Source organism: Thalassophryne amazonica, chromosome 19, assembly GCF_902500255.1.
Source record: "Thalassophryne amazonica chromosome 19, fThaAma1.1, whole genome shotgun sequence".
NCBI lineage: Eukaryota > Metazoa > Chordata > Actinopteri > Batrachoidiformes > Batrachoididae > Thalassophryne > Thalassophryne amazonica.
This window is the reverse complement of record NC_047121.1, coordinates 24608682-24680770: the sequence shown is the minus strand read 5'-3', so window position 1 is coordinate 24680770 and position 72089 is coordinate 24608682. Positions and strand designations below refer to the sequence as shown.

The window sequence follows — 72089 nt, the reverse complement described above, 5'->3', positions numbered from 1 at the left end:
AAGTTTCCACAGTCAGTGATGGTTTGGGGTGCCATGTCATCTGCTGGTGTTGGTCCACTGTGTTTTCTGAGGTCAAAGGTCAATGCAGCCATCCACCCGGAAGCTGTAGAGCACTTCATGCTTCCTGCTGCTGACCAGCTTTATGGAGATGCAGATTTCATTTTCCAACAGGACTTGGCACCTGCACACAGTGCCAAAGCTACCAGTACCTAGTTTAAGGACCATGGTATCTCTGTTCGTAATTGGCCAGCAAACTCGCCTGAACCTAACCCCATAGAAAATCGATGGGGTATTGTGAAGAGAAAGATGCGACCCAACAATGCAGAAGAGCTGAAGGCCACTATCAGAGCAACCTGGGTTCTCACACCACCTGAGCAGTGCCACAGATGATCGACTCCATGCCACGCCGCATTGCTGCAGTAATTCAGGCAAAACGAGCCCCAACTACCTATTGACTGTTGCACATGCTCATACCTTTCATGTTCATACTTTTCAGTTGGCCAACAGTTGGCCTTTTTTTTTTGTGTTGGTCTTAAGTAATATTCTAATTTTCTGAGATACTGAATGTAGGATTTTCATTAGTTGTCAGTTATAATTAAAAGAAAATTACAAAGAAATAAACATTTGAAATATATCAGTCTGTGTGTAATGAATGAATATAATATACAAGTTTCACTTTTTGAATGGAATTACTGAAATAAATCAAGTTTTTCATGATATTGAATATTGATAAATGAATTCTTAAAAAGTCTTACCTTGATAGTACGTTTCTCCACTCATGATGAAAAGCTGTTCAGTCTCAGTGTTGCTGGCTGTCGTGGTGTGCAGCTTCTAATACCTGAAGCTTTGATTTGGGCCGTCCTCATGGGCGTTCCCTCTGCTTTCTGCAAGACTGGAAACACAAGGAAGTTCAGTGCTGACGGAACAGGTGCACTGTGGGAAAACAACTCATGTTCATCAAAAACAGACAAGCACACCGGTGACACTTTTTGCTGAAACTGAAAACCAGAATCACCATCAGTGTTGTACAGAATTTTCTTGCTCTTAAAGAAAATTCAAACCTTTCAGCAATAGTTTTTGCAGTGTGCACGCTGATTACATTTCGGGATCTACATTTGACAGAAAAGTCAGCAAATTTACAGCATGGAGTGGAAAAAGAGGAAATTGTACAACTTACCTTTGAATTGGAGGTGATGATTGTAGAAAGAAAAGCTTGTTGAGGGTCAGAATAGTTCATAATAAAGAATAATCCAGCGACGGAGAACTTTAAAACTGTCATGCACGTCATTGCATGACACGGAGTTACAGAGCTGCAGAAGCGTAAATCAGGCTTTAAATTAATTAAATAAATAATCAGAAATTTTCATGTAAATTTGAGAGCTTAACTATTTTATATTTATTTTGATAGTACATGTGCCTGGATGTGTTGTTACGATGGTGTTATAGGGCCACACTGAATTTTTTTTTTTAGACTTCGAGAATAAAGTCATAATATTACGAGAATAAAGTCATAATATTGAGAATAAAGTCGTAATTTTAAGACTTTGAGAATAAAGTTGTAATTTTATGAGAAAAAAGCCATAATATTATGAGAATAAATTCGTAATATTACGAGAATAAAGTTGTAAATTTACGAGAATAAAGTCATAATATTACGAGAATAAAGTCATAATATATTATGACTTTTTTTCTCGTAATATTATGACTTTATTCTCAAAGTCCAAAAAAAAAAAGAAAAGAAAAAGAAATTCAGTGTGGCCCTAGAACTCCGTCGTAGTTGCTATATGTGGTTAAATGATAAAAAAAAAAATGTTGAAAACATAAAAAAGTTCATTCAGTAGTTCAGCACAGTTGGCACCAAAATGGCGCCATGTTCTCTGTTGACACTACTCTCTCAATTAAGGGACTCCACATCTTAGACAGGAGGCCAGTCTCTCGCAGGACCACATATAGACAATACATATATAGACAAACACAGCACACAAAGTCTTCTTGCACAGTCCCTTAGTTTTTGAGAACTGTCTGCTCCACACAGATTTACCATAGAGTGCTGTACTGTTTGTATTTCCACATAATTGATGGAAATAAAGACCAAGTCATATTCAGTGTCTTGGAAATGTTGATGTATCCATCCCCTGACTTGTCTGGTAGAAGGCTGGATGTAAAAGTGATGGATTGTATGTGCTATACTAAAGGGGGCACTTACTTATTCACACCATGATTTTGGCCTTTACATTTTTATTTATTTTAATTCATTATGTAGAGATTACATTTCACTGTGAATTTAAAGGGCAGAATTTAAGAAATTTTAACATAACATAATTTTTGTTTTGATTTTTGATTTACTAAAACAATGTAAAAGATATAAAAGCTGAAGGGGGCAATAACTTTTTCACAGCACTGTATGTGCAATATCCAGTGTCCTTTATTTATTTATTGTATGTGTATTGTGTTGTGTATATTTTGCTAAAGAGATAGTTATCAATAGTTTTTTCAAACCTATTCATCACTATCATACACCTTGAAATTTTATTCTGTGATGTTATTCTGTGTTTTTATCTATTTGTACAGTGTATCAATATTTTGTTCTGCGACAGCATCTGTGATGTTTGGTTAATTGGAAACTTTACAATTATCCAGGTCTCCCTTTCAAAATAGATCTTGATCTCAATGAGACAAACCTGTTTAAATAAAGGTTAAATAAAAAACAAACAAACAAACTTTTTTACTTAATGACAAAAAGTAACCATGCATGACCATGCAATAATTAAATACTGAAATAATTATTTATGTATTTTACTCCAATTTTAATTAACTATGACACATTTAAGCAATTATTTAATGATGTATTTATGTATTTAAGTTTGGCACTTTTACTCCTCCAATTTAAATTAATTAATGACACATTTGATTAATTAATGACACATTTAAGTAATTATTCTCAATTTAAAATAATTAATGACACATTAATTAATGACACTTTTAAGTAATTATTTAATGATGTATTTATGTAATTAATGACACAATTAATTAATTGACACATTTAAGTAATTATTTAGTGACGTATTTATTTATTTAATTTTGGCACTCTTATTCCTCCATGTAAGTCTTAAGTCTAAGTTTAGGTCTAAGACTAGTTAGCCAGCTTGGTAACTTTGAGATAGGTGGATGTGTTTGGGCTTCATTCCTGCTGACCAGGTCGCACCAGTCTTGCCTACATTCTACCCCTTTACCCATTTATGTTTTGGCCTGGTTTTAAATGTAATTAATACTATTATTTTCAATATACTTGTGTTATATTTCAACTGCTTATGTCTAAGGTCTGACTACATTCAGCACAAACTATGATTTTATTTTTTTTAACATTTTAACATTCTAGAAAGTTCTCAAAGTTTCCTGAAATTTCTAGATAATTCTGGAAACTTCTAGAAAATTCTGGACAGTTCTAGCAGTTAAAGAATATTCTAGAAGACTACTCAGTAGTAGTGAAGGCGAATCGAGAATATTCTTGAAAACAGACAAATTTCAAAATATCATTGTCCTGATCACAGAAGCAAAGTTTCTGTGGAATAACAGCTATTTTCTATTTATTTAAGGCATAACAGGTTAGGAAAACACACTGTGTACCCAGGAACAAAACAAAAATAAAAATTTGGTACATAGTGTAATAAGAAATTATATTGTTTTTATAAAGTCTTTTCAAGCCAGCCAAAGTACCAGATAATTTAATACTATCAGAACAGTTATTCCAGATTTTAACACCTTTGACGGAGATGCAGTACACTTCTTATAATCTTAACTGTCTTAACTATTACAACACTCACACACACTGCACATTAATTTATTGCTGTCACTATATATATACACTAGGGGTGTCGAAAAAATCGATTCACGTCCGAATTGCAATTCTTATTTATTATGATTCTGAATCGATCCAAAATTTCCAAGAATTGATTTTTAAAAAGCGTTTTTTTTAAACATTTTCTTGCTTACTCGCTGCGTGTACTGTTTGTCAGGCAATGGCTTCCATACTACAGCATCCCTGTGAGGGGAGGGGGAGGGGGTGTGGGTGTTCCGGCGTGCTTCAAACACTCGTGAGCTGTGGAGTTCAGTGGCTGTAGCTTAGCATGGTGGACGAAGAGCTAATTCAGCCAGCTGAAGGAAAATGTTTGGGCACATTTTGGATTTTATTATTTGCTGCGTAAGAAGGAGCTTGACATGACTTATGCAGTGTGCAAAATCTGCAAAATGAAAGTCATGTACTTCAGAAACACTTCAAATCTGCAAGCCCACATGCTACGTCATCACCCAGAACCAGTGGTGTCAAAAGTACACACATTTGTTACTTAAGTAGAAGTATAGATACTGCAGTTTAAAAACACTCTGGTAAAAGTTGAAGTATCAACTTGACCTCTTTACTCAAGTAAAAGTGAAAAAGTATGTGCTCCAAAACCTACTTAAAGTATAAAAGTATAAAGTAACCTTAAAAAAAAAAAAAAAAAAAAAAAAAAAATAGGTAGATGCCACTATATGAATTGAAAGCTTAATTTAAAAACTGATTCATTCTACATGTGGCCCAAGACCCAAAACCCAAAATTACTCCCCAACACCACCTGCACAAAAATGTTTCAATTCTAGAAGCTCTGAAATGCAATCTGGGACTATTCCAGACAATAAACTGCAGTGAGTGCAGCTTCCATTTAGTGAGAAAAAAAAAACAACTTTCCTTATTCAGATTCATTCCAGTAGTATTCTGCTCTTACAAGGATGCAGCAGTTTTCTAGTTTGGCAGAAAGTTCTGGAGGAAATCACTGAAGAAATTAACACATTGACAATATGGTTTGACCGAAACAAACTGTCATTAAACTTAAATAAGACAGGGATGAAATGGAGGTGTAAGAGTCACTAGGTGTTCACAGGAAACATTTATTTATTTCTGTATGTATGTATGTTCATTGTTAGTTGCTTTATATTTTATTTTCTGTTGTGTTTCTATTCAGGTTCTTTTTGTCTCTTTCTCTGAAATTGTATATAATAATTATCATTAGATTATTAATATATAAACAAAAATAAATTTAAGAAATATTACAATTTGAAAACAAATGCACCCGAACGTGAAGACAGCTGGAACTGCTTCATGCTAACTTTTAACATTGAAAATGCCATAGACATGCTAATGTGTTAGCGTCGCTCCCGTTTTTAAGTTATAAAATACATCTATCAACTGTTTCAGAAGACCATAACAGGTTGGTTTGACATAGAAAAGGTAAATAATACTCACAGAAGTATGCTCTTTAGGGTTTTAGCGGGGGAAAATTAAGCAAAGGAAGAAAGAATAAACAAAACAATAGGTCGAAGCATTGCTTCAATCTGCGAACCACTGCTTCGATTGGTTCAAAATTCATTCCTTTATCTTCATTGATCCATGTTTCTGATATAGCAATTATGTTAAATATTTTTTTTTAATTGACTTAAATATTCTTTAATGTTGTTAAGGTTTGCATACAGACTTCTGCTGTTGAAATGGATTATTGATAATTTGTTATCCGTTTTAATGATCCGATTAAACTGTTCATCTGTATAATAGCAACAACTGTCATTAATATTTGAGAAGAAATTATTGTCCGGGTCTATATCGTGCTCCAAGTCCAGTACATTGTGGTCTGTGTATTTAAATGTTCTCAGTTCTAGTTTTCCATGATCAGCAATCCTGTGAGTTATATCCTTCTTGTCTCCAGATGTAGATGAATAGGTTCCTCTGGTCTGTGTCATGGTGTTGTGATGTGTTTGTGTCCTCATACCTTATTGGTCGTATTTGTCCAGTTCCTCGATGTTCCTGATTACCATAACCTTCGCTTGTTCTGGTGTTCCGTTCAGTTTGATGAATGTTTTGCAGTTGGATGTCCATGTCTGTTGAATTTTTCCCTGCTTTTTTAAGAGAAGAGCTGGCGATGTCTGCGTTTCTTTTGGTCAGATGTTCATTGATGAATACGTTTGTTCCTTTGAGTTTCCGTCCCTGTTTTAATAATGCCATTTTATGTTTTCTGTTGACAAACCTCATTATAACAGCTCGCTTGTCTCCATCCTGTCTCCTGGGCAGGGGGTGGCACGCTTCAATGTTATTACAGTCCATTTGAATACCTTTAGATTGCAGGAAGTCAGCCACCTGTTGTTCCACTGAGCTGGCCTCCTGCTCGCTGGCCTCCCCTCTGCTGTCTTCTGACACCGCCCGTGTGTAGGATCGAGGTTTAATATGAATTCCTGTAATAATAACGTCATTCATCCTTGTGTACTGTTCCAGCTCCTCAACACGGTTCTCCAGGTGCACCAGACGCCGGTCTTTCTCTGCATTCTGGATCCGGAGAGCCTTCACTTCTTCCACCAGCTCCATAATGGATTTCTGCTGCATTTTAACAACAGAGATGTCCTCAGACAAAAAGTCCATCGTCTCCCTCCTCCGCCGTCAGTGCCTTCTTCGGACCCATGGTCAGATAAATCCGCGCTGGCACCTCGGTAAAGCCACGCTGGTGGAACTGCGCTGGCACCTCAGGCTTCCGGTGGATGTGTGCTGGCACCTCGGGCTTCCGGTGGATGTGCGCTGAGGCGTCAGCGCACATCCACCGGCGCTGAAGCCAAGAGTAACGAGGCTGTTTGTTTTAAAAATGTAAGGAATAGAAAGTACAGATACTTGTGTGAAAATGTAATAAGTAGAAGTCAGAAGTAGGCAGAAAAATAAGTAATGGAGTAAAGTATAGATACCTAAAAAGTGTACTTAAGTACAGTAATGAAGTATTTTGTACTTCGTTACTTGACACCTCTGCCCGGAACTAAAAGAGGGGAGCAGCGGTCTCTGCCGACTACTGACCAGTGCTTCGCTAAAGTGCCAGCTAACTCCGAACAAGCAAAGCAGATAAGTAAATTTACATCTAGAATCACTTGATTAACCTTGAAAAGCTGCATTTTCTTAAACATAAACATTTTTAAGTAATATAACATATAATAATATAATATTTCTCAGAGCTCCTTGAATCGAAAATCGATTCTGAATCGAATCGTCACCCCAAGAATCGGAATCGAATTGAATCGTGAGTTGTTGAACGATTCACATTCCTAATATACACTCACATACATTCTGGTAACTGTTTAGTCAAAATAATAGTAAGTAAGTCCCTTTGGCTGCTCCCTTGTTTGCACTCGGGGTCACCACAGCAAATCCAAGGTGAATCTGCATGTTGAATTGGCACAAGTTTTACGCCGGATGCCCTTCCTGATGCAACTCCATATTACATGGAGAAATGTGGCAGGGGTTGGATTTGAACCAGAAACCTTCTGCACTGAAACCAAGCACATTAACCACTTGGCCACCACCCCTACTGTTTAGTCAAAATAATATTTCTATTTTTAATATTTCTGTTGTCACTGTAACCTCTTCTGGTAATAAGGATGGTTTCTGTTTTCACTGATGTTCTGTTTAGTGATTGCTGTTGCTGTTGTTGTTGGAAACACACACTCAGTCAGTCATTCACACAATACACAGGCATGGGGTTTGACCCAGAAACCTTCCGTACTGTAACCGTGCACACTAACCGAGGCCATGAACCCTGCCATTACTGGAAACAGAATTTTTGAAAAGGTTTCTCACCATCACTGCCATTGTCATTTTTGTGTGTTCTCATATTTAATCATGAGATGTGAAAAAAAAAATAAGTCAGCAACTCTCGACTGAGATATGTAAAAAGTTGCTCATGTTCTTAATGGAATGAGCAGCTGTGACTCATAGTGGAGCCACATCAGACAAGAAGGTTGAATAAACAAGCTGAGGAAAGTACTTGAAAACTAGTTTGACCAGATCTTTCCTCCTCCCACAATGAATTGAAAGCTCTGCATGCTAGTGGGATTTCTTGAGACTTGACTTGGGACTTGGAGAATGATGACTTGAGAATGACTTGACAGTGACTTCGTCCCACCGCTGCCTGTCCTTGATGACCACATTCTTGCAGATAATTGGAACTCAGCAAGCTCTGAAAAAGTTTGCTGCAGCATCACCCCTTCACTAGCACCTCCCTACCTAGCTGACCTAATTAAACCTTACGTACCGGCCCGGTCTTTGCGTTCTCAGGGTGCAGTACTACTTTGTGTCCCTAGGGTGAATAAGAAGTCTGCGGGTCATAGAGCTTTAACTTATCGTGCCCCTGTTCTGTGGAATGATCTCCACGCATCAATAAAACAGTCAGATTCTGTGCAGACTTTCAAGTCCAGACTTAAGATGCACTTATTTTCGCTTTTGTGTGGCTAGCATACTGGCATAGTATAGCTCTGTACTTTTTACTCTTTTAATTCATTTTATTAGGAAATGGAGCATGCCGCGGCCTCAACTTTATCTAAATTCTGGGTCTTTTAGTGAAGCTTAGGGTTAGTGGCTGGCAATCACCTATCCTGTTTTTCTTGTTGTTTAATGCTGGCAAATTCTATTGTATTTCTTGTCTTTCTGATGCCTGATTCTGTTTTTTCCCTGTTTAAGGTGCGGCTCCATCCAGAGATGGGTGTGATATTTGTGCTGGAGACCCTCATGTCCTGTGCATTTCTTGTATATTCATTTTGTGAATTGTTTTGTAATTTATGTCTGTAGCATGGGCCAAGCAGATGGTCACCCCTTTGAGTCTGGTCTGCCTGAGGTTTCTTCCTCAGAGGGAGTTTTTCCTTACCACTACTGCTCTGGGAGTTAGTAAGGTTAGACCTTACTCGTGTGAAGCGCCTTGAGGCAACTCTGTTGTGATTTGGTGCTATATAAATGAAAATAAATTGAAATTAAATTGAAACTGAAATTCATAGTTTACAGACTGGATGACATTCCTCTCAGGCTTAATGCTTAAAGCGTGACAAGAAAAACTGGTTGTGACCCATAAACATGTCAACACATCAAAGACAAAGTGGTTTCGTCACAGTCTCGTGTCACGGTCTCGTGACATTTCACTGAGGTGAAAACCTGTCTCAGGATGATTCTGCCTTTTTTTCTGTCCTGAGCACTTCATTTTAAACATCTCACAACTTTTATTCAGGAAAAACTGGTCAGTTTGCAAATAGTTATGTTAGAAGGATAGTGTGTGTGTGTGTATGTGTGTGTGTGTGTGTGGGGGGGGGGGGGGGGGGGGGGGGGATGTAGGCCAAGCAAGGAAGAGACACACGCACAAGAAATAAGAAATATGAAACACAGGCTTTAGTCTGTGAGAACAAGCACAGGAAAGGTTATGGCCTTGATTTATTTTAAAAAAATGTTTCACTGTCATGAAGTTGTGATTGTAGAAACAACAAACAAGTTACTCTCGACACATTCTCTCCAATCACAGCCACTGATCCTTGTAATTCATTCCGACTTGTCATGTGTCTTGGTGGCTTCCCTCACTTGTCTACTTTGTGCACACTCCAGCATGTGATTTCACTGATGAACTCATCCCATCTGCTCAAAGTGATGTTAACCAGTGAAATCACCTGCTGGAGTCAGTAGCTGCAAAGAAAGCCTGCACCCTCTGTAAAAACATTATGGTGATTTTATTCTTTATTAGGGACATTTTCTTTTTCTTATGCGAGCTTGTCTTTCTATTGTGACCTGAGTAAAACCACTGTAGTACAGCAGATAAGAGAATATTTAGAGTGGAATCCTGCAAATGGTGATAAAAGCATCGAATTCAGTAGAAATAGTCCTCAGACAATCCTCTTTTGAAAAACCTGATTGGCCACTTGAATTTTCAGTTGGCGTTCAGGTAGAGGTCAATTGAAAAATTACACAGGAGTCAAAATTAAAAGATACTCCAATCATATTGAAACCTTTGGCACATTACCTGCCTGATCATAAAGATTCCAAAAAGGTATGGTTTGGATCGTCTGTAACTGAATTCTATGGAGTTATGGGATAAAAACAGCAAGAATGGTGACAAAGTGTCGGTTTGTACAGGGGTCAAAAGTTAAAGTTGCTCCAATTTTGGTAAAAAGTGATGCAAATTACTAGTTAACACGGTTCTAAAAAGGAAAAGTTTGGACCATGTATCATCCTTACTTATCACATTACGGGGTAACATACGAGGTCTATTAGAAAAGTATCCGACCTTATTATTTTTTTCAAAAACCATATGGATTTGAATCACGTGTGATTACATCAGACATGCTTGAACCCTCGTGGGTATGCGAGAGTTTTTTCACGCCTGTCGGTTACGTCATTCGCCTGTGGGCAGTCTTTGAGTGAGGAGTCGTCCACCCGCTCGTCGATTTTTTTCATTGTTTAGGAATGGCTCACAGACTGCTGCTTTGTTTGATCAAAATTTTTTCAAAACTGTAAGGCACAACTGAGTGGACACCATTCAATAAATTCAGCTGGTTTTCGGTAAAAATTTTAACGGCTGATGAGAGATTTTGGTCTGGTAGTGTCGCTTTAAGGACGGTCCACGGCGCCTGACGGCGATCTGTGCTTCGAGGCAGCAGCGTCTCGCCGTTTCAAGTTGAAAACTTCCACATTTCAGGCTCTGTTGACGCAGTAAGTCGTCAGAGAACAGAGAACTTTCAGAAGAAGTCGGCATGAGGAGTTTATTCGGACATTCCATTGTTAACGGTCATTTTGTAATGAAAGAACGTGCGGGCAGAGTCGCATGTCGGGCTGGACCCGACCGCGGGGGGTCGCGGCAGGAAAAACACCTCCGTTGGAAATCTTAACGGGCAAGTTGGAACATGCCCAAGCTGTTAAACAATTTCTCAGTTACTCACTTGTTGAAAGCCATTAAAAGCCGCCTGAATTCTACAAATGGTTTTCAACACGGAGGTGTTTTTCCTGTCGCGGCGCACACAGATTTGCCGAGTCGTCACGGAAACGACTCGGCGAATTTGCGCGTACGTCTTTCATTAAAAAAATGTCCTTAAACAGTGGAATGTCCGCATAAATTCCTCATGCCGGCCTCTTCTGAATCTTCTCTGTTCTCTCACGATGTCCTGGGTGAATTAAGCCTTAAATTAGGATGTTTTCAGCTCGAAACAGGCCAACGACAGCGCCTGGAAGCGCTGCAGGACGTCCCGCTCCGTGGGAAGTCCTTACACCGACAGAAACACCCCATAATCTCTCATCAGCCGTTAAACTTTTCACAGAAAACCAGCTTAATTTCTCGAATAGTGTCCACTCGGATATTCCTCACAGGTCCAGAAAAATTTTTGATAAAGCAACGCGCGCCGTCTCGAGCAGCGTGTGAAACAAAGGAATTCAGCCGAGAGGGCGGGACCACATCTCACTCAAGGCCTGCCCACAGGGAAATGACATCACCGACACGCGTGAAAAAACTCACGCATGCGCACGAGGGTTCAAGCATGATTGGTGTAATCGCATGTCATTCAAATCCATATAGTTAAAAAAAAAATAAAAGGGTCGGTTTATTATCTAAGAGACCTCGTATGTCACATGTCATAGCATCCAATAGATGTAGACCTTGTTTGACATTTACTTTGGAGACCAAGCATTCAACACTGTCAGCACTATTCCATTTATTAATCCTATTAGCTCAACCAATAATTTGCATCACTTTTTACCAAAATTGGAGCAACTTTAACTTTTGACCCCTGTACAAAATGAAACTGAGCTTTGTCACCATTCTTGCTGTTTTTATCCGGTAACTCCATAGAATTCAGTCACAGATAGTCCAAACTATACCTTTTTGGAATCTTTATGATCAGGCAAATAATGTGGAATATTTTTCAATATGATTGGAGCATCTTTTAATTTTGACCTCTGTGTAATTCTTCAATTGACCCCTACCTGACCACCGATTGAAAAGCCAAGTAGCCAATCGTTTTTTCAAAGAGGAGTGCCTAAGGCATATTTCTGCCGAATTTGATGCTTTTATCACCATTTGCATGATTGTATCAGTTACCTGCTGCACTCGTGCGTGCTAAAAAGTGCTGTTAAACGAGTATTGAGACGGGATGTGAAAACATGTTTTTCGATTTTTCTGATGATTCATGTAACTGAGACAAGGCCAAGTTTGTTTGTCTTATTGGGCAATCAGGAGACGAGGTCAAGTTGTTTTTCTCACTGAGGCAGGGGTGACATGCAGCTCAATCAGGATGAGGGGGTTGTGTGATATTTCCTTTTTAGGTCATGATCAGCGCTGGGATACAAGAAGAAACAAGACTGCACTGTGCACAGGACGAGAAGTGGACCAATCAAGAAAGAATACAACATCTTAGCATAGTGATGCAATTTTTAGACAGAAACTCAGATAGTATATATGGGTTCAGGGAGAGGTAGATGGGGTTCCTGCTCAAAGCGTGATTGCTAGGGCAAACTAAGCTGAACCCTCTCTGTTATTGTTACTTTGGCTCATTCTGTGTATTAAAGGCGAGGTCAGTCTGAGAACTGGACTGAGTCCTGGTTATCTTTCCCTCTCTCGTCAATGGACACGCGGGGTGTGACCAAGGTAAATTGTTAAACAATTTCATGTTAATATTTGGGTTTACAGTTGTGTGATACTGCAGTAAAAGGTCCGCTCCAACACCTCTTAGCCCTTTCCGGAATATCTTTGGACACCATTGGGCTAGTATCTCAGTGACGCACGACTGGTGGAGAGCAGGCAGAGACGCAACATCGTTTGAAAACAGTCAAAAAGGCGATAACTTCCTACTGTGGAATCTCACTGAATTGGTCCTCACGACGTGTGCACATGATGGCCGATTTTCCGCTGAATGCTGCCCAGAGTGGTGGTGAAAATTACAGCCCCAAATTTCTAGCAGTACGCACACATATCATGCAAAAGCCACTGACACGGCACACAGTGCACACATGACAGTCGAGCGGCACTGGCGCGGGCTTTATGGGCACCAGGATTTGCGCGTGAGTACCACACTCCACTCTCACGGATGTTGAGCGCCACTGCCATGCTGACACGACATCACACTTGCGCACACAGTACTCAGAATGGATGTGGGCTATGACGTGGTTATTATGTGAAAGAGGCTGTGAAAATTCCCTCGACTTTAGGCAGAAAAAGCACTGAAAATAATAAGAATAAAAAGAAACAAAACAAAAATGTAAACAACCACTTGCAGGCTCACAGAATAATGTCCACTGAGCTGCGTCTGAAACATGAATAAATAAAAAAGAGCAAGTCCAGTTCATGCGCTCCTCTGTGGCAGGGCATGACGTGCGCAGCAGTTGATGCATGTACAGCTGTGCTCAAAAGTTTACTTATCCTGGCTGAATTGTAGTTTTTTGACCATTTTTCAGAGAATATTAATGATAACACTAAAACTTTTTTCACTCATGGTTAGTGGTTGTGTGAAGCTATTTATTGTCAAACAACTGTGTTTACTCTTTTTAAATCATAATGACAACAGAAACTACCCAAATGACCCTTGTCAAAAGTTTACATACCCTGTTCTTAATACCGTGTATTGTCCTGTACTGTGAAACGCTCCTGCAGCCATGCCAGAGGTGAGATTCATGTTTAATAATGTTGTCATGGCCTGGTGAAACAGTCCCATGTCATACCTCCTACAGAGTTAAATGGTGATCAAGTAATAATATGGATATTACAGCAGTAAGATTCGTTCAGCTCAGAGCCTCTGACACATGCAATGATGCAATAATGTGCATTGAGACAGCAGTGGAGCGCACCTGCCCGTGGTGTCAGAAATATGATGGGCACAATATTTCACATTATGGATTTTTTTTCTCATTTTTGTCTCTCACTGTTGAAGTGTACCTATGTTGAAAATTACAGACCTCTTTCATCTTTCTAAGTAGGAGAACTTGCACAATCAGGGACTGACTAAATACTTTTTTTGCCCCACTGTGTGTGTGTGTATATATATATATATATATATATATATATATATATATATATATATATATATATATATATATATATATACAGTGGTGGGCACAGCTAACCAAAAAGTTAGCTTTGATAACAAATAAAAAATAATAAAGTTAAAACTAAAGCTACAGATATCAGATAACTTCCAGTATTATCTCCGGTACACTTGCAACTACTATCAAGCTGATTTTGAGTTTTAACACCACGATCGCTTCTGGATCCATGAAAGGTGACTACAGACCCAAACAATGAGTCAGCATCTTTGTGCATCCCGCCTACTGCTGGAAGCTCCTGTTTATTACATCACTTCCAGCAGTGAAACAGTTGAGAGGAGTAACAAAGCTCAACTCTCTACTCAATAAGAGCTTGCCGTGAGGCAGAGGTCTTGGAAAATAAAGCAGTGTTGACTTATGGTTTGGCTTATAAATAAAATTAATACTGAGAATAACTCTATTAATGTTAATTCTGTCATTTGTACAAAGTTAAAATAAAACACATATCTTTTAATGTTGAATAATGCACTAATTCTGAAGTTTTGTAACAAACACAGACAGATGCCAAAGGGATTATGGGTAAAATGTGCTTCCGCTAACAGTGATTGGTTGACTCCTTCATTCTATGTAAACCAACACATTAATGTGAGGTGTGTCATGTGTTGGTGTTTACAGATAAATGTGCTTTTGTAAAATATGTCATTTTTTATTTGTTAAAAAAAGGCATTTACAAAAAAAAAGCCAAGTTGTAATTAGATAACCGTCTGATATAACCGGTGTCAAAATAAAAAGAACACTGCCAACTACTGGTGCCCAACACTCAGTACTTAAGCTGCGCTTACTGTGTGAGTTTTGGCCCTTTTTCAGCCGATTTTTCACTCGTGTGGGAATTTTTGGATCGCGCTGAGTTTCAGCTTAATCGCGTGTCCTGCATCGTGTAGTATACATGGAGCTGTGTTTAACCTCTCACGACCACCTCCTGATCGGCAATCGTGTGGTCGGATGAAAATCAAACCTGTTTGATATTCTGGTCGGCCGTTGTGAGGGTATCCCACTGCTGAAGCGCTACAAGTATCCAACCTCTTGCACTGCGCATGTGCAAACACCGATGTGGAATTGGAGAGAGCATAAACAGTGACCATCTCTTTGGGAGAGTAGCTTCTGTTTCATTTTCCCCCTTTCTTCAAGTCATGTAAAGTCTTGTATTTTTTTTTTTAACTTTGATGTCTCCCATTGAGATTTTTTGTAAAAATAAGAAATGTAAATAAAGTTTGAAAAAAAGCTTCTGTTTACATTTTGCTTCTGGAAACACAAGTCCGATGTGCGGGTTTTGAATGTACAATATGAGCAATCAGATCGCATCAGAGCATTGGGCCGTATAGTGTGAGAACATAAATCATGCGCTCTGAACTTTTACACCGTGCAGTTTTGTCGTACAGTTTGAGCTGGAGCCGAGTACAATGATTGAAAATATTGTACAGTGTCTGCCCAGCTTTAGGGTGAATACTGCCATGAACACTACTGGCCAGTAGATGGCAGTAGAGACTGTGAAAACTTGCCAAAACAAAATTCCAGATAATCCATGTCTGCTACATTTAAAATGCGTGGAATTTAATAAACGCAAACTGAATTTCAGACATCTCACATATTACTCTGGAACAAAGACGGCAGACAGTGTTTGACATAATCAGGACTTGAAATAGCAAACAAGAATCGATTGCAGTGATTCCAATTGAAAATAATGGAGGAGCAACCTGAGCTTCTTCTGGCATTTTTACATAAAACAAACACAATAACAACATCTATAAACCCAGAGAATATATTCACGAGAATTTTAGGTGTTTAGGTTTGTAAATGGGGGGGGGCATGGATTTGTGAATGAGTAAAGGCCCCCTGACACTTGCATAAGCGCAGCTCATCTGAACAATTATAACGAAATGTTAAATCTATCATAGACATACTTTTACTGCTGCACACAAGAAGGGATGAACATGCAACTGTTTTACCAAGCTATTACAATATAAATATAACAAATAATTAACTTTTTAGACAGCTCTAAATGCTTTCTCCACCTCATTAAAAGCTGCAGCTGGTGGAACAGCCCTCTGTGATTCCGGAAGCGCTGGAACAGCCTTCTGTGATTCCGGAAGCGATTAGAGGCCTTTTCAACAGCCACCTCACAGAGAAAATGATGAATGTGCTATGAAATAATTATTTTATATATGCAGCATCCAGCGCACAATGCGTGGGAGACAGTGGAACAAAGTGCGGCATCCAGCCCAGGAATACAACAGGTGGGATCGTCATGATGAAGTTCATGCAAGTGTGCGGATCAAAACTGTGCAAGTGTCAGGGCACCTTAAGCCTTGACTCAGGGTGGGACTAGGTTGTTTGTCCTCCAGAAATTTTTGATGAATTTTCCAGTGCCATTTCCTGCATTTTGTTGCAGCATTCAGCAGGGATTTATTTATTTATTTTTTTGTACCGTGCAACTCCCCCCCAGCTCCACCCATTGCAATACAAACACTCAATACCATACCAAACATAAAATACTTTGTCTTGTTTTTGTCTTCAATGTATCTCTTGTTTCAAAGCCATCTTCAGTTTGTAACTCGTGTTACACTGATATGTGCAATGTTTAGCTCAAAACCTGCTGTTCCTGTTCAGCAGCTCACACCCCAAAAATGTGACAAACATGAAACAATGCCAGTAGACATTGTCCATGGCTAAATTATTCCACTGAGCTGTTGTACCCAAACACTAAGTATGTTACTCTGGGTAAGAATGCAACACCCATCCTCCAACCAACATCTTTCACATGGGGCATGTTGCCATTGAAATATGGACATTTTGCACCAGTGTTGACAATGAAACTCACCAAAGCTGTTGTTGTTGCCCATACAGCTGCTACCGTTTTGTTCGGGGTCACCACAGCGGATAAAGCCAGATCCGCATTAGGCACAAGTTTTATGCCGGATGCCCTTCCTGACACAACTCCAGTTTAACCTGGAGAAACACACACAGCCGCTGGTGTTCCAAAGAGGTCTCCCATCCAAGGACTAACCAGATGCCGCACTGCTTAGCTTCTGAGATGTGACAGGATCAGGCTAACACAGAGCAAACTGGCTGCTGAAACTCACCAAAGCTACTTTGTAAAAATGTATATTTTTATCTTAAAAATGAAAGAATCTGGAGCCAAACCAGTTTTATATTATGTCAATTTTAGCCATTTTAGGGCTTTAAAAAACTATTTCTAATTTGATACATATTATTAAATATTTTTTTTATTAATAAGAAGGCTCATACAGAAGACCAGGTTAGGTCTGGAAGCCCGTGTTCTTTGCATGCGTTACAGCATCAACAACATTATGTAACCACCCTGTATGCAGATGACTCTGCACTGTTTCTGGAAAAAGGAGTGTCGGAAATGGGGTTGGCCCCATTCCTGTACTTTCATTTGTACATTTACATTTGTACATGTACATTTGTTCATGTGGCAACAGATTGCCACATGAACATATTTTTTCCTACTGTATTTGTGCAAACAGTTCTGCAAAATAAAAAAAAAAAATAAATTCTATCTGTTTAGAATTGAGTGTTCTAAATATTAATTACCATGTGATAGAATGCTGGTGAAAGCACTTATTGTGCTTTTTTCCAAAAGAGAATAAGTAATTCCCTCAGCATTCTTCCTTTTTTTCACTTGGTTTTACACTGTAATATTTCTGGTATTTTCTGTAAAATAATTTACATATTTTTACGGTATATTGACTGACATTATCTCGGCAACGAAAACTGCAGCTATTGTTGCCGAGATAATCCTTTAAAATATACGGTAAAATTATATTTTTATGGTATATAATCGGAGATAATCCTTTAAAATATACCGTAAAATTATATTTTTATGGTATATTTTAAAGGATTATCTCGGCAACAATAGCTGCAGTTTTTGTTACATTAAAACATTTTTTTTAACAGTGCACTTCTAAGTCATACTCCCCATGAACTCTCCAATAAACCATAATTTGTAATGTGTTGTTTTTTTATGAGCTGACACTAAGGATTGTTTTAATTTTTAATTTTTATTCATTTATTTTTTCTTGTCAAAATGCTAATTCTCAGTATGTGATGAGAAACCATCCCAAAGCTTATTTCTTGGCTGTCAGGTTTAGCAGAAATTAGAATCTAGATGCAGGATGCACACGCAGATACAGTAATGTTTGATGTAGTATTTATTTACAGTGCAGTTATTATGTACAGTTCAGAAGCAGAGCTGGATAACAGACCTGGGGATGATTGTGGTGCGATGAAAGAATTAAACTAGGATTAACTACATTAAGGAATGACTTATGGATCTGCATACAGGAAATGATTAAATGGAACTTTGTCAAGAAAACTAGCGATGAATCAAATGGAGTGGAAGCTGATCATATGACATGATGAGAAAACATGAGGCACATGTATGATTACTTAATAACACTGAGTGTGCAAATAGAAACAGAACAAAACAATGTCAAGTAGCACCTCCTCAAACATAGTTGATCATAAATAAAAGCAGCCCACAAGTGAGTTCCATGAAAACCAGACATAATAATCCAAAAACCGCACAAAAACAGTCAACAAACAGAAAATAGGCAGGAAGAGAGTGAAACCTGACATTGCATCCTTTACATAAATTACACTAAATGTGATTTTTTTCTGAAAGTACTGCGTCTTTATTAACCCTGTGATGGACTGGCTGCCTGTCCAGGGTGTACCTCACTTCTTGCCCAATAGACTGCCGGTGTCCCGTCAAGATGAGGTGAGCGTCGAGATGAGGTGCATCGCGCTACTGCACATGTGGAGATGATGTAACTCGCTCGACGTGCAACTGCGCATGCGCATTTTTTTGTTTCTTTTTTCCGTCAAAAATTTATTTTTTTTAATTGTATTCAGTGTATTTATAGCCTAGTAAGTAAAACATTTTCTGTATTTTATGTTAGGAGCATAAATGTATGTATATGCATATTTTTCCTGTCGAAATAAGCTAACTCCAGGTTAAAAATACTTATCGTTTTATAGTGAGTAGATTTTATACATTACTACGTTCGGATGAACAATTTATACATTTACTTGCCCATCAAAATAAGCGAACTTCGTCAAGTAATTTTTTCAGTGCACACATATGCAGTTACGCGAGGAACCTCATCTCGATGACACACCTCAGCTCGACGACGCACCTCATCTCGACAGAACACCGGGATAGGCTCCATCTCCCCCCAGTGGCCATTAATTGGAATAAGTGGGTATATGAAATGAATGACTGAATGAATGCATCTTAATTATCTTTGAAATATGCAACAACAATGCATTGATATATGAGGTCTGTTAGAAAAGAATCCGACCTTTTTATTTTTTGCAAAAAAAGGTTCTGAAAAAATTTTGATGCAGTAAAGCAGCAGTCGCTCAGCCAATTTCCTGACAATGAAAATCCGCCAAGGAGGCTGGACCACTCCTCCCACAAAGCGTGCTCACAGGCGAATGATGCAACCGACAGGCGTGAAAAAACTCACGCATGCGCACGAAGGTTTAAGCTTAGCTGATACAAGCACACGTGATTCAAATCCATATAGTTTTTGCAAAAAATAAAAAGGTCAGATTCATTTCTAACAGACCTCGTATAAATCACCATTTATAAATGAGCAATTTATGAGCGGACAGGAATTTTTTTATTTACTTATTGTTTTTGCTGCCGGTACATCAATTTAACAGTTGTGGTTCATCCTAGAATCTCAATTTCTGCAGTATTTTTGATATATAAAATGAGGCTGAAGCCAGTGGTGGCTGGTGAAAAACAGTCTTGGTGGGGCTGCTGTGCCAATAGATTCACTTGCCTTGTCCAGTACAGGCATTCAAGTGAACAGTCGGAAAATTACTACAATTCCACAATAATCATTTCATGTCCTTCTCAAAATCAGCAGATAAATACAGATAATTACAGATAAAGTTAACCATTTACAGCTATATTAGGCCCCATTTGGAAAGGAACAGTATCAAATACAACACAAGTTCTTGAGCAAAGAACATTTCACCATTTGACACATAGTACACCAAACTGTACTGCACTGCCATTATCTTCAGACAAACAGATCCTGGGGTTCACAATGACACCGACCTTAACAAAATAGAAAATATCACCAAGTTTACACTCTTTAAAAACGTGGAAAAATTCTTCAATTGACAAAAGAACTTCATGTACATATTACAATGTTCACACCACCTTCAGAGAGAGAGAGAGAGAGAGAGAGAGAGCGTGTGTGAGACAGAGTGAGAGAGAAAATTAAGGTAATATTTTGCATGAACATTACTGAGTGGACTGGAGGCAAACTAAAGAAGCTTGAAAAACTTAAATTAAATAACTAATAACATCAAAACCTTTAATTTAAATTGGTTAAAATTAATTAACAGTGTAGAGGACAAAGCAAATGAAGTATACAAAACCACTTAATTAAATACATTGCTAAACTTGGGTTTGTCTGACTATAAGTGTCTTGTGTGAACTCAGTGGCTGAGTTAGAATTTCTTTAAAAAACATGCAAATTGCTATTTTAGGGTTTTGTTTTATTTTGTTTTTAAACTGAGCAAATAATTTGTTTTAGAGTGTGGAATACTCCAAAGAATATTTCACTTCTGTGGACTGATCCTCATAACGTGTAAAGTGAAATCAAAATACCAGCATGGCTGCAGCTTTGAACACTGTTATTGGTCTGCTGTCCCAATAAAGATCACAGCTTTGACCCCCTAAAACAAACAAATAAACATCACTCATTCATTTTATCCTAATTTTCATTCTCGTTTCCACACCAGGAGCAACATTCGGGAATAAATCCGAGCAGCTCGTCAGCTCACCTGAGCTGAAGAGGTGGATGCGCTCCTTTCCACCCCGCAGTAAAGAGCGCAGATCAGCAGCCTCCGTGACGTGTGCGCGCTGACAGTGTGAATGAAGCCTGACACGGTTTATAACAAGTCAGACAAACATCTCTCCTCCAACCGGGATGTGCAACTGTCATTAAACCACGAGAAAGATCTGATGTGCGCCCCTCCATGCGCCTCCAAAAGGATCCCCGCGAAACTTTGGTGTCCTCCTCCGAAGAGTTCTTCAACTTACTCCAGCAAAACACACGGAGACAAAATAAAAATAAATAAATATAACCCAAATGTCGTCGTCACCATCATCTCTTCCTGCCTGACTGACTGACAGCAGCAGCTGCAGCGTAACATATATCACTGACTGTAACAATCTAACGTTCCAGCATTTTTGTAGCAAGGGCTAAAATTCCACAAAATATATATGTTGTGAAAGTGTAGGAACACGGACCCACAACAGGGGGCGCAAATGAACAGACAATGGAGGAGTCAAATAACACTGTTTTTACTGTTGTGAAACAGGCACAACAAACACAACCGATTACAATATTGAGACTGAGTTCAATTACAACGGTGTCGTGTGGGCAGGCTCGACGATAGGAGACGTCTGTCCAAGTCGAACCGGAACCAACCCGATTTCCTCTGCCACCGAACCCCGAGAAATACTGGAGCCGCCAAGTCCCGAATTCCCAGGTGGCCACTGCCTCCGCTCGTCGGATCCGGTACTGCTGGCAAGGAACAGAAACAGTCAGGTGTGGATGCGGCTGCACCCAGCAACACGGAGGGTGGAGAGTCCACCTCCACCTCTCGTCAACAACAATCAAGAAGTGTAGGAAGGTGAGTACTTATCCAAATGTTGTCCGGTAGTCAGCTGTCCTACAAATAATCAACAAGAATTACAACTATAGTCACTCGTATGTTTCGACGGAGATTGTTACCTCTTTGATAAGGCGATATCTCAGCAAATGAGGTGGAGATGTCGTCCTGCTGATATACCTCCCTGTTGATTGGAATCAGCTGTCTCCAGTGATGGGTGACAGCTGTCATCCTGGCTGCTTCTGTAAGGCGGCAGCGCCCTCCGGTGCCTGGAGCCCGCAGTCCAGGCAGGGCGCCCTCTAGTGGTGGTGGGCCAGCAGTACCTCCTCTTCAGCGGCCCACACAACAGGACCCCCCCCTCAACGGGCGCCTCCTGGCGCACGACCGGGTTTGTCTGGGTGGCGACGGTAGAAGTCGGCCAGGAGGGCCGGGTCCAGGATGAAGCCCTTCTTCACCCAGGAGCGTTCTTCGGGGCCGTACCCTTCCCAGTCCACCAGATACTGAAAACCCCGGCCCATCCGTCGGACGTCGAGGAGCCGGCGCACGGTCCAAGCCGGCTCTCCGTCGATGATCCGGGCAGGAGGTGGTGCCGGACCCGGAGTGCAGAGGGGTGAGGTGTGATGAGGTTTGATCCTGGAGACGTGGAACACTGGATGAATCCGCAGTGAGGCCGGAAGCTGGAGCCTCACTGCGGCGGGATTGATGACCTTGAGAATCTTGTACGGACCAATGTATCGTTCTTGTAGTTTTGGGGAGTCCACTTGTAGGGGAATGTCCTTGGTGGACAACCACACTTCCTGCCCAGGACGATACGTGGGAGCCGGGGCCCGCCGCCGGTCTGCATGGTTCTTCGCCCTCGTCCGGGCCCTTAACAAAGCAGAACAGGCGGCACGCCACACCCGACGGCACTTCCGTAGGTGGGCCTGGACCGAGGGCACACCGACCTCTCCCTCAACCACCGGAAACAACGGGGGCTGATACCCCAAGCACACCTCAAAAGGGGAGAGGCCGGTGGCTGATGACACTTGACTGTTGTGGGCGTACTCGATCCAGGCCAGGTGGGTACTCCAGGCCGTTGGGTGCGCGGCTGTCACACAGCGTAGGGTCTGCTCCATTTCTTGGTTGGCCCGTTCTGCTTGTCCGTTGGTCTGGGGGTGATACCCGGACGAGAGACTGACCGTGGCCCCCAGTTCCCGGCAAAAGCTCCTCCAAACGTGCGAGGAGAACTGGGGACCGCGATCGGAGACGATGTCTGATGGTATCCCATGCAGACGGACGACGTGGTGGACTAGGAGGTCCGCTGTCTCCTGGGCCGTTGGTAGCTTCGGGAGGGCCACGAAGTGGGCCGCCTTGGAGAATCGGTCCACTATCGTGAGGATGACGGTGTTTCCCTGGGACGGCGGGAGACCCGTGACAAAATCCAGGCCGATGTGGGACCAGGGGCGATGAGGGACGGGCAGCGGCTGTAGCAAACCCGAGGTCTTGCGGTGATCGGCCTTGCCCCTGGCGCAGGTGGTACAGGCCTGGATGTAACCCCGGACGTCGGCCTCTAGGGACGCCCACCAGAAGCGCTGCCGGACAACTGCCACGGTCCTACGCACCCCAGGATGGCAGGAGAGCTTAGAACCGTGACAGAAGTCCAGGACTGCAGCCCTAGCTTCTGGTGGGACGTAGAGTTTGTTCTTCGGTCCGGTTCCGGGGTCCGGGTCTCGTGTCAGGGCCTCCCGGACGGTCTTCTCCACGTCCCAGGTGAGGGCGGCCACGATAGCGGACTCCGGGATGATGGGATCCGGGGGATCCGACGACTCCGTTTTGACCTCATCTTCATGTACCCGGGACAAAGCATCCGATCTTTGATTTTTGGTCCCGGGACGGTAGGTGATTTGGAAGTCAAAACGGCCGAAGAACAGTGACCAGCGGGCTTGCCTGGGATTCAGCCGCTTGGCGGTCCTGATATACTCCAGGTTCCGGTGGTCATTGAAAACCGTGAATGGCACGGACGTTCCCTCCAACAGATGTCTCCACTCCTCAAGAGCCTCTTTCACCGCAAGGAGCTCTCGATTGCCGACGTCATAGTTCCGTTCGGCTGGGGTCAACCTGCGGGAAAAATAGGCACACGGGTGAAGGACCTTATCGGTCTTCCCGCTCTGGGACAGCACGGCTCCTATCCCTGAGTCCGAGGCGTCCACTTCAACCACTAACTGGCGACTAGGATCGGGCTGCACCAAAACAGGTGCAGACGAGAAGCGCCGTTTCAACTCCTTGAACGCGGCTTCGCAACGATCCGACCAGGTGAAGGGGACTTTTGGTGAGGTCAGGGCTGTCAGGGGGCTAACTACCTGGCTATAGCCCTTAATGAACCTCCTGTAGAAATTAGCAAAGCCTAGGAACTGTTGCAACTTCCTACGGCTTGTGGGTTGGGGCCAGTCTCTCACCGCCGCAACCTTGGCCGGATCAGGAGCGACGGAGTTGGAGGAGATAATGAACCCCAAGAAGGACAAAGACGTGCGGTGGAACTCGCACTTCTCGCCCTTCACAAACAGCCGGTTCTCCAACAACCGCTGCAGGACCTGACGTACATGCTGGACATGGGTCTCAGGGTCCGGAGAAAAGGTGAGTATATCGTCTAGATATACGAAGACAAACCGGTGCAGGAAATCCCGCAAGACATCATTAACCAACGCTTGGAATGTTGCGGGAGCGTTTGTGAGACCGAACGGCATGACCAGGTACTCAAAGTGACCTAGGGGGGTGTTAAATGCCGTCTTCCACTCGTCTCCCTTCCGGATCCGAACCAGGTGGTACGCATTTCTAAGATCGAGCTTGGTGAAAATTCGGGCTCCATGCAGGGGTGTGAACACTGAATCCAACAGGGGCAACGGGTATCGGTTGCGAACCGTGATCTCGTTCAGCCCCCTATAATCAATGCATGGACGAAGTCCGCCGTCTTTTTTACCCACAAAAAAGAAACCTGCACCCATCGGGGAGGTGGAATTCTGGATCAACCCGGCAGCTAACGAGTCCCGGATGTAGGTCTCCATTGATTCGCGCTCAGGCTGTGAGAGGTTGTACAGCCTACTGGACGGGAACTCACTGCCCGGAACCAAATCAATGGCACAATCATACGGACGGTGGGGGGGAAGAGTGAGAGCCAGATCCTTGCTGAACACGTCGACAAGGTCGTGGTACTCCACCGGCACCATCCCCAGATTGGGCGGGACTCTGACCTCTTTCCTTAGCTCGGGAGCCGGGAGGAACCGAGGAACCTAGACACACCCGATGGCAGGTCTCGCTCCACTGAACCACTACCCTGGACGGCCAATCAATCCGGGGATTGTGCTTCAACATCCAGGGAAATCCCAAAACCACACGGGAGGTGGCCTGAGTCACAAAAAACTCGATCACCTCCCGGTGATTTCCTGACACCACCAGAGTTACAGGTGGTGTCTTATGCGTGATTGGAGGGAGTAGGGAGCCATCTAGTGCCCGAACCTGTACAGGCGAGGTAAGCGCCACCAGGGGGAGCCCTATCTCCCTGGCCCATCTGCTGTCCACCAGATTCCCCTCAGAGCCCGTGTCCACCAGTGCTGGGGCCTTCAGGGTTGAGTCCTCATAAAGGATCGTAACTGGGAGTCGTGTGGCAATGTGGGTGTGTCCCACGTGAATGTCTCGGCCCACCCCTAGCCCAGTCTCTAGGGGCGGGCGTTGGAGTTTGACCGCTCGGGGCAGTCTCTCATATGGTGCTCTATTGAACCACAAACAAAACAAGCTCCGTGGGCCCGTCTCCTCTGTGCATCTGGTGCCCTAAATGTTGCCCTACTCGTGTCCATAGCTTCGTCAGCAGGGGGAGCTGTGGCCCCATGGAGCGCAGGGGCCGTGGAGCGTGGGGAAGGCGGAGCGCGGTCGGAACCGGAAGGGAGAGGGACGGCGCGTGCCCGGCCACGCCCTTCGTTTCGTTCCCGCCGACGTTCTTCTAACCGGTTGTCTAACCGTATGACAAGATCGATGAGCCCATCTAAATCCCGCGGTTCGTCCTTAGCCACCAGGTGCTCCTTAAGAACCAAAGACAGTCCGTTTACAAAGGCGGCGCGGAGAGCACTGCTATTCCAGCCGGACCTCGCAGCTGCGATGTGGAAGTCGACTGCATAGGCAGCTGCGCTCCGACGCCCCTGTCTTATTGACAGTAGCACGGTTGAAGCGGTTTCTCCTCTATTAGGGTGATCGAACACGGTTCTGAGCTCCCTTACAAACCCATCATATGTCAGAAGGAGCCGTGAATTCTGCTCCCAGAGCGCTGTAGCCCAAGCGCGTGCCTCACCGCGAAGCAGGTTTATTACATAAGCTACTTTGCTAGCATCAGTCGCATACATGACGGGATGCTGTGCGAAGACGAGCGAGCACTGCATAAGAAAATCCGCGCACGTCTCCACACAGCCTCCGTACGGCTCTGGGGGGCTTATGTAAGCTTCAGGGGAAGGTGGGTGGGGTCGTTGAACGACCAGTGGAACATCGCTGTTACGCACAGGGTCGACGGGAGGGAGAGCCGCAGCGGCACCCGTGGGGGCGCGCTTCCACTTGTGCGGCGAGAGCCTCCACCCTGCGGTTCAGGAGGACGTTCTGCTCGGTCATTAAATCCATCCGAGTCGTGAAAGCGGTGAGGATCCGCTGCAACTCACCGATCACCCCTCCCGAGGACGCCTGCGCATCCTGGTCTTCCATTGGCCGTTCAACAGCCGGTTGACGCCCCTCGGGATCCATGACGTTGGCCGAGATATCCTGTTGTGAAAGTGTAGGAACACGGACCCACAACAGGGGGCACAAATGAACGGACAATGGAGGAGTCAAATAACACTGTTTTTACTGTTGTGAAACAGGCACAACAAACACAACCGATTACAATATTGAGACTGAGTTCAATTACAATGGTGTCGTGTGGGCAGGCTCGACGATAGGAGACGTCTGTCCAAGTCGAACCGGAACCAACCCGATTTCCTCTGCCACCGAACCCCGGAAATACTGGAGCCGCCAAGTCCCGAATTCCCAGGTGGCCACTGCCTCCGCTCGTCGGATCCGGTACTGCTGGCAAGGAACAGAAACAGTCAGGTGTGGATGCGGCTGCACCCAGCAACACGGAGGGTGGAGAGTCCACCTCCACCTCTCGTCAACAACAATCAAGAAGTGTAGTGAGTACTTATCCAAATGTTGTCCGGTAGTCAGCTGTCCTACAAATAATCAACAAGAATTACAACTATAGTCACTCGTATGTTTCGGCGGAGATTGTTACCTCTTTGATAAGGCGATATCTCGGCAAATGAGGTGGAGATGCCGTCCTGCTGATATACCTCCCTGTTGATTGGAATCAGCTGTCTCCAGTGATGGGTGACAGCTGTCATCCTGGCTGCTCCTGTAAGGCGGCAGCGCCCTCCGGTGCCTGGAGCCCGCACTCCAGGCAGGGCGCCCTCTAGTGGTGGTGGGCCAGCAGTACCTCCTCTTATATATATATATATATATATATATATATATTATGACTTTTCCCCTCCACATCTAGGAGGGCAGCGCCCGAGCGCCCCCTATGGGCCGGCCACCACTGGCTGAAGCATAACGCTTTGCCTTTATATTTTACTCATCTATTTAAATGTTTAATTTCAATTTATTTTCATTTATATAGCTCCAAATCACAACAAAGTTGCCTCAAGGCGCTTCACACAAATAAGGTCTAACCTTAACAACCCCCAGAGCAAGCACACAAGCAACAGTGGTAAGGAAAAACTCCCTCTGATGATTTGAGGAAGAAACTCAGAGACTCAGAGGGGTGACCCTCTGCTAGGGCCAAGCTATTGACTCAATTTACAGAACAATTCACAAAACAAAAATGCAGTAAATGTTGCTGTTGCACAGGACAGGAGGGTACATCCCATTAATATTTGAAAGGAAATGCTTTTGACAAAAACTACAGATTTTGTTTATTTCAATTTATGTCCCGATATCAAGGATCCACCATGTAGAGTTTATTTATGTCCAGAGATCAAGGATCTAGTGACCAATTTCATATTTATTTACTTTAAGACTCAGGACAATGTTGTTGACAGAAAACTTGTAAAGCTGACTTGTAGTACACAGAAAATTCACAGGAAGTATCGATAAGGGAATCAATAAGGAATCAGATCGATAAGCGGAATCGATAATGGTATCGATATTGATAAAATCTTATCAATACCCATCCCTAGTCACAAGTGTAAATACCCTGCCCAATCTGAAGGAAGTATTTAGTAGAACATATGCAGTATGTGCGTAATAGACTATATGGAGTATGAGGCATGACAAGTGTTTGTACAGCAATGTATGCCTGAACAAGCTCAAGGGATCACACCATTTCTTTCTTTCTTTTTTTAAAATAAAGGTATTGTGCAATCCACCGACAATACTTTTGTGCTCCTTTACTTTAGGAACCAAGTCCCTAATGCAAGAAAACATGAATACAAGTCGATGATTTTGGTTCATTTTATTACACCTGTAGAGGAACAATGAGTTATAATTTCCCTATGAATATGATTTTTTGTGCACTTTCATAATATGATTCAACCTTATTTTTTGTGTATATCTTGGAAATTGTTCATTCATTTGAAATATTTACAAATAAATACATGAATGCAGGTAAAGTTATGTTGCCTTTGTTTTAGTCCACTATTTTCTACATCATTATTTGATTCCAAATTCTGATGTGTGCATTACACAAGAACAGCCCGTATTGAACTGTCACAATATTGTCATGTTCTACTGCAGAATACATTTTTTCTTTCTGCTTGTCTGATCGTCCATTGAGCCTGGAAAAAGACCCATTTCATTCTCAACCTGAGCTTTCAATCGACCAATTCTTAGCTTCTCCTCTGCCTCGTCTTTCTTCAGCTGGTCTTTCTTCTCTTTCTTTGAGGCCTCTTGTGCTCTTTTGAACATCTTTACGGTGTAGTGTCTGCCACCATTCAACTTAGTCATCATGTTGATTTTATCCATGAGCTGATTAATTTGTTCAGGGTCTTTCACTTGGTTGTTGAAGACGTGATATTGGTGGCGGCATTTCTCGATGAACTCGGCGAGGTCTTCATTTTTGGAGATAAACTGTTCAATTGTTAGCGCCTTCAGCTTGTCTCCGTGTGTGAACAGAACCATTGTGTATTTGGCTGCTTCTTTGCCGAAAGTGCTCTGAATCAGTTCCACCGTATCTTTCTCCTCCTGGGTGAACCTGCCCAGCTGGAGAACCACCAGGAAGGCGTGAGGACCAGGAGCAGACAGATCGATACACTTCACGATCTTCTTCAACACTTCTTCTTCTTTGAAATTTGTGTCAAACAGGCCCGGAGTGTCGATGACTGCAACCTTTCGACCTCCAACATCTGCTTTAGCTTTGCGGCATTCTGTCGTACAGGAAGATGACGAAAGGTGAGACTCGAAAACTTCATTCCCCAAGATAGTGTTTCCTGCAGCACTTTTTCCCACTCCAGTCTTCCCAACCAGAATGATTCTGTATCTGTTAGTCTTCTTTTTGTGAGATTCTGTGGAGAGAAAACAGTAAATTCTGTGTTTTCCATTTTTCCGTTGCACAACATGTTGAACTGCAATACATATATTGATTCAAAGTCATGCTGCGCATTATGTTTAATAATTTCAGTTCAGCATAAGATTCATTCATTTTGTATACCTGCTTATTCCAATTAAGGGTCAACGGGGGGCTGGAGCCTATCCCAGTGGCCAATGGGTGAGAAGCGGTTGGACACCCTGGACAGGCCATCAGTCTATCAGAAGGCCACGTAAAGACAGACAGACACATTTACACCTACGGTCAATTTAAAGTCTCCAATTCACCTAACTTGCATGTCTTTGGAAGTGGGAGGAAGCTGGAGCATCCGGAGAGAACCCACACAAACACGGGTGTGATAGCCAATAAGCCACTTTCCATCGCAGATGGGGGGACAAAAATCAAGTCATTTTTTTAAGTCAAGGCTTAAAACCTATTTTTTTCTCTTTCCTATGAAAAGTTTTTATCTGTTTTATTCTTTTACTTCTCTCTTTAATTATATACTTGAATTTTGCAATTTTTATTTATTTATTTTAATTTTTATGTTGAGCTCTTCTGTGTGAGGCACCTTGAGAAGGCGTTTGTTGTGATTTGGCACTTTATGAACTGATTCAGTTGAACTGAATTGTTACTTCCAGCACACTATTAAGACACTATTTATGTGGTGAACACAAGGCTAAATAACCTGTCGGAACTACAGCCATTTTTACAAAAAAAGAATGAGATAAACTAAAATAAGATTAATTACCCTTCGTGCTGGAGAAGCGGCGAGCAGCGTATTGTTTACACTAGCATGTCTGTGAATGTGGACAAGTTTGATCAAAAACAGCTGGATGGGTTTTTGATGAAACCTGATGGGAAAATTACTTGGATAAATTTTGAGAAATTATTGGATTTTTAAGTAGACTGGTCAAAAGTTAAAACTCAAGGTTCAAGAAAATATAGTCCCAAAACACCTTTTTGTGTATATCTCAACACCCAAGAAGTCTAGATGGATTAAACTTGGTGGGAATATTACATGGATAGACATCTAGAGGAGATTAGACTTTGGATTCAAAGGTCAAGGTCCAGGAGAACATTTTAATATACTTTTTGGAGGTTTTTTTCAAAGGCCATAGGTCAAGGAAAACATGGTAAACTAGAATCACTTGGAGAGCGCAAACCTCCGCCAAGGCCATAGGGTCACTGAGGTCACATGGAATACCCTTTGGCAAAGAGACTTATTCCACGTTGTTTCACGCATCTACCGTCATGTTTCAGTTTCAGTGGTTAAACCCTTAGATCTTCAGCAAACGTATTTATAAAGAGGAACTGCATGAACTACACAAGTTTTTTTTTTATTTTCTAATAAGTTTATTCAATGAGGAGAAACAAATGCTAAATTATTGTTGTGTTATAACTTAATTTTTGTTCAGCCTTTGTGACCTGTCTTCATGACGTTAGATGCAAAAATGTTGAAATTGGCCCTATCCTGCAATGATAAAGAATTCTTAAAAAAATTACTGGATCCAGATCGTGTTGCAGATCATTACCAAAATTTAATGACTTCTAAGTTAGGCGAAGATACACCCCTGGTAAAAATTTCATTGAAATCCGTTTAGGATTTTTTGAGTAATCCTACTAACCAACCAACCAACCAACCAACCAACCAACCAACCAACCAACCAACCAACCAACCAACCAACCAACCAACCAACCAACCAACCAACAAACAAACGGACGTGACCGAAAACATAATCTCCTTGGCGGAGGTAAAAAAAAGCCCAACCTTTTTTTGTATATCTCAATAACCCAGAAAATCTAGAATGATGATCTCTATGTTATTAATATCATTATTATTATTATTATTTGACAACATATTTGTGATTGATTAGTATGAATTATTTCAAAATAAATTCACCCAGATGTCATATGATGATGTCATGCACAGTTAAAAACACCATTAAAGACATATGTATATTTATTTGTACATTTATATTGTGGTGTGGAGAGTGCTCGGGGTGTGTTTCAAATCCTTCAAGCCTTGAGTCTGGAAACAGACAGCTAAAGTTAACCTCCTGATGATGTTCTGTCAGGCCTTCTCCAAAGCTTACTTCTTTTTGTCAGAAGTAACAGTTGTCAGTATCCACCTGGCTCCTCTGAAATCAAAAGTGGTCTTGCAGAACGGTGCAGTGTGTTTTGGATCATTCTCCATCTGCACAGTGACGCCCTGTCAATATTAGTGGATGTGCAGGGAAGCAATGATCTTTACCCAGGGTGCTCTGCAGTCTAGACATGTCTCAAACCAAACTGAAGTACCCATATGTAACAAGGAAGCACAATTTTGAAAATGTGCAGAGCTGAAGTAAAAGAGGTTTTATGTATTTACACATCATGAAAACTGGTTTTGGATTTTAACGTTACAAAAAAAGTACAACACATTTTTTTTTTCAGGGTAACTTTGAAATAAATGATTGTATGCTGCTATACTTATTTAAAAAAGAAAAGAAAAAAGGTGATGGCCTCACTGTGTGTGTTTGGGTTTTGTGGTGGGGTGAGGTCAACATTACTATTTTGTAGCTACAACTAATAACAATTAAGTACTACAGCTCAGCTTCCTCCATGCTCCACAGCTGTGCAAAATTAAAAATTTTACAATTGGAATTCTGCATCCTGTTTGCTACTTTGATTGTAAATTTTGCATTGAGATTTGTGCATCGAGACAATCCTGTCTCGGAGGTGTACAGACAATTCCTTTGACTTCATGCTCGGTTTGTGCTCTGACGAGCACTGTCAACTGTGGGACCTTATATGTAGACAGGTGTATGTCTTTCCAAATCATGTCCAATCAACTGAATTTACCCCAGGTGGAGTCCAATTAAGCTGTAGAAACATCTAAAGGATGATCAGTGGACACAGGATGCACCTGAGCTCAATTATGAGCTTCATGGTAAAGGCTGTGAATGCTTAGGTGCATGTGATGTTTTTTGTTTTTTATTATTAATAAATTTGCTAAAATCTAAAAAAAAAAAAAAAATCACATTGTCATTATGGGGTGCTGTGAGAAAAATTTAGAGGAAAAAAAAATTTCACTCTCACTCACTCATCTTCAACCGCTTAGTCCAATTAAGGGTCGCGGGGGGCTGGAGCCTATCCCAGGAGTTATAGAGCGCGAGGTGGGGTACACCCAAGACAGGACACCAGTCTGTCGCAGGGCCACAAACAGACAAACAAACACATTCACACCCACTTGCACACCTATGGACAATTTAAAGATTCCAATCCATCTAACCCGCATGTCTTTGGATTTGGGAGGAAACCGGAGCACCTGGAGGAAACCCACACAAACATGGGGAGAACATGCAAACTCCACACAGAAAGGCCACAGGCGGGAATTGAACCCATGACCTTCTTGCTGTGAGGCAACAGTGCTAACCACTAAGTCACCATGCTGCCCTAAAAAGAAGAATTTCATCCATTTTGAAATAAGACTAACATAAGAAAATGTGGAACGAGATTTCCTCGGTTTGGCTCTTTTACACAGCGCAGTTTAGAGAGGTTTATCTATGTTGATGCAGACTGTGACTGAATCCGAAAGGCTCACAGTATGTCAGAACTACGTGGTTAAAATTGCTGAAGGTTAAAGCAGATTGCACATTTCTGGCAACTGATTGTTCACTTCTGTTTCTAAAATAACAATTGGATACCCATCTGGGGCATGCTGGTGTGTGTATTCTGTGGTAATAGTGGCATTGTAGAATGCTGTCACCAATCATGATGTTTTCGAAAATGACCCAATCTAAAAATAAATAAATAAATAAATAAATAAATAAAATAAAATAAAATAAACATCTGTGATGTGACACCTTGTGATCCACAAACACGAATATCTGGGTGTAATCTGTGCAGATAGGTGGTAATATTCATCTTTTCCTTTAATTTTACAGAATGTTTTGGCTATTATTTTATTACTGCATGTTGAAACAAATCATTTCTCTTTTAATTTGGATTTGGCTGCATTGTCACTTTGATGCCAAGCAAAAATGAAATTCTGAAATTAAAATACAATGCAGATTTTCTGTTTTGGAGCAGACTGGCTTCATTGAACAAAGCATGCAGCAGAAAACAAGAATCAGCTTTTTGGCATATCAGTGTGCATTTATGGACTCACGGTTTGCTAACCTCTTTAAATTTCCACTTGAAATATCATATAGAATATTAATCCCATGAATGCATGCTGCACGTTTTAGCCGAAGACAGTTTTCAGATGTTAACAGATTTATTTTAGCTTAGTAGTATTGTGAATCAGTGTCCGGGGCACAGTGAATCAACTTAGAATATAATGAAAAAACACATGATTATAAAGATTTCTTTAAAATTATTAAATATATGCTGATGCATATACAAACTATAATCCAGCAAACCAGCTATGTAATGTGTGAGTGTCTTATATAGTGACATAAGTCCTTTAGAAGCTATTATGAATACAACTGTCATAATTTCTGTTCAAACTTGAAAACAGTTTATATACACAAATTATAGAAATAATTAATGGAAAAATAAATGTATAAGCTTCAACAAGTAATATTTGTCATCCACTTGATACTGGGGCTTAGTAAATAATTTTCTGCACTGACTCACTGTGCCCCGATTCACTGTGCCCCGGGTGCATCTGACACATGAGTCATGTTATGAAATAGCTGATAGTCTGGAGAAGACATAACACATGCTCATCAGTTCGACGGGGTAGTCTTTCCTCTGGACGGGGCCACCTTTCCTCTGTTGTTAGAAATAAATACAAAGACACTGACATCCACAAAATTTACTTATGATAGGAAAAAACTGACTTCACTTGCCACTTAGTTCTACCCTTAATGTATCCAAAAACAAAACACTAATTTATAAGGGGATGTCTTTATGCATAAAAATATGACATAACTGCTGCAAATATGGGCAGCACAGTGGCTTAGTGGTGAGCACTGTTGCCTCACAGCGAGAAGGTCGTGGGTTGAATTCCCATGGCCTTTCTGTGTGGAGTTTGCATGTTCGCCCCATGTTTGCGTGGGTTGCCTCTGGGTGCTCCGGTTTCCTCCCACATCCAAAGACATGGGTTAGGTGGATTGGAATCTTTAAATTGTCCGTAGGTGTGTGTGTGGGTGTGTCTGTATTTGTTTGTCTGTTTGTGGCCCTGCGACAGACTGGCGTCCTGTCCTGGATGTACCCCGCCTCGCGCTCTATGACTGCTGGGATAGGCTCCAAATCCCCCGCAACCCTTAATTGGACTAAGCGGTAGAAGATGAATGAATGAATGAATATATATGTACTGTAGTTTACAGATAGAGCTACTGATTCACTGTGTGTGCCCCATGAATCACCTTGCCCCAGTTTCCCCTATAACCCAGGATGACCAAAGTCCTGTTTTCCCAGGACAAGTCTTGTTTTTCACATCCTGTCCTGGCTGTCCTGGAATTTTTTTTAAGAAAGTGACGACAATGTCCTGGTTTTCATTGTTTTTCATCTTTTAGAATTTTTGAGTAAACTTCAAGTATCGTTTGAGTGTCTCATTCGGTCACAGACCAAACAGTTTGCCCCTAAAAATCGATCCACCTTTTGCATCTGCGCATGCGTCATTTCAGAGCTCTGCCATTCGTCTAAGACGGAGTCTCTTCACCCAAAGGGATTAAATGGATTAATGGGATTATTAACCATCAGATGATAAAGGTAAAACCTCTTAAATCATTCTAAAGTCAGTTTTAAGCAGAAACAAGACAGTTTTAAGCAGGCAAAATTCTGTGAGGCTTTGAAATGGCCGATGCACAGTGAACAAATCAGCTAGCAGCTCGTTTAGCCGTGGTGCTCTGATTGCTTCTGCCGCCTTTTATGATGAAATAATGCTGAATTTATGTGGAAACTTCAGATATGTGTCGCTGAGATAGATGATGGCTGGAGTGCAGTTTGAAGCAGAAACAAGGTTTTAATCCATGAACCGCAGCTAATGGTGCATGCACAGATGCAAAAAGCAGACCGATTTTTAGGGGGGGACCGTTCTGTCTATGATACAGGGGCAAGTGTCCAGGTTTTTGGTGATCAAAATATGGTCACCCTAATATATCCGTGGATAATACTATAACACATAAATTTAGATTGCTGTTGTTTGTCCTCTGCATTAAACCCATTCTAATTACACTTAGACACAATCCAACCACTAGGATCAGTGGGCTTCCAGTCTGGCACCCAGGGAACAACTCGGAATATAAAGACACTGTCAGGGGCAGAGAAAGGAGCACATCCTAAATAATCATGTTTTTGATTGTGGAAAGGAACAGGAGTGCCTGGAGGAAACCCACACAGACACAGAGAGAACATGCAAACTCCACACAGAAAGGGCGGGACGCAATCCCATGACCTTCTTGTTGTGAGGCATTAGTGCTAACCACTAAGCCACCGTGCCACCCATTGTTACACAACAAAAATGTCAAATTAGTGATGTACCAAATTTAATCACAGCCTCACTATGAGCTGTGTTTATTGTCACACGTGCAGTTTAACAGTGACGCATCCTCGCTTGTCATTCAGCGCTGATCCTGAGGTGTTCTACTGTATGTGTTTCTCCTTTTCTTTTTTTATTTCACCTGCTGTTGAGGGTGATAACAATTCTCAGTAGAGCTGGACAACATTCAGTTAGGTCAGTTAGTATGGCCAAGTAATTCAGTATGCTTATTTCTCCAAGAAGGGTAAAAAAAATATAAACATGCAGATTTGCCTCGATCTGCTGCAGCAACCTTGGAAGAAACAAGGGAGAAGCTGAAGGGACTTACTTTTATTCCATGAAAATATTTTAATAATTATTTATTGTCAACAACAACAATAACAAAAAAATCATTCAATTTAAAACAACCACAAATGATTAAATCAAAAACTATCAACGAGGTGAACTCACATTTAAGTGAAGTCTGTTTTCGAGTCTAATGACTCACATTAATTTCCTGTAACTTGTTGAATGAATTGAATTTACACTTATCTGTTTATGTAAGAGCAAATATAATGATAAAGACAAAAAAACAAACAAACAAATAAACAGACACTATGATCAATACTAAGGGCCCCTTCACACATAGTAAGAATAAGTACAACTCAGGGCGACTCATGGCGGAACAGCTCATTTGAGCAAATGACGAAAACATTGAGCCGACAGGCAGGTGTGCACGATGACGCTGCAATGGTTTGTGCATGCAGGAACACAGTGCTGTGAAGAAAAAAAAAATAAAAATAAAATACATGCTGCGAAGGTTTCATGCACATGGGAACCCAGTGCGAGCAGCTGCGTGATGTGCTGTGAAAAAAAAAAAAAAAAAAATACATGCCACCCGCGGGATTCGAACCTGCATTTTTCAAAAGCTCTGAATGCCAGTGAGAAACTTTACCACTGAGCTACCATTGCTGTACTATAAATGGTGCTGGAAAATGCCTGATATCCAGAAGGACATGGACATATTAAAAACAAAAACAAAAACAACACACACACCATATAAAAACATTGCATTTTATTGAATCCCTCTTATCAAGCGGACAATACAAATATGATCCATCTGTTCCTCTGTAGATGACCCATGGTCACAGATGTACAGTCATGAAATTACATGAATGACAAGCAGGGCGCTCTTATCATGTCCACATCTGCTGGCAGTGTGTCCAGCCGGCTTCACGCACGTGTGCTGCCTGACACACATGTCTTGTGGACTGCGCACCGCAGGACCGACACCATGTCATGTGGAAGAGAGCTCACATGGGTGATGTGACATTCAGATCGCCACACTGTGTCATGATCTGATGGTTTGTTTGACCTGGGGTAGCCTGTTAATGTGCGCAGCATGCGCTCACTCACTGCAGCCCATTGCCACAGCAATATATTTATGTATGTCCACGTGATGACAAGCAGACACGCGCATGTCACAGTGGGCAGTTGTTATTTCATGTCCGTCCTAACACGGTATGTGTTCCCCAGCCATGACATCCAGAACCACAGATCTCCACAGCTGCTCCTATTGGCGGCCATACCCCCTCACTGTTTCTAAGTGCCAAGTGAGCAGTGTTAGATGTTCGTGTGTGTCAGCTGGAATTTGGCTGACACCTGCCATGACAGGGATCAATGGGCTCGCACAGCGCACACTGTCTTTCAGCTGCTGGTATACACAAATAGTTGTAGCAACAGGTGTACGAGGCATTGGAGGCAGCTACAATTTTACACGTATTGCATATGATTCCTGCGCAATTCGACCAAATTTGCACTATGTGTGAAGGGACACGAAAGGACATCTATTTCTGGTTTCATGAAACTGATTTGTATTTGGTTGGTGCATAATAGATGTGATCAAAAACAAAGAACAAATATAGTTTCAAAGTTAATAGGCATTTTTACCCAGTGTTTCCTTTGCAAATTCAACAAAATCAACCCTAGCAGTGTTTGTAAATTCCAGAAGAAAACTTGATTTCATATAAACTATATAAAGAATATACATATATGTACATGTTATATTGTAAAATAGGTAGGATTAACTATTTATCATTGTAGTTTAACATACAATTCTCATCTGTCATCATAACCATTCTCATGATTTCATTGTGAATGTTACAAAATTTAACCTGCAAACATATTAACATGTTAACTTAATTATTTTTAGGGCACCTTACTGTTCATTATTCATTTTGATAGCCAGACTTTCTGTAGATGAACTCCAAGAGTTGATCCAAGAGCAACTGAAGATGAATTTAAACCAACAGTTCAGTTTATGGTGTCCAGTTCTTACTGCACATGACATTGCTCTGATATTTTAACTGATACTGCTCCGATGACAGCACCAGCAGCTGCTCCAACTGCGATTCCCACTGCCACACCAATTGGGCCTCCAGCAAGTCCCACCACACCCCCGACAGCAGCACCACAAGCTGTTGATATAGCGATTGCTGGGGCAGCAATAAAATCATTTGACCTTTCAGCTTGTGTTCTGGCTTGGTACTCGTATTTAAACTGCACCTTCTCCTTTTTTTGAAGATAGACTTGATCTGAATATTTGGCTCTCAGGTCATTGAGCTCTTTCTGCAGGTTGTCCGATCGCTCTTTCAGCAGACGTTCTTTCTCTCTTTGGATGGCTGCCTCTGCTTCCATGAACATTTGGTTGGTGTAGTAACCGCCACCATTAGCCATGATAATCATGTGAATCTTATCCAAGAGCTGACTGGTTTGTTCTGGGTCTTTGATTTCATTGTTGAAGACGTGATATCGGCCGTAGCAACTTCGAATGATTTCTTTCAATTCAGTATTGTCGTCAATAAAACTCTCAATCGTTTGCTTCTTCAACTGGTCTCCATGTGTGAACAGCACCATTGAGTATTTGGCAGCATCTCCACCAAAGGTTTGTTGGATCATTTTAACTGTGTCTTTCTCTTCCTGGGTGAACCTGCCCAGGTGGAGAACCACCAGGAAGGCGTGAGGACCAGGAGCAGACAGAGAGATGCACATCTTGATCTTCTTCAACACTTCTTGTTGTGTAAAATTTGTGTCAAACAGCCCTGGAGTGTCGATAACAGCTACATTCTCACCATTGACAGTCCCTCTGCTTTTCTGGCACTCAGATGTCAAAGAAGATGGAGACAGTTCAGACTCAAAAGCTTCTCGCCCCAAGATGGTATTTCCTGCGGCGCTCTTTCCCACTCCTGTCTTCCCGACTAGGACCATCCTTATTTCTTTTTCAAAGCTTCCATACCCTGTCAGACAGAAATATATCAATGGTAATACAGTGCGGTGTTCATAGAAGAGTATGAATTACACACGTTTCAGAGTTAAATAATACATATAAAGCTACTACGACGATTTATTACCTATGCTGAAGAGATACGTTCAATTCAAAACATTTTAATTTAGATGTCTTATGTCAGTTAACACAAAAGTCAATGATACAATAAAAGGTGCTGGAAATAATCAGGTAAACTCAGCAGTAAGAAGAAAAGAAGAATAAAGTTAGTTTGTTAGTACACTTGGTTTCAGTGTGGAATGTTCCCAGTTCAAACCCAACCCCTGCCGATTTCTCCATTCAATGTGGAGATGCATCAGGAAGGGCATCGGGTTTAAACATTGTGCCCAATTCAACATGCAGATCTGCTGTGGTGATCCCAAGTGTAAAAAAACAAGGCAGAAGCTGAAGGGACTTACAACCCCAATTCCAGTGAAGTTGGGACGTTGTGTGAAATGTAAATATAAACAGAATACAATGATTTGCAAATCCTCTTCTACCTATATTCAATTGAATACACCACAAAGACAAGATATTTAATGTTCAAACTGATAGACTGTTTTGTTTATGTGCAAATATTTGCTCATTTTGAAATGGATACCCACAACACATTTCAAAAAAGCTGGGGAAGGGGCAACATAAGACGGGGAAAGTTGATGAATGCTCAAAGAACACCTGTTTGGAACATTCCACAGGTGAACAGTTTAATTGGAAACAAGTGAGTGCCATGAATGGGTATAAAAGGAGCATCCCCAAAATGCTCTGCCATTTAAAAGCAAAGATGGGGTGAGGATCCCCACTTTGTGAACAATTGTGTGAAAGAACAGTCCAACAGTTTAAGAACAATGTTTCTCAATGTTCAATTGCAAGGAATTTAGGGATTCCATCATCTACAGTCCATAATATAATCCAAAGATTCAGAGAATCTGGAGAACATTCTACACGTAAGCGGCAAGGCCGAAAACCAACATTTAATGCATTAAAAACTGACATCATTTTGTAAAGGATCTTACCATGTGGGCTCAGGAACACTTCAGAAAACCATTGTCAGTAAACACAGTTCCTCACTACATCTACAAATGTACATTAAAACTCTACCATGCAAAGCGAAAGCCATATATCAAGAACATCCAGAAATGCCGCTGCCTTCTCTAGACCCGAGGTCATTTGAAATGGACAGACACAAAGTGTAAAACTGTTCTGTGGTCTGATGAGTCCACATTTCAAATTGTTTTTGGAAATCATGGATGTCGTGTCCTTCAGACAAAAGAGGGAAAAGACCACCCAGATTGTTGCAAAGTTCAAAAGGCAGCATCTGTGATGGTATGGGGGTGTGTTAGTGCCCATGACATGGGTAACTTACACATCTGTGATGGCACCATCAATGCTGAAAGGTACATCCAAGTTTTGGAGCAACACATGCTGCCATCCATGCAATGTCTTTTTCAGGGACATCCCTGCTTATTTCAGCAAGACAATGCCAAGCCACATTCTGCACTTGTTACAACAGCATAGTAAAAGAGTTCGGGTACTAAACTGGCCTGTTTACAGTCCAGACCCATCGCCCATTGAAAATGTGCGGCACATTGTGAAGCGCAAAATACGACAATAGAGACCCCGGACTGTTGAACAATTGAAGTCGTACATCCAGCAAGAATGGGAAAGAATTCCACCTACCAAGCTTCAACAATTAGTATTCTCAGTTCCCAAACACTTATTGAGTGTTGTTAGAAGGAAAGGTGATGTAACACAGTGATAAACATACCACTGTCACAGCTTTTTTGAAATGTGTTGCAGGCATCCATTTCAAAAGAACAAATATTTGCACAAAAACAATAAAGTTTATCAGTTTGAACATTAAATATCTTGTCTTTGTGGTGTATTCAATTGAATATAGGTAGAAGAGGATTTGCAAATCATTGTATTCTGTTTTTATTTACATTTTACACAATGTCCCAACTTAATTGGAATTGGGGTTGTACTAATAAATGTTCCTAAGTGCAGTAGTTTTGGGATTACCTTTCACTGCTATGCTGATGATGCTCAGTTATACATGCCGATAACTGCTGGTAATCTCATTCACATAAAATCCATAGAAGATTGCCTTGCATCAGTGAGAAGTTGGATGTCTAGATACTTCCTACTTTTAAACACTGATAAGACTGAAATGATTGTTCTTGGTCCAGTGAGACATCGGCATCAATTTGACCAGTTAACGCTTAGCCTAGGCTCATGTGTCATACATCACACTGACAAAGTGAGGAACATTGGGGTAATTTTTGATCCTACATTGTCCATTGACCTCCATATTAGAAATATTACGAGGACTGCTTTCTTCCACCTGTGAAATATAGTGAAGATTTGTCCCATCCTGTCTATGGCTGATGCTGAGACCCTGATTCATGTGTTTATCTCTTCTAGATTGGACTATTGCAATGTTTTATTTTCTGGTTTACCGCAGTCCAGCATTAGGGCTCTCCCACTGGTTCAAAATGCTGCAGCCAGACTTTTGACATGTAGCAGAAAGTTTGATCACATTACACTCATTTTGGCATCCCTTCACTGGCTTCCTGTCCCAGTGAGATCAGATTTTAAAGTTCTGCTACTAGTCTGTAAAATTGTTCACGGACCCTACCTAGCTGACCTAATTAAACCTTACGTACCTGCCTGGGCTTTGCTGTCTCAGGGTGCAGGACTACTTTGTGTCCCTAGGGTGAATAAGAAGTCTGCGGGTCGCAGAGCTTTCTCTTATCGTGCCCCTGTTCTGTGGAATGATCTCCCCGCGTCAATAAAACAGCCAGATTCTGTGGAGACTTTCAAGTCCAGACTTAAGATGCATGTATTTTCCCTTTCATAAGGCTAGCATACTGGCATAGTATAGTTCTACGCTTTTTACTCTTTTAATTAATTTTATTAGGAAACAGAGCGTGCCGCTGCCTCAACTTTACCTAAATTCTGGGTCTTTCCGTGAAGCTTAGGGCTAGTGGCCGGCGATCATCTTAGTATTTCCTGTTTTTCTTGTTGTTTAATGCTGACAAATTATACTGTATTTCTTGTCTTTCTGATGCCTGATTCTGTTTTTTCTCTCTGTTTAAAGTGCAGGTCCATCCAGAGATGGGTATGGTATTTGTGCTGGAGACCCTCCTGTCCTGTGCACCAACAACATTTCCTGTATATTCGTTTTGTCAATTCTGTAATTTATGTCTGCAGCATGGCCCAAGCAGAGAGTCACCCCTTTGAGTCTGGCCTGCTTGAGGTTTCTTCCCTAGAGGGAGTTTTTCCTTACCACTGCAGCTCTGGGGGTTAGTAAGGTTTGACCTTACTTGTGTGAAGCGCCTTGTGTTGTGATTTGGCGCTATATGAATGAAAAGAAATTGAAATTAAAAATTGAAAATAGTAAGAATATTTGAGTTGACAATGGTGAGTTGAATGGTATGTGTCATCTCTCATTCCTTTTCTATACCCAATTATTCTAATTACTTGGTGTTTATGAGCAAACATATGAGCTGTGACTCAGCTCCCCCTGTGACTCGGGGAGCTGCAGCCTATCCCAGCAGTCATTGGGCAAGAAGTGGTAAACAGCTTGCCAGTCTATCACAGGACCACATCTGGACCGAAACATTCACATCGACGGTCAATTTAAAGTTTCCACTTCACCTAACCTGCATGTCTTTGGACATGTGAGGAGCCGGAAGCACCAAGAGGGAACCCATGCAAACACGGGGAGAATATGTATATTTCACACAAAAAGGACCAGGTTTGCATTGATCCCATGACCTTCTTGCTGGGAGTCAACAGTGGTAACCACAAAGCCGTAGTGCTGCATTTCATATTTCACTGAATGAAAGTATTCTTTCCAATACACAAATGGAAAATATTCATTATTTGTTTTTTTATATAATGGCTGAGTTACCTGGCAGAAAAAGTATGTCACGTGACATGGATTAGTTGTACCATTTTCCATTGTATTTCACTGACCTTTTTTAGCGTGCAATTTTGGTGCTATATAAAATGTACTATTATCCACCCCGATCACCACGCATGCTCACACTACCGGGGGTGACATTTAGCTAAAAATGGCAGATTTTGTTATGCTGGCGGACAACGATTTGAAGGAACTAATTGACGCTGCTAATTCTTTTAACACACACACACACACACACACACACACACACACACACACACACACACACACACACACACACACACACACACACACACACACACACACACACACACACACACACACACAAAAACCCCACAAAAAACAAATCCACTATGCCGTAAGTTGCCTGAAGGCTTGAAGAGCTCTTTGGATGAAGTTAGGATGAAAACATGGACAACAAATTTCTGACACGAATTTTCGATGGAGTGAGGAAAGCAGACGGCAGTCTGTACACAAAGTCAGTGGACAGCATCATGGACTACTGAGAACAATTTTGGACTCCTATTTAAAGTTCATGTTGGACTGTTAAGCACCAGTGATGAACACCAAAATGTAAGTCCCTTTTCTGTTGTTTATAAATTAATAAAATATCAAATGACAAGGATCTATTTTTGCCGTTATATAAAACAAATAATGAATGTTTTTCCATTATTTCAGTGGAACAAATATTTAATTTGGTGAAAGCTGGAATGTACCATTGAACTTATAAACATTCATTATTTGTATATTCTACGTAATATTTTACTTAAAATTCGACAGGTGTTTCTTCTTGGAGGAGGAATTGGAGGGCACTCCATCTGTCAGGCAGCTTGGCGACACATCGCTGGGTGTATTTGCACGGCTGAGAAGCTTTGCACACTGTGTGTAAGCACATATCTGTTTTTTTTTTTTTCAGTTCAGTGAACAAAGTTGTCTAATTCTTCATCTGACAGTGCTAAAGATATCCTCACGAACACTTAGGGTAGTATCTCACTGGGCGGGACTGTCGGAGAGCAGTTGGAGACATGAATTAACAACCAAACACAGGCGCAAGCAACAGTTTTGCAGTTGGTATTTCACTGAAGTGGCCACTTGCAGCTGAAATGGTGACACGCTTGCACACAAAATGTGCAGCTCTTATTTTCCTGCTATTATTCATGTAAATAGACTGTGTAAATTCCACCCGACTGTACCCAGTAATGACAAAATAAATAATAAAATAATAACAAATAATAATAAAAAATAATGTCTAGCCTAATTCCACAGATGGGGGGACTAGAATGTATAGCACACTCACCGACTTGCAGAATGATGTCCCTGCTGTCCTCCTGTGAATGTCCAGTATACAATCCCCCGCATATATGATCCTTTTGTTCACAGATCTGAGATCCATGTGTGGTGGTCATCCACAGGCTGGACCAGACTCTTCTCCATGACACAGCGATGTGCAGCAGTTCTTCTCAGGTATGTGTCCCTTGATTTGATTTGGTTTATTCTGCAATAACATTGTAAGTCCATTTTGCTGTTTCCTTGTTTTTTTTACACTCTGGGTCTCCGAGAAGTCCTCCTGCTGTGTCCTTTGGTCTGTCTGCCTGCATTTTGGCTTTGACTGATCAGGAACTGATCAGGCGGGCCAGCACTGTGGCTAGCATGAAGCTGGACTCTCTGGTGATGGTGGCAGAGAAGAGAACACTGGACAAACTGCTGGATATTATTGACAATGCCAGTCACCCTCTGCACACCATTATCAGCAATCAGAGGAGCCTCTTCAGCCACATACTGCTCCTCCCCAAGTGCAGGACCAATAGACTGAAAAACTCCTTTGTCACTCAGGCCACCAGAGGAGAAGTAACAGGAAGACAGGGGATGGGAAGTAGAGGAGCAGTTGTAGCCAGTAAGACAGTTGTTCTGGTATTTATATTTGTATTTACTTTTTGCAAATTGTTTCTTACTTCTACTTTGGATGCTCTGTGTGCTCTTACCCCGTGCGCTACTGTCCTATACAGCTGGAACCTCAGTTTCCCTGAAGGAGTCTGCCCAAGGGATTTATAAAGTTCTATCTAATCTAATCTAATCTCTAATCCATTTTCATAGCACGGCATTTAGCAGAAAGATTTTCCTGGTTTAAAGAGACATATTTGTGCTGTGGGAGAGCTGGATTTGAAAGGAGTGTGCTGTTTAATGAAAACATGATGTCATATTTCCTCCCTGACTGTGCGTGTGTCACCCTCACAGAAGGAACAGCAGAGAACTCTCACCACATGTCCAGCATGCTCAAGATTTAAAAAAAAAAGATTAAAACTGACACAGTGCTGTGTGCTGCTCCTGCTCACCCCCCCCCACACACACACACACACATACACTCTCTGGAACTCATGTTAGGAGTCCCAGAGAGTGCATTCAGAAGATCGCATAACACCAGCAAAGGCTCTGGGAGCATACTGGGAGGACCTTTTTCACCTCGCCGACTTAGAACAGTTCAAGATCCAGGTGTGATGCTTTCTGCGCCCTGCCAGTGAAGCGAGGGACAAGTGCTATCCAGCAAACGTCACATGAAATCAAGCAATTTCCCTCGCAATTGCCATTCACAGGCTACTGCAGCCCAGTGAAGTAGGATCCGAATGCGTCTGGATTTAGCTTCTTTTTTCATGAAAGCATTTTTTATAAAAAAAGGGAATGGGGATGTACAATAGAGCAAAACAGATGGAAGAAAAACGCACATAAGCTGCATCACTTATAGTGAGGAATCATGATGAAGTGAGAATGGTTCATGCCATGGGAGGTGCAATGTACCAATGAAATGACAAGGATCTATTTAGACATCATATACATATAAAAGTAAATTCCTTAGCGTCTTCCTTATTTTCACTTAGGGCCGCCACTGCAGAGCCAAGGTGGATCTGCATATTGTTTTTTTACAAATTTTTATACCCTTCATACGACATGGAGAATGGGCAGGGGTTCTCTTAACTGCTTAGCCACTGCCTCCACCTATATAGCTTGTGTTCAAGGCACAATTATGCAACATACAGCATTTCCCTGATAAGTCACCCCTACATGCAAAACGTGAACACTGCTATGCTCATGGGCTCTGGGAAAAGGTTGGTGTCCAAACTGGATCTCTGCTGTCTTGTGTGCATGGTTCTTTAAGGGCCCCTTCACACATAACATGACTGAAGCCGAAAAGCGCACAAAGGAGGAATTGCATGCCATTCATGAAAAATTAGAGCTGCCTTTAACGCCTCATGCACCTGTCACTACAACTATTTGCACACACCTGTGGCCGAAAGACAGAGAGTGCCCTGTGAGAGCCTGTTCAATCCCTCTTGCAGCAGGTGTTGGCCAAATTCCAGGTGACACACATGAACATCCAACACCACTCCCTGGACACTTAGAAAATGAGTGGCCATTCGCGCTATCAGCACGAAAATAGTGAGCAGACGATCACAGTTGAGCTGGATGTGAAATTTGTCTGTGTCCCCATGAGTGTGGCGTGTAGCAAAGTAACACACGTGTCATACATGTGTATCACGCGTGTGTTGTGTTCACCCCGGTCCCTGCCCCCACAACACATTTGCCATGTGTGTATTTCGCGCCCCCCCTTCCCCCCTCTGCAACACATGTGGCGTGCTGGTGGGGGCACACTTGCATACAATGCTGATAGATGGGGAGCGGCCGGGCACGTCAGAGCGCACACAGCACAGCGAGCTCCCTCCTCACAGCTCAGTGCACACGACGTGTCACATTAAAAACACAGACACCACAGCCAGGACAGGTATATTAATAAGTACTAGCTACATACCCAGTTACATAACAAATAACTAAAAAAAGATCACATTAACAAACAGAGAGTGACTTCTTGTTGTGTGCGCTGAACTGACAGGGGGTGTGGTCACCAACAACATGGGCTGGGGAACATGTACTGTGTTTTGACGGACATGGCCTTACAACTGTCTACTGTGACGCACGCCTGTCTGCTTGCTGTCCTCACGTGGAAATACATAAAAAAAAAAAAAATCACTGTTGCGAGGGGATGCAGTGAGTGAGCACATGGCGCGCACATTGGCAGGCTGTTCCAAGTGAAATGGGCCGTCAGATCATGTGAACATGCAGCAGGCGATTGTCTAATAGTAACATGCAAGGACAAACTTGTCATCATGGGACACCTTAATACTTGTGTGAGCAATCATGACCCAGAGTCCTTGGTTCCCATGGCATTGGCTCTATGAACGTCAGTGGATTATGAATTATTCTTTTGTGAATAATTTGATCTTTGCATTACAAATACCTTTTACCAACAGCCTGAAAATTGTAAAACCATCTGCATATACTTTAGATCCAAGGAATAGTAGAGAAGCTTGAATCTTCGACTGGACTGGGTTGCTTGACACGAGGACGTTTCGCTTCAAATCGCAGAAGCTTCCTCAGCTAAAATTCTTGCTCTGGTAGTCTGACTTCTGTCTTGACTCTTGTAGAGAAGGAATGATTGACTGTGTCATCTCCCTTACACACCATCAAAGGGACATTCGCAACACGCAGTCCTTTCATTCCTCTGACTTTTTTCTGATCATGCCTCATTAGGTAGCAAAATGTTTTTCAGTCTATAATACAAAAAGCTTGTTCAGAAAGAGACCTCATGGAAAATTTTCTGAGATGTTACTATTTCATCCTCACTTGAACTCGTAGGACTCCCTTTGAGGAAGCACCTGGACTGATTTGATGAAAATAATACAGAAAACCAGCAGCTTATTGATGATGCATTTGCTACCATATATCATGTCATGATTCGGCATCATGAAATATACATTAATCTATTGGTTCGCAATATTGTCCCCAAAAGTGCAACATTTTCATAATAGGAGCACAGATTTATTCTAATACATACCGTGATGGGTCTACAAAATTAAAAGTGATGCGGGGGGTCGGGGGGTTATGGTTAAGGGAAGGGTTAGGGTTAGGTTATGGTTACATTTATGGTTATGGCTAGGGGATGGGATAGGGTAAGGTTTTGGTCAGGGTGAGGGGTAGGGTTAATAATAGTAAGATTAAAAAAACATCACAAAAATTTTGTCTCATTTCGTGATGGGAGCACGACAAAAACCTGTGAGACTGGGTTGTGCATTTCATCACAATATATTTGTGCACAAAGTGACGAGTGGAGACAAAAATTCACTCATGAAAAACAAAGTGTACAATGTAATCAATGTAAGCAGCAGGTACGGTCCTCTGAGGTCAATGAAGGAATCCTGTGGGCATCAAAAAACAGCTGAATTAGAAACAGGTGTTGACAGGAAGGACACAAAAGCCCTTTATGATGGCCTGAATGCAGTGTTTGTTACTAAGAAAAGTAGGATATCTCCAGTGCTTTCATCTGATAGTAAAACAGTGCAGATAGAAACGATGTTCTCTGTTGTTGCATACAACCTTTTGAGAATCTATTCAACAATAGTCCTATCATTAATGGAAATGTCATTGAATGTATCCTCAGAGGCCAAAAACAAAAAACTAGCCATTGCACCTGGCTTACAGGAAGTGAATAATGCTATCCAACAACTGACATCTGGAAAAGCTCCGGGTATAGATGGCATCCTGCCTGAGATTCTCAAACATGGTGGTTAAAAACTTGTTCACAAGCTCCTTGACATCTTTCTGGCATTGGGAAGTGAGGTTTTCTGACTACATATGCACAGCACATTGGCTTGCCTCCGTCACACACATGCTACACTGCATAGGCATGTCAGCCATGGCAACCCAACAACATCCTGAGACTTCAGCATCATAGGGTGCATCTCGTCCACTCCTTTGTGACTTGCCACTGCGGAGTTCATTGACTACCTCAAAAATTTCCAACAGGGAAATGGCACCAGCTCTCTGCATGAGTCTTCCAGCCCTGACTCTTCTGAGGATGACATGTCAGCAGGGTTGAACAGATCCTTCAAGTGATCTTTCCACTGATATTCAAGATAACCACAGTCCAGGTAAGTAGCTCTCCACCCTTGCTGATAATATCTTGGGCAAAGAATGGCCTCCCTTTCATGAGTCATCTCAAAGTTTGCAAAGTGCTTTGAGGCTGACTGAAGCTCATTCTCCATGGTCTCTCCAAACTTTCCCCTTGCCCATGTTTTTGCCTCAGCAACAACAAAGTGATATGTTGTTTGTGTTTTCCATGTTCCTTTATTATGTTGGTTCTCTTGAAGCCTCAAAAAACAAAGGGTGCATAATATGGGTGTGAGTTTTCCAGAACATTTACAGTCTGATACAACTCATCCAGTGCTGAAGATTTTTAAGCTTGTGGTGGGATATAAAGTTGTGAGGAGGACCAAGCTCAACTCTCTGGGGAGGTAGAAGGACCTAATTTTGTAGGTCAGTCACTTCAGAGCTGGGGAGCAGTGCATTGATAACATTGACATTGGTGATCCACAAAGAGTTAATGTAAAGTACAGACACCCTGCTCTGGACTGAGTCCTTCGTTCTGTCATGAACATAGATGGAGAACCCTTGCTGTGGCACAGGAAGCATGTTGGGCCCCACCAATTTCTTTGTCAATGCCAAAATACAGCAGCTCCCAATGTCTCACTGATGTTTAATCCATTTCCGCAATTCATGTAACTTGTCCAAAAATTGAACATTAGCCAGCATAATGAAAGGCAGAGGAGGTTTATTACCTCCACCAATGAAGTTTGAGGAGGTTATGTTTTTGCCCGTTTGTTTGTCTGTTAGTGAACAGCCTGAAGCCCACAGTTTTTCATATATCATTATGATTTTGTTACTGAAGATTCATATCCTGATAGGCAAAAAGTGAGTAATTTTTAAGGCCATAGGCCAATGATCAAAGCCAGCAAAAATCTTGGAAAACTGGAAATATCCCTATCTTTAACACTGAACAAATTTTCTGAAATTCATACCTCTGTCAAAAAAGATCACATTTGAGAGCATTATGTAGGATGGTATTCTTTATCAACTGACAAAACTTGACCCAGATCTGATCCAGATTACAGATTTTGTGTCCATTTAAATTTAACATTGAAAACCCCATTATATATATATATATATATATATATATATATATATATATATATATATATATAAAATATCGCTATCAAACATGTCCCAATCACTCTCATATTTGAAAGTGAGGTACAGACTGGCACTCGCTATTGCCTGATGAAGTTTGAGCCGGATCTGATGCAGATTGTGGATTTTGTGGATGTTTGAATTTAATATCGAAAAGCCTATTTGGTGTACATTTCGCATTAAATCTCAGATCAGATCCGGATCAAACGTTGTCAGTCCATAAAGGACACCATTCTACATGACACTCAAATATGAAAGAAATGTAATCTTTTTTGACAGAGCTCTGAATTTTTGAAAATTCATTCGATGTTAAAGAATGAGGATTTTTTTTTTTCCAATTTTCCCAACATTTTTTCCTGACTTTGACCTTTCACCTATGACCTTGAAAATTTAATCAGTTCTTGCCTATCAGGATATGAATCCTGTGTAAAAATTTCATAATGATATATTAAAAATTGTGCAGGTGGTTCACAAGGAGACTAACAAACAGGTTAAAACAGAACCTCCGCCAACAAAGCTGGGTGGAGGTAAAAATCTTTTACTAGTGCTGCATATCTCCAGTATCTACAATGGATGTTTCTGCTTCAAAATAAACCTCAACACATGACTCACACTTGATACACTTGATTTACGTCATACACAATCACAGCCAAGCACACACATTCTTACACAATGGATCATTTGGGCTGCAAAAACTTGCTTGTCCTGTTTGCTTGTCCAGTTACTTTCAGTCAGGTTTCCATCAGTCTGTACTTGTGTACATACATTTATATACACAATGGGTAAAAACATTTATAATGTCATTTTTATTTCTATACAAAGTAATTCAAGAACCATAGCTACAATTTAAACTTATTTCAAATGTTCTTCACTACATCATATTTTAGTGAGTCAACAATTTACATACGACAAGTAAAATGCCTCTTTAAGGATCCTAGAAATGGCACTTCAAATATTAATATTGCAACCAACAACTATTTTCTATGTAAAGTTGTGATGGCATAATGGTGTCCAGTGCAGGGAATTTTATTAAATTAATTAAAACATTTTTTTAATCAGGTCGATCCCATTGAGACACAAAGATCTCTTTTCCAAGGGAAGCCTGGCCAAGAAAGCACCTTAAAAACATTACGTTTCAAGAGGAGAACACAGAATCAGACAACAATAAAACAGACAAATACAATCTGGTCACATCATTGGGTTAATATGAGGCTTTCATAAGCAAGAACAAGAACGATATGAGGCAGATACTATGTCCCTCATAATGTTTTTAAATGTTCCAAGAGAAGTTAGTTCCAAGTTCAAAGTTCTCTGTAGTGAGTTCCAGGCAGCAGGTGTGAAGTACATGAAGCAACACTCCCTACATTTGTTGTGTGTGTTTTAACTTGAGCTTTTCTGTTCCTTGTTTTCATTGCCACACAAGCTGCATGTCCCACATTTAGTGTATCTGAGTCTCTCCCTGTGATGCTATTCCCTTTTTCCCACCTTTCTCATGAGACATCAGTGAGTGACCACCCACATAGCACTCTTCGTGCTAAAAAGCTTCTGACCAACAATGTGGTCAGTTTAGAATCAATATAGATCTTAGACCTCCGTCACACATAGTAAGAATGTGCAGGAACCATGGCAAAAATGGCCATAATCCGGATGCAGTCAGGAGGGAAAGAGGCGTGTAGACTGTGGGCGGATCCTGTCCAGACTACCTCATCCACACCTGCACGATTGCATCCAAAGCATATTTAGACAACAGTTAGATGACATAGAATATTGTCAGACGGTCATAAAAGGCACTGAACTCTGCCCAATGCCCAAATGTCTGAATGGCAAACACTGGACCGGAGTGGGAGGCAGCACTGTGTCCTCCCTTTGCACAGACCCTGCCGGTACTGGACATCGGAGTACAACCAACGAATGGACCAGACTCTCGCCATATGTGTCCAGTCTGGCATCGGTGCGTTCCCTCGCTCACTCCCATGCAATCACATCTTCGCTCATCCTCTCCTTCCGAGCACTCACTGACTTCACGTGCTTGTGCGTGCTCAGAAAGGGTGCTGAAATGATGAAATTATCGCTCAGTGTGTGTGTGTGTGTGTGTTCATAATGGCTTTCAGTTTGATTGCACACTTTTCACATCCACTGCACGTGATGAATCTGTGCCACATACATGTTATTACATATCAACATTTCCTTTGTTCTCTGTGATCGGGGTCCACTGCGTGGCACAAGCAGGACATGCTTGCAGTCTTTGCTGTGACCTATCCATCTCAGAGTTCAAACAACCGTGATCAGATCGTTTCAAATGCTGTTATGACGCTGTCAGAATATGTAGATTGCGATCAGATGGCGCACAAACTGCACATAGATCACCATCAGATGGGTGTCCCATCTCGATGGCACCGAGAGTGTTTTGAACTGTGCAACACACTCAGGAAAGCTGAGCAAATGGGACCAGCTATGTAGACTACCCTGAGACTGCTGTCCGTCCCTCTTCAGACCATACCTCAATACTTCCCGACTGTGAGTTGGAAGTATTGAGTTAAGGATCATGGGGGACTGGAGCCTATCTCACCAGTCATGTGGCAGCACGGTGTCTTAGTGGTTATCACTAAGGCCTCACAACAAGAAGGTTGTGGGATCGCTTCCCTTCCCTTCTGTGGGGAGTTTGCATGTTCTCCCCTTGTCTGCGTTGGTTTCCTCCGGGCACTCCATTTTCCTCCCACAGTCAAAAACATGCTTATTTAGGGTGTACTCCTTTCTCTGCCCCTGAACAAGGCAGCCTCTCTGCCTCTGTAGTTGGTCCCCGGGTGCCAGACTGTAGCTACCCACTGCTCCTTGTGGTTGGATTGTGTCTAACTGTAATTAAGATGGGTTAAATGCGTTGTGTGTATGTGTATATGTACAAAGACAATAAAAGCTCTATTCTATTCTATTCTATTCTATAGGATGTCCTGTCTAGAGTCTACCCTGGATGGGCACCATTCTATCACAGGGTGTACCCTGCCTCATAACCTATGACTGCTGGGATAGGCAGGGTACACCCTGGACAAGACACCAGTCTATTGCAGGACCACATATAGTCAGACAAATGCATTCTCATCTCATTTTCAACCACTTTTCCGGGTTCGGGTCGCGGGGGCAACAGCTACAGCAGCGGACCCCAGACTTCCCTTTCCCATGCCACATTGACCACCTCTGACTGAGGGATCCTGAGGCGTTCCCAGCCCAGTGTGGAGATATAATCTCTCCACCCAGTCCTGGGTCTTGCCCGGGGTCTCCTCCCAGATGGACGTGTCTGGAATGCCCAGGAGGCATCCTTACCAGATGCCTGAACCATCTCAACTGGCTCCTTTCAATGCGAAGGAGCAGCGACTCCACTCCGAGCTCCCTACGCGTGACCGAACTTCTCACCCTATATCTAAAGGAGACATCAGCCACCCTCCTGAGGAAGCCTATTTCGGCCGCTTGTACCCACAATCTAGTTCTTTCGGTCATGACCCAACACTCATGACCATAGGTGAGAGTAGGAATGAAGATTGACCAGTAGATTGAGAGCTTCGCCTTTTGAGTCAGCTCCCGTTTCGTCACAACAGTACAGTAGAGCGAATGCAATACCGCCCCTGCTGCGCCGATTCTCCGGCCAATCTCATGCTCCATCGTCCCCTCACTCGTGAACAAGATCCTGAGGTACTTGAACTCCTTCACTTGGAGCAAGGCCGTATTCCCTACCCGGAGTAGGCAATCCATCGGTTTCCTGCTGAGAACCATGGCCTTAGATTTAGAGGTGCTGATCCTCATCCCAGCCGCTTCACACTTGGCTAGTCAGACAAATGCATTCTGATGTATATAATGATTGATTGATTGATTTTTTTTTTTTGTCAGGCAGCCACATCTGAGGCTAAGCCAGCTTTAATAGAGAAGGCTCCAGCATGCTGTGTGGAATTCCTTTGAAAAGAGTTGAATTGCAGTGCAAACAGCCCTTTACCACTCATCAGAAAACAGCAGAAATCACAGTTTTTGCAGGTTGTATCACAAAAATTTTAAAGGTTATTTTATTTATTCCACCATGGCAATTAGCAAACTCTGCTCACCTCATCATGTGTTCTATGGTGAGGGCTAGAGAGATCCCTGAACACTGAACCCTGCTGTTGCACAAAATAACCCATTACTGGCTACTTTAGGCCGGATCGACAGGTCGCTGGATAACACAGAGTTCCCAATAATTCTAATTCAGTACCAAATGTTAGATAGCTAATCCAGTGGTTACAATGGTTCTTCATGTTAGCTTAGCTAGTTTGTGTGTTTTTTACTAAATACTTGATACAGTTTTCATCCAATTGTTCAACTCACACCCCATTAGAACATCTTTGCATCATTCTCATCTATTTAAATGACCACTGAATTGATTTGGGCACCACGGTGGCTTAGTGGTTAGCACTGTTGCCTCACAGCGAGAAGGTCATGGGTTCAATTCCCACCTGTGGCCTTTCTGTGTGGAGTTTGCATGTTCTCCCTGTGTTTGCATGGGTTTCCTCCGGGTGCTCCGGTTTCCTCCCACATCCAAAGACATGCAGGTTACATGGATTGGAATCTTTAAATTGTCCGTAGGTGTGCGAGTGGGTGTGAATGTGTTTGTTTGTCTGTTTGTGGCCCTGTGACAGACTGGCGTCCTGTACTGGGTGTACCCCGCCTCGCACTCTATGACTGCTGGGATAGGCTCCAGCCCCCCGCGACCCTTGCTTGGACTCAGCAGTTGAAGATGAGTTTGTGTGTGTGTGTGTGTGTGTGTGTGTGTGTGTGTGTGTGTGTGTGTGTGAATTGATTTGAAAGCCAAATGAACCAATTTCTCAAACAAACAAGTGGAGCCGGTTATGAAATGCAAACTTTTCCTGTCACTTGAATCATCCAGCACGTAGATGCTATTTTTAAGCTGCTATTTTATTTATTATTATTATTTTAAGATGCTTAAGCTTTTTTGGGAATATGCCAATGTTCACGCTTCTTCGAAGATGCACAAGTTTTAAATAGCTTGAGTATTTTAATGAAGATCCCCAAACCTCACTGTCTTCACAGGAACCAAGGCCTGGCTCATCTGAAGCAAATTAGAAAGCTTCGCATCCTAATATAAATGCTAGCAGGAGCTTGACCGCTTGAGGTTAAAGCCATAGGTCCTTTCAAATTTCACAAAACTGAGAAATTTTAGTTTGTACCGAAATCCAAGCATTATAATGTAGGTTTAGTTTTGTAATATGTTGCAAAATTATAGCTCATTTTAATGAAGAGGACATATTTATCTGGGGGGAAATGCTATAGTGAGGATTGTCTTTTCCTTAATTCATACAGACTAACTACAGCAGGAAGCGCCCGTGAGCATTCATGAGATTTTGTAATTAGTTGTGACTCATCTTGCGTTAACATCGATAAGATTTCTTGTAAATCACTTCCAAATCTAACAAATGTAGGTCATAGCATGTGATCCCTTGAGATTCTCCCTCTCAGGTGTTGATATTCTAAATTGCTTCTAAATTGCGGACAGCATGAATTTTGTAAAATATAAAATATCATATTTTGAATCCTTTATCTAAATGCTAAGGAATAAAATTATAGTGGTGCCAAAGAAAATTCTTTTTATGACTTAAATCTTAAGTGGCATGATACCTTTAAATTAAAGCCAGCCCTCTGAATTGAAACAACTTGGAATTATTTTGACACTAAAATCGATGTCAAATTTTCAAATGTATTCTATGTACAGACTTCACTGCCACTCTCTGAAATGTTTGAAATCATGCTGAATTATGAAAAGTCTTTAAAAGTCTTACCTTGATAGTGCATTTTCCCACTCATGATGAAAAGCTGCACAGTCTCAGCTGCTGGCTGTCGTGTTGTTATTCCTGATACGTGTCAGAAGCTTGGATTTGGTCAGACCTCATGGGCGTTCCCTCTGCTCTCTGCAAGACTGGAAGCACGAGAAAGTTCAGTGCTGACAGAACAGGTGCGCTGTGGGAAAACAATTCACATTCACTCAAAACAGACAAGCGCACAGGTGACAGTTTTTGCTCCAAAGCGAACCCCAAAATAAGCAGTCCTCCACATTCTGAATTAAGGGAAAGTGCTTGAAAACTAGTCTGATAGGATTTTTACTGCCCCCACAGTGAATCAAAACCTCCACAGTGTCTGTTGGGATTTATCACTGACTTTATCTACTTACAACATTCTGACAGATAAGTGGAGCTCAACACACTCTGAAATAAAGTCTACCCCAGTGTCACCCCTCCGTAGTTCACAGACTGGATCTGGTGAGATTCCTCTCAGGTTTGTTGCAGTGCGATGAGAATCCATTTGAGAGTTTCAGTGCTTATATTTAAGATAAGATAAGACTTTATTGATCTCACAATGGAGAAATCCACGTTACGTCAGCTCTTAATACACAAATATATTATTTTTTTCAAAAAACAATTGGATTTGAATCACGTGTGATTGCGTCAGCCAAGCTTGAACCTTCGTGCGCATGCGTGAGTTTTTTCACACCTGTCGGTTGCGTCATTCGCCTGTGAGCAGGCTTTGAGTGAGGAGTGGTCCACCCCTCTCGTCGTTTTTTTCATTGTTTAGGAATGGCTCAGAGACTGCTGCTTTGCTTGATCAAAATTTTTTCAGAAACTGTGAGGGACATCAAAGTGGAGCGAGACAAAACCACCTCCGTTTTGGTCTCACAGGATGGCTTTGAGATGGCATTCAGACAGCTGTCTGTGGTTTTTCCATCGAGTGATTATCCGAGAAATTGTGGATGTGCCTGGACATGCCAGATGTCCCGTGAGATGTCCCGTGAGGCTTCATCACGGCGTTGCTTTGCGCCATGCGGCACCGCCGCAACACGCGGAATTCCTCCACACGTCTGTCTCAATGTGCCGAAAAAGTGCTGATGTCCACGTCTTTTCACAATTCCTGTGCTAGCCAGATGACATCCCGGATAAAACACAGCGTCCAGTTTGGAAATTAATGACACATTCCACTGTTACAGGAGTTTTTGTCATGGAAAGAGGAGAGGAGGCTTCGCGCGTCACGGCGGTGCCGCATGGCACAAAGCAACGTCGTGATGAAGCCTCACGGGAGAGAGCAAAGGCTACAACAGAGTCATAGAAGTTCTTATGCAGAGGCCTGCTCACTCCAAAGGATCTCAGTCTCCTCAGGAGGTGGAGGCGACTCTGTCCTTTCTTGTACAAGGCATCAGTGTTATGAATCCAGTCCAATTTGTTGTTGAGGTGAACACCCAGATATTTAAAACTGTCCACAGTCTCTATGTCCTTCCCACTGGATGTTCACCAGTGGGTGAGGTGGTGGTTTCCTCCTAAAGTCGATCACCATCTCCTTCATCTTACTGGTGTTCAGACACAACTGGTTGCGCTCACACCAGTCCACAAAGTTCATGATGGCCGAGCAGTACTCCAGCTCATTCCCCTCAGACACACGACCCACAATGGCGGAGTCATCAGAGAACTTCTGGAGATGGCAGCTGTCCGTGTTGTAGGTGAAGTCCGAGGTGTAAAGAGTGAAGAGGAAAGGCAAGAGGACGGTGCCCTGGGGAGCCCCGGTGCTGCACCTTACCACCTCAGACTGACAGCCGCGCAGCTGCATGTACTGCGGGCAGTCAGTGAGGTAGTCAATGATCCAGGCGGCGAGATGTCCATCCACTCCTGCATCCTCCAGTTTCCCCCACAGCAGTGCCGGTCTGATGGTGTTAAAAGCGCTGGAGAAATCAAAGAACATGACTCTCACAGCGCTCCCGCCAGTCTCCAGGTGGGTGAGCGCCCTCTGCAGCAGGTAGATGACAGCGTCATCTACCCCAATGCTGGGCCTATAGGCGAACTGCAGCAGGTCTGTGATGTCGCTCACCACAGTGCGGAGGTGGGAGAGGACGAGCCGCTCCATGGTCTTCGTGATCACGGGCAACCTGTGGAGAGCTGACATTTGACAACTGGTATGTGTATGTATTTTGGGTCAAGGATGAACACTGCGAAAATGGAACATTGGTAAGACTAACATTTTTGAAGAAACTGCAGATATCAGCTAACGTTGCTAATTATATTCTGGACTATATTCTGGGGGTGGTAAATCATCTTTGTATTAAAAATGTGAGTGTGTGTGATTTTATTTCGTATGTTCAATGTAAGTACATAATATAATTGTCAATATGTTAAAAATACATGGATGACGCAAGAAAGTGAAAACACATTTACATTTTGGTCCAAATAAAAATCAAATGACAAAACAGAAGTAATAATGAAATATAATAATAATAATAATAATAATAATAATAATAATAATAATAATGTGTATATGATAACAAGAACCTAAACAATTTATAATTACATTGACAGTAAATTAACATTGAAAAATTACATAATTAATAGGAAAAAAAAAAGTGTTGAGTTCTTCTTCCAAAAACTGTTGAGGTCTACAGTTATAAAAACATTCTGGACTTACATGTCATTCCAGCTCATTATAGAAACTTTGCATAATCTATCTATCTATCTATCTATCTATCTATCTATCTATCTATCTATCTATCTATCTATCTATCTATCTATCTATCTATCTATCTGTCTGTCTGTCTGTCTGTCTGTCTGTCTGTCTGTCTGTCTGTCTGTCTGTCTGTCTGTCTGTCTATCTATCTATCTATCTATCTATCTATCTATCTATCTATCTATCTATCTATCTATATACACACACAAGGTTGGGTAGGATTACTTTGAAATGTAATCCAAAAGTAATCAGATTACAAGTAATCCAAATGTATGTTCAGTACATACATACATGTAATCCACATGTATTCTTTCAAAGTAATCTGAATATTTAGTGTGTTTACTGAGTGTACTGAATATTTATAGTCTGAGGTTGCAGTTGATAATGAGTACTTTTCTCCATCACAGCCACACCTTCCACGTCCCCAGTAGTTTCACTGATACTGCATATGTGTTGTCTTATGTTTGAAGCCTGCTGTTATTTGGTGCAGTAGGTGTTGCGGTGCTTTTGTCACTGGCTGAACGTCATTCGAGAGTTCACAGGTCGAAGTGCTGAAATTCCTACAACAACCACAAGCTAATCAACCTGTTGATCCCGTCTGAGCAGCTCCATTGACTTAACAGAATCTGCCACTGATCACATGACTTTCAATAAATGCTCAGTTGTTTCTTACTTGTTGTTTGGCAGATGGAAAACTGCAAATATGGAAACAATGTAACATGTAAGACAAACAGCTTGTGAGTTTACTGCTGACACAGACGACATTAAATATTCTGCAGCTAAATGCATGTTGACATTAATGAGGGTTTAAAAAGCATTATTATTATTATTATCATCATTGTTGTTGTTGTTGTTGTTGTTGTCTGACTCCTGGAAGCAATGTTGGCCCCTTTTTTCATTGATGTTCACCACAGTGTCCACTTGGTGTCAGTATTGTCAGCAGGTGAATCTGTTGCTCAGACTAACACACACACTGTGTGCGTTCTGTGTGTTTGGGTCTGGAGTCAGTCTTCCTCCAAAGTCTGCAGTCAGCTGTTGTTCGGTGGTTTCTGTTCCTGCCCAGTGTCATTCAGGAGCTCACAGGTGGGCGTTTTAACAATCGAGAAGTTGTTCCACGCGTACATCCAGTCTGTGCAAAACACATGCTTTTCAATAAATGTCTGCTTTTTTTTTATATATATTACTGACTATTTATATATACTATTTATTCAAAACCACAAATCACATCAACATGACCTGGAAGAAAAAACAGCATCTGACACCTGTAGAAACTGTTTGTTCTCACCTCCAATGACTGTAAAGTATATATATAGTGAGGAAAATAAGTATTTGAACACCCTGCAGTTTTGCAAGTTCTCCCACTTAGAAATCATGGAGGGGTCTGAAATTTTCATCTTAGGTGCATGTCCACTGTGAGAGACATAATCTAAAAAAAAAAAAAAAAATCCGGAAATCACAATGTATGATTTTTTTAATAATTTATTTGTATGTTACTGCTGCAAATAAGTATTTGATCCCCTACCAACCAGCAAGAATTCTGGCTCTCACAGACCTGTTAATTTTTCTTTAAGAAGCCCTCTTATTCTGCACTCTTTACCTGTATTAATTGCATCTATTTGAACTTGTTACCTGTAAAAAAGTCACCTGTTCAAACATTCAATCAATCAAACTCCAACCTGTCCACCATAGCCAAGACCAAAGAGCTGTCTATGGACACCAGAGACAAAACTGTGGACGTGCACAAGGCTGGGATGGACTACAGGACAACAGCCAAGCAGGTTTGTAGAAGACAACAACTGTTATGATTATTTATTAGAAAGTGGAAGAAACACAAGATGACTGTCAATCTCTCTCAGTCTGGGATAACATGCAAGATCTCACTTTGTGGGGTAAGGATGATTCGGAGAAAGCTCAGAACTACACAGGAGGACCTGGTCAATGACCTGAAGAGAGCTGGGACCACAGTCACAAAGATTACATTAGTAGCACATGATGTTGTCATGAGCAGCAAGGTCCCCCTGCTCACGCCAGCACATGTCCAAGCCTGTTTGAAGTTCACCAGTGACCATCTGGATGATCCAGAGGAGGCATGGGAGAAGGTCATGTGGTCAGATGAGACCAGAATAGAGCTTTTTGGAATCAACTCCACTTACCATGTTTAGAGGATGAGAACAACCCCAAGAAAACCATTCCAACCATGAAGCATGGGGGTGGGAACATTATACTCTGGGGGTGCTCTTCTGCAAAGGGGACAGGACGACTGCACCATATTGAAGGGAGGATGGATGGGGTCATGTGTTGCGAGATTTTGGCAAACAACCTCCTTCCCTTAGTAAGAGCATTGAAGATGGGTCATGGCTGGGTCTTCCAGCATGACAATGACCCCAAACACACAGCCAGGGCAACTAAGGAGGGGCTCTGTAAGAAGCATTTCAAGGTCCTGGAGTGGCCTGGCCAGTCTCCAGAACTGAACTCAATAGAAAATCTTTGGAGGGAGCTGAAACTCCAAGCCTGAAAGATCTAGAGAAGATCTGTATGGAGGAGTGGACCAAAATCCCTGCTGCAGTGTGTGCAAACCTGGTGAAAAACTACAGGAAACATTTGACCTCTGCAACTGCAAACAAAGGCAACTGTACCAAATATTAACATTGATTTTCACAGGTGTTCAAATACTTATTTGCAGCAGTAACATACAAATAAATTATAAAAAAAAAATCATACTTTGTGATTTCTGGATTTTTTTTTTATTTTATTTTTTATTATGTCTCTCACAGTGGACATGCACCTAAGATGAAGATATATATATATCTTCAGTAGGGTTACTTAGATTTGGACACTTATTTACGTACTTGGACTTAACCTTCTGGAGTCTTGGCTATTTTTGGGCATTTTTGACTACTTTTGGTTTTACCTTCATAATTTACCTTTAAAAAAAAACAATTTATCTGGCCTTATTTGGTGTCATTTTTTCCAGCACAACCTCACCTGTCTGAATTTACAGTTTTTCTTTCATTCTGACATACTGCATTAAAACACAGACCCAGTATTCATGCCAAAACATAACATTCAAATAAAAAAAAAAGTGTTTTTTTTTACTGTGAAAACCAGACATATTTTTTAACAAACCATTTTCATAACTTAGAATGTAAATATAAATTGTAAACTTCAAAAATATATAAAAATGTAGCATAAAGAAAGTTATATACAACAATTCACATTAAAATGCAGGAAATGCTTCAGGTATTTTTTGTGGTGATTTACATGCAATAAGATGCCCAAGATTGGGTAGGATTACTTTGAAAGAATACATGTGGATTACATGTATGTACTGTATGTGCATCCATTTGGGTTTTCTTGTAATCTGATTACTTTTGGATTACATTTCAAAGCAATCCTACCCAACCCTGAAGATGCTGCACAAAATATATTTGTGCCACTCAGAAAAACAATTCCTGTTCAATGCACATCAAAAGCTCGAAGAATTTGTACAGATATTCCACCTCAATATCCATGCGTTTTTTTCCCTAATTTCTTGTTTTTGTAGCATTTTATTGGTATTGGTACAGACTGTCCTATCTGTGTTAGTGGCAAAAAAAAAAAAAAAAAAAATAGAAAAAGGTGTTTTGGACTTTGTGTGTATGGTGGGGTCTGTATCTGAACCCCTGTGTTCTCTGCCCCCGGAGCCTGCTCACTGATGGGGCAGTGTGTGTTTCCACCCTGCTCTGCTCCAGGACTCGGCGCTGGAGCAGAAACGCATAAGTCCTGGAGTTAGTCATTTTTCTAAGTTATTTCTATAAGAACAGTACTGAACTGCTGTTTGACATATGTGTGAAATAGAAACAACAGTTCTTTATCATTGACCTTTCTGGACTCAAATCATTATTGTTTTTAATAGTGTTTATTCTTTATACAAATGACATTTTTAAGGTATCAAGAACATTAAAACTAGCATTGTTTGCTGAAGACACAAATAGTTTTTTTTTGTTCTGGGGGAATTTAAAGGAATTACTGGTGACACTGCAGCAATGTACAAATTAAAGGGGTGGTGTGATAGGAACATATTATCATTAAACTTAAGTAAAACTAAACTCATGTTATTTGGCAACTGTAATAAGGAGACTCAAGTGCAAGTACAAATAGATGGTGTGAATATAGAAAAAGTTCAAGAAACTAGGTTTCTTGGTGTAATAACAGATGATAAAATAAACTGGAAACCTCACTCAAAATATGTACAAAATAAACTGTCAAGGAGTATCTCAGAGGTCAGTAAGGCCAAACACATTCTGGACTACAAAACACTCCACATTCTCTACTGTTCACTGGTTTTACCATATTTTAATTACTCTGCAGACGTTTGGGGCAATACTTATAAATGCACACTGCATTCATTATCAATACTACAAAAATGAGCCATAAGAATAATTCATAATGCCAGTTACAAAGAACATGTAATTTCACTAATTTTTAAATTAAAAACTTTAAAATTCAATGACCTGGTTCATCTACAAACAGCACAAATTATGTATAAAGCAGAAAATAATCTACTTCTCGGTAATATTCAGAAACATTTTTAACAGAGATGGGGATTATAATCTGAAGGGGAGTATAAACTAAAACATCATTAAAAAAGTTTTGTATATCAATATGAAGTGAAGCTGTGGAACGGGTTAAGGGCAGAGCTCAAGCAATGTCCATGCATTACACAGTTCAAACGGTGGTACAAATACATGGTTTTCACAGGGTACAGGGAGGATGAAGGGCTTTGATGGTCACCGGTCATTTCACATATTACTTACATTTATTTATTGTTTTCTTCTTTGATGGTAAATATGCACATATGTAAATATGTATAATCATGAGATGTTAGTAAGTATTTACATCCATTTAGTTATAAATTTGTTTGAAAGATTATTTTGAAGTCAACCAATGATAAGAAAAGGACTTAGATAGGACAAGAGGCAAGATTGAATAAGCATATGCTTCTTCCTACTCCCTTTCGGACATGTTATGCTAACATTTTGCTTTTATTTTGTCTTTTTTATAATTTGTTGCTTTTAAATGTTTGTTGTTGTTCTTCATTTGTTTTTGTTTTTCAAGTCAGAAATAAAACTTTCATTCATTCATTCATTCATTGTTGATTTCCAGTTGAATGACATTCACTGATATTTTTCAAAACATATATAATTCTCACCTGGGACCGATGAAATTAATTCAGTTTGACTTCTTTTGTTTTTTGTTTTTTAGATCATAGGCTCTAGAATTATCCATCCATCCATCTTCTACCGCTTAGTCCAATTAAGGGTCGCGGGGGGCTGGAGCCCATCCCAGCAGCCATAGAGCGTGAGGCGGGGTACTAGTCTGTCGCAGGGCCACAAATAGACAAACAAACACAGACACACCCACACACACACCTACGGACAATCTTAAAGATGCTGTAGAATTATTTAATCTAAATTAAATCTAAACCATTATTTTGGCAGGCATAAGTTCGACAATAGAAATCAATGGTAACACTGTACTTGAAGGTATCGCCATAATAGAGACATGACGCTGTCATGAACGTGTCATAAATATTATGTCACTGTCATAAGTGTTTATGACTGCTGTCATTAAGTGTCATTCGGTTTTTGTCATGACAATTTAACATTATTTGGGTTGTCTTGATTATGACAACTTGACATTAATCAAAGTGACATGACCAGAAGTTGTTGTCATGACAACTTGACATTAAATTTGTTTGGGATGTCCTTATTATGACAACTTGACATTGCCAGAAAATGTCTTTGTCATGACAACTTGACATTAACAAAATATGCATCTATTTTTGTGTTTATGGCAACTTGGCTTAATGATTATTATAATTAGATGTGCAAGGTTACAGATCAATTCAAATATCTTCATTACACTGCCATAATGTTGCCATGACAGTCAGTTTATGTTTCATGATATGCTAATGACAAATCAAAATGCTACCACTTTACTTGAGGTCAATGAATATCTTCATTACACTGTCATAATGGTCAATTTTGGGTATCCTGTCAAATATCTATGACGAAGTGCTAGGAGTGGTCTGTAACCTTGCATATCTAATTATAATATTCAAATAGTACTTTATAATAATAACTACACCTTATTTAGCCTTAATTAAGCATGAATAAATAAATATGTAATTAATGAGTAACAATTTATCAAGAATGACTCACAATAAGTAATTAACTAGTACATTTATTAATGTTTTACTTCTAATGAATAGTCACATGCATAATCTGTTTACTCATTGCTTATGCATACTTAAGAAACCATTACCAAACTATTTCTGAGCAATAATAAAGGGTATTGCGAATAGCTAACTAAATCTTTTTGTGAACACTTCTAAAGTGGAAACTATTTATGGTTTATAAAGTATTTGGTAAGGTGGACAAAACACTGAAGTGCCATAAATGATTCAGACATGAATTAATGATTTAGGAATGTCTAACTACATGATCTACACATCCTGCAATGCAAATCAGGCCTTTACAAACACTTTTTTGTGAACTCTACTGAAGTGAAGACTATTTATGCTTTATGAAGTATTTGTTAAGGTAGAGAAATCCTTAAAATGCCACAAATCCCTTTTCAGTGTAGAAACCAGACCAAAATCACTATAAATAAAGCCACAAGATGTTGATATAGAAGTTAAGTATTTGCAAAACTGCCCAGAAATAAAATCAATGCACATATGTACATGTTCTAAAACCATAAAGTGACAAAAATGTGCCATTAAAATTTACCCGCACATCTGAAAAACATGGAGGCTACTTAAAAACACAATAAAAAATATAAATATATATATATATTAAAATATATTTTATATATCAGTACAAATATTCCTTTTGTAAATATTTTGCAAATCAACAATTTCTTATCAGTGCAAATTTTCTATTGTAAATACAACTGAAATACTTTCTGAAACCAATGAACAGTTGGTACCAGGACCCCACCTCATTTGAATATAATAGTAACTGTTTTACCCCTCTGACAATCTGTCTCCTCATTCCTCTGTGGCTTTTTGCCCCTTTTGCCTCATCATCCTTTTTTTGGTCTTTCTCTTCTTGTTGTCCTCATTGTCTGATGACAGTGGTGATGAGCAACACTCAGATGTCTCACATAAACATTTTAAAGGTACCTTGACACTTGCACGAATTTGACCCCCACACTGGCATGCAATCTGCCGTGCCAGAGAGTAAATTAATTGTAAACGCATTATACACTGTTGTAAACTGCTCATGGCTGCGTGCAAGTGTGCAAAGAATATTTCAAAATGTTCAAAATCTCTGGCATGCATTAATTTTGTGAACTACACTTCAACACTGTGCAAACAATAAAAAAAACTGTGTGTCACTACGAGTCATTACATCAGCACAGCGCATCACAGTGCAGCTCATCTGAACGATTATGACAAGATGTTTAATCTATAATAAACATAATTTTACAGATACTCAAAATAAGTATTGAAAATGCAACTGTTTTATCAAGCCATTACAATATAAATATTGCAAATAATTACCTTTGTGACAATTCCAAATGCGTTCTCCTCGTCATGAAGCGCACAAGATCAGCTGCAGCTGTAGAAAATTTCTCTGTGATTCCAGAGTGATTAGAGATGATTTCATCAGCCAAGTTCTGAGAGACAACATTAATCCACTACAAAATAATTATTTTATGTCACGCAGCGTCCAGTGGCCCAAAGTGCAGCATCCAGTGGGACAAAGCGGGTTGAATTCGCATGACGAATTGCACAGCATTGAGGGGGTTAAATGTGTGTAATTGTCAAGGTGGCTTAACACTGTATTGGTGGAAAGACTTGTTGCTTCTTCAGAATCTTTTTTAGAGGGGGCGTCCTTTTTAAGAACTGGGAAAAACAAATGTAAAGATAAACACTATAGACTAAAACAGTAGAATAGACTCACTTTGTTGTATAATTGTAATTTTAGAGCAAATAGAGAAATACACAGAGGGACAACACATACAGTAGATTTACATGCCAACTGCTCCTTCAGAAAATCTCATTTCTTAGTCAGCTCATTGATTTTGCCATTCTACCTTCATATCCAGCATTTTTATTTCATATGATTTTCTTTTTTCAACCAGCACCGCAGCTGGGCCATCCAAACCCCTGAGGCAGAGGGCACAGAGACCATTTATTAAAATAGAAGAAAACTAGAAAATTACACTGAATTGTGTTAACACCGTTAGAAACAAAAATGTAAGCACTTTGACAAAGCAATGAGACATTGTAAAGTGTAATGCAAATTGAAACAATTGTTATTATTATATTTTTTATTTTAAACAATGGAGAAATACTTAGTTAAAAGTAGTCTTCCCTTACCAAAAAGTAGTACATGCAAGTATGTTTCAAGTATACTTCCAGTTTACTTTTTATATACTTATCAGTACTTTTTTTTGGTTAGGGTTGAATCAAAAGGTATTCTTGAGGTCAGGCATTGGTGGCTATTTTTGGTCAGTGAATACATCGCCATACTCAGTACAAATACATGAAATTTGATCACTTTTCAAAGGGTTCAGACCTGTCAATAAAGTCAGTGTAATGTACAGTGGTTCATTTCAGGTCAGCATGGTGTATAAATCTCATTGTTCTAGGTAACGATAGCTATCAGGTGGCTGACAGAAGCAATACATATGTATTTTCATAACTGTGTGAAAAATACATAAGCATATTAATGGGCTCTGGACCGAGCCTTGCAAGTGACGGCGGGGTTGTACGCTTTCCTCCAGGCTGAACCTCGCAAGTGATGCCGGGGTTGCATTTCCCAATGATAATTAGCTTGTTAGCAACTCTTAAGTAAGCAATATATATATATATATATATATATATATATATATATATATATATATATATATAGTGCGAAGTTTGGTCGACGTGAGCACGAAGCAGGAATTTCATGCAAAACGTGTGGAATCGTACCTGCCTCTAACGCCTCATACACCTGTTGTTACAACTATTTGTGCACATCAGTGGCTGAAAAACAGAGTGTGCGCTGTGTGAACCCATCGCACCCTCTCATGGCCGGTGCCGGCCAAATTCCAGGTGACATGCATGAACATCTAACACCGCTCACATGGCACTTAGAAAATGTGTGGCCAGTCACACTGTTGGCATGACAGCAAACTGGAGGCAACTGCTGTCATACTGCTGTGAAATTTGTCCAAGTTCCCCACGAGTGTGACTTTGCAAACACACACTGACACATGGATATGTGCGCTCAGCCCAGTCTCATGTTTTTTTTTTTTCGTGCTCCTGTGACAAAATAAGTCAAATTTTCGTGATATGGTTTTTTAACTCACTATTCCTAACCCTACTCCTACCCCCGACCCTAACCTTAACCATAACCTAATCTTACTCCTTCCCCCCACCCTAATTATAACCACCCCGACCCCCCCGCTTCACTTATAATTTCTTTAAGCCATCACAGAATGAATTAGAATGAATTCGTGCTGCCGTGAAAATGAGGCGCTTTTCATCACAATATCACAAACCAATAGATTAATGTATATTTTGTGCTGCTGAATCACGACTTGCCATGGTGTGCTGCACTCACAGGATGCGTGGCTTCCAACTGAAGCAGCTGTGAGAATCTGTGGATCTGGACATTCCAGCTGGACAGGACCTACTTATGGTGTTTCTCTTAATTTCCTGTCATGTTAATTTGGTATAGATGTGGCTGTGTTTCTATTTATATTTGTTTGTTTTCCTTTTGTAAAGGCACTTAGCATGAGTCCAAGACAAATTTCCCTAAGGGGATAATAAAGTGTATCGTATCGTATCGTATCTACTGTGTTTGGACAGTCATGGACTAATGACTGTACACTGTGAGGCCCGTGTGTCTGATTGCTGTACTTACGTGGACATAAATAAAAACATATATCACAGTGGTGGCGACAAGCTGCAGCAAGTGAGCGTGCGCACAGAGTGGACACTGACAGCCCCCCAGGTTGAAAAGGACCATCAGATCAGAACACGCAGCAGGTGATCCGACTGTCACGTCACCCACGTGAGCTGTGTAACACATAATGTGGTGTCTGTGCTGCGGCGCGCCGTCCACAAGACATGCATGTCGGGCAGGACAGGCGCGTGGGCGACTGGACGCACCAGACCAGTAGATGTGGACATCAGAGCCCACTTGCTTTATTTATAGAGACCTTGCTTTATTTTCCTAATTGATTTCAGAAACTAAAATAACTGAGTCGGGTCATTTCTGGTAAAATCAACGCCTGTGATGGTATATATATATATATATATATATATATATATATAGTGGTGGGCACACTTCCGATAATCCGATAACAGATAAATATTGAAGATAATGTTTTCATTATCGGATTATCTTTTTAGATAACTTAAACAATCATTATCGGACCAATTATCTTCCGATTCATTTTTGTCCGGTAACTTTTAGACCGATAAACAAAGTAAATAAAATAAATAAATACAAATTAAAAAAAGGAATATTTTACAAAAGCACATTTATCTGTAAACACCAACACACGACAGATGTCACATTAACGTGTTGGTTTACATAATGAATGATTGAACCAATCAGTGTTTAGCAGAGGCACTTTTACCCAGAATCCTTTGCAATCTGTCTGTGTTTGTTACAAAACCTCAGAATTAGTGCATTATTCAACATTAAAAGATATATGCTATATTTTAACTTTATACAAATTACAGAATTGACATTAATGGAGTTATTCTGTCGGTATTAATGTTATTTATAAATCAAAACCATAAGTCAGCATGAGACCTCCGCCTGACCGGAGTGTTGTGATTGATAGAAAGTTGGCTTTATGGCTGCTCTCAGAGTGTCTCTGTGCTGGGAGCTCTGTAGTAAACAAGCGCTTCCAGCAGGGGCAGAATGTTCAAAGACAAAAGTGTGGTCTCATTGTTTGGGTCTGTTGTTACTTTTAATATTACTAGAAGCTATTGTGGCATTAAAACTTAAATTAGTTTTATTAGTAGTTGTAAATGTACCAGAGACAATATTGGAATTTATCTGTTATCGGTTATCTGTAACTTCCGATACATTTTTGGGTGGTTTATTGTTTTATCTTTATTGTTGAAGATAACTTTTCAGTTATCTGATTATCTGTTATCAAAGTTAATTTTTTGGTTATCTGTGCCCACCACTGTGTGTGTATATATATATATATATATATATATATATATATATATATATATATATATATATATATATGAGGTCTGTGAGAAAACTATCCAACCTTTTTATTTTTTTCAAAAACTATATGGATTTGAATCATGTGCGCTTGCATCATACAAGCTTGAACCTTCGTGCGCATGCGTGAGTTTTTTGTCACACCTGTCAGTTGCGTCATTCGCCTGTGGGCAGACTTTGAGTGAGCACTGGTCCACCCCCCTCGTCGGATTTTTATTGTTTAGGAATGGCGGAGCGACTGCCGCTTTGTTCCATGAAAAGATTTTCAGAAACTTTGCTAGACAGCCAGATGGAACCCATTTGGAAGATTCAGATGGCTTTCGGTGAAGATTCTATCGGTATCACACGGATTAAGGACCATTAAAACTGGATTAAAAACGGCCCACAGGGGCGGAGGGCGCACTGCGCCCCGAGGGGCCATCGACAGGCTGGAATGAGCAGATCACTTCCAAATTTAAGGCTCTGTTGATGCAGGACGTCGTGTGACTAGCAGAGAAGTTTCAGAAGAGTTTGGGATCAGCACTTTATCGGCACATTCCACTGTTAAAGGAGATTTTGTAATGAAAGACGTGTGGATGGATTCGCACGTCGGGACGCAGCCGCTCATGGCGCAGGACAAACAACACCTCCGTGTTGGAAACCATTCGTAAGATTCAGACGGCTTTCGGTGGCTTTTCAGTCGAGTGAGTATCCGAGAAATTGTTTAACAGCTGGGTATGTTCCAACTTGTCCTGTGAGACTTCCAACACGGAGGTGTTGTTTGTCCCATGCCATGAGTGGCTGCGTCCCAACGCACAAATCCGTCCGCAAGGTTCAAGCTTGTCTGATGCAAGCGCACATGATTCAAATCCATATAGTTTTTGAAAAAAATAAAAAGGTCAGATACTTTTCTCACAGACCTTGTATATATATATATATATATATATATATATATATATATATATATATATATATATGCCCATTTTAAAGCACTGGAGATCATTGTAGATGAACAGTCTATAATTTTTGCTTGGGGTCATTGTCTTGTTGAAACACCCATTTCAAGGGCATGTCCTCTTCAGCATAAGGCAACATGACCTCTTCAAGTATTTTGACATATCCAAACTGATCCATGATACCTGGTATGCGATATATAGGCTCAACACCATAGTAGGAGAAACATGCCCATATCACGATGCTTGCACCACCATGCTTTACTGTCTTCACTGTGAACTGTGGCTTGAATTCAGAGTTTGGGGGTCGTCTCACAAACTGTCTGCGGCCCTTGGACCCAAAAAGAGCAATTTTACTCTCATCAGTCCACAAAATATTCCTCTATTTCTCTTTAGGCCAGTTGATGTGTTCTTTGGCAAATTGTAACCTCTTCTGCACATGTCTTTTATTTAACAGAGGGACTTTGCGAGGGATTCTTGCAAATACACTCAACAAAAATATAAACGCAACACTTTTGGTTTTGCTCCCATTTTGTATGAGATGAACTCAAAGATCTAAAACTTTTTCCACATACACAATATCACCATTTCCCTCAAATATTGTTCACAAACCAGTCTAAATCTGTGAGCACTTCTCCTTTGCTGAGATAATCCATCCCACCTCACAGGTGTGCCATACCAAGATGCTGATTAGACACCATGATTAGTGCACAGGTGTGCCTTAGACTGTCCACAATAAAAGGCCACTCTGAAAGGTGCAGTTTTATCACACAGCACAATGCCACAGATGTCGCAAGATTTGAGGGAGCGTGCAATTGGCATGCTGACAGCAGGAATGTCAACCAGAGCTGTTGCTTGTGTATTGAATGTTCATTTCTCTACCATAAGCCGTCTCCAAAGGCATTTCAGAGAATTTGGCAGTACATCCAACCAGCCTCACAACCGCAGACCACGTGTAACCACACCAGCAGAGGACCTCCACATCCAGCATGTTCACCTCCCAAGATCGTCTGAGACCAGCCACTCGGACAGCTGCTGAAACAATCGGTTTGCATAACCAAAGAATTTCTGCACAAACTGTCAGAAACCGTCTCAGGGAAGTTGATCTGCATGCTCATCGTCCTCATCGGGGTCTCGACCTGACTCCAGTTCGTTGTCGTAACCGACTTGAGTGGGCAAATGCTCACATTCGTTGGTGTTTGGCACGTTGCAGAGGTGTTCTCTTCACGGATGAATCCCAGTTCACACTGTTCAGGGCAGATGGCAGACAGCGTGTGTGGCGTTGTGTGGGTGAGCGGTTTTCTGATGTCAATGTTGTGGATCGAGTGGCCCATGGTGGCGGTGGGGTTATGGTATGGGCAGGCGTCTGTTATGGACGAAGAACACAGGTGCATTTTATTGATGGCATTTTGAATACACAGAGATACCGTGACGAGATCCTGAGGCCCATTGTTGTGCCATACATCCAGGAACATCACCTCATGTTGAAGCAGGATAAT

The 72089-nt window shown here is 41.2% G+C and overlaps 2 protein-coding genes across 3 annotated transcripts in view; both read right to left on the bottom strand.

Moving 5' to 3' along the window:
- Positions 1-888, bottom strand: part of LOC117532204 (GTPase IMAP family member 9-like) — a 5284-nt gene extending 4396 nt beyond the window's left edge. Inside the window, exon 1 of the mRNA XM_034195509.1 lies at positions 756-888. Coding sequence (XP_034051400.1) covers positions 756-780 — 25 coding nt within the window. The 5' untranslated portion in view covers positions 781-888. The remainder of the gene's footprint in view (positions 1-755) is intronic.
- A 26627-nt stretch (positions 889-27515) lies between these two features.
- On the bottom strand, positions 27516-55844 carry zgc:194443 (uncharacterized protein LOC100170776 homolog). 2 transcript variants are annotated; one of them, XM_034159718.1, is made up of 2 exons: positions 55724-55807; positions 27516-29115 (listed from the first exon to the last, which is right to left on the bottom strand). In XM_034159718.1, exons 1-2 carry the CDS (start codon positions 55746-55748, stop codon positions 28340-28342), a joined length of 801 nt encoding a protein of 266 aa, XP_034015609.1. In that variant the 5' UTR covers positions 55749-55807; the 3' UTR covers positions 27516-28339. The 2 variants fall into 2 exon arrangements, with proteins under 2 accessions (XP_034015609.1, XP_034015608.1); XM_034159717.1 differs by lacking the exon at positions 27516-29115 and adding an exon at positions 36689-38882 and having other exon boundaries at positions 55724-55844.
- Positions 55845-72089: the final 16245 nt, after the last annotated feature.

Bases quoted from the DNA above. Each gene is read 5' to 3' on its own strand.
- zgc:194443 (XM_034159717.1), bottom strand. From the start codon at position 55,748: ATGAGTGGGAAAATGCACTATCAAG. The intron at 38,883-55,723 runs GTAAGACTTTTA...TCTGTCTGACAG, and splicing joins TGGGAAAATGCACTATCAAG to GGTATGGAAGCTTTGAAAAA.